General features: G+C 31.8%; 1 protein-coding gene and 1 pseudogene across 1 annotated transcript; both read left to right on the plus strand.

The window, feature by feature from the left end:
* Positions 1–22,965: 22,965 nt before the first annotated feature.
* LOC148266259 (5S ribosomal RNA) lies at positions 22,966–23,084 on the plus strand (annotated as a pseudogene).
* A 9,267-nt stretch (positions 23,085–32,351) lies between these two features.
* On the plus strand, positions 32,352–35,168 carry LOC148266260 (uncharacterized). The gene is made up of 2 exons (XM_088217810.1): positions 32,352–33,321; positions 33,558–35,168. The coding sequence occupies exon 2, from the start codon at positions 34,119–34,121 to the stop codon at positions 35,166–35,168; it is 1,050 nt and encodes a 349-aa protein (XP_088073936.1). The 5' UTR covers positions 32,352–33,321; positions 33,558–34,118.
* Positions 35,169–72,089: the final 36,921 nt, after the last annotated feature.

The raw sequence follows: 72,089 nt of genomic DNA on the forward strand, positions 1-72,089 counted from the left end.
TTATATTTTTTATAATTTTAGACAAAAAATAAGATAGGTATGTATTTTTTAAAATCAACGCTATTTAGAAATAGAGGTTCTTTTAATGAATCTGCAATTTTTTTTCCTTTCAGCTGTTAAGATGTTGATGATGGAGACATTTTTATCTTTTTATATATTTTATTTTTTATCAAAAAATACTTTAAAAAATTAAAGAAAAATGTCCATTGTAGAGCCTGAATTACAACTAACTATTAATGTGATTGTATGTGATACTATGTAAAATGATCTTAGAAAATAGTTACAATTTTTTTTTTTGTAGATTATATGATAATTTTATGAGTTTTCTAATGTTGGTATCAGAGCATTTTGGTTAATTACATGTTTAATTTTTTTCCAAATTATTTTTTTATTAAATGTTTGAGTAATGGTAGTTTTTTACATTTTATACTTTTTTCTTTTATTACTCAAATATATGCAATATTTGTCTTGAATGAAAGTAGAGATTAAAAGCTTTAATTTGATATTTTTTATAAATTTTGGACAAAAAATGAGAGAGTTCTGTATTTTTTAAAATTAATTCTCTTTAGAAATAGAAGTTCTGTTAATGAACCTATAATTTTTTTTTTCTTTTGGTTGTTCAGAGGTTGAAGATAGTGACAGTTTTGTATTTTTATCTATTTGATTTTCTTTTCAGAAAAATATTTTGAAAAAATCACAAAAAAATCAATTGGATGGCTTGAATTACAATGAACCCTTAATGTGATTGTATATGAAATTATACAAAATGATCTTTGAAAAATAGTTAAAGAATTGTTCTATAGATTATATGTTAATTCCATGAGTTTCCTAATATTGGTATCAGAGCATTTTGGTTAATTGCATGTTTAATTTTGATCTAATTTATATTTTTGTTTAATGTTTGAGTAATAGAAGTGTTTTACATTTAATACTTTTGTATTTTATTATTCAAACATATGCAATATTGGTCTTATATGAAGGTAGAGACTAAAAGTTTTAATTCGATATTTTTTATAATTTTTGGATAAAAAATGATGAAGTTATGTATTTTTTAAAATTAATTATGTTTTAAAATAGAGGTTCTATTAATGACCCTAAAAATTATTTTCCATCGGTTTTTCAGATGTTGAAGATTGGGACATTTTTATCTTTTTATCTATTTTATTTTTTTTATGAAAAAAGTACTTTAAAAAAATAAAAAAAAAATGTCCATTGTAAGGCTTTAAATACAATGAACCATTAATGTGATAGTATATAATATTATGCAAAATGATCTTAGAAAAATAGTTAAAGAATTATTTTATAAATTATATGTTAATCACATGAGTTTCCTAACATTAGTATCAGAGCATTTTGGTTAATTATATATTTAATTTTATTCTAATTTACATTTTTATTGAATGTTTGAGTAATGATACTTTTGTGTTCTATTACTCAAATATATGTAATTTCAAAGGATTATTGTAAGCCTCATGAATTGTGACTCCGTACAAGGGATATATTGTTGATTTATATGGATTAACCTAATGTTACACAGAATTTATCAGGTTTATACGTGAGTCAAGGCTCCTCTCTTTTCAAAGAAAATCGGTCGTTACAAAAGTAGAGACCAAAAGCTTTAATTTGAAATATTATTTATAATTTTTGGACATAAAATAAGAGAGTTATGTATTTTCTAAATTCAATTCTATTTAAAAATAGAGGTTCGGTCAATAAACCTACAAATTATTTTCCTTTCGACTGTTCACAGGTTGAAGATGGGGACACTTTTGCATTTTTATCTATTTTTTATTCAGAAAAGATATTTTGAAAAAATTACAGAAAAATGTTCATTGTAGGGCTTGAAATACAATAAACCATTAATGTGATTGTATGTGATATTATGTAAAATTATCTTAGAAAAATTGTTAAAGAATTGTGTTATGGAGTATATGTTAATTCCATGAGTTTTCTAACATTGGTATAAGAACATTTTGGTTAATTACATGTTTAATTTTTTTTCTATTTACATTTTTATTAAATTTTTGAGAAATAATAATTTTTTAAATTTAATACTTTTGTGTTTTATTACTAGAATATATGCAGTATTTGTCTTGAATGAAAAAGATACTAAAAGTTTTAATTTGATACATTTCTATGCACAGTTTAAGGAAAATCCTCTATTTTTTTATAATTTTTGGATAAAAAGTTAGAGAGTTATGTATTTTTTAAGATTAATTCCATTTAGAAATAGAATTTCTGTCAATAGACCTATAAATGTTTTTTCTTTCGCCTGTTCAAAGGTTGAATGTGTTGACACTTTTGCTTTTTATCTATTTTAGTTTTTTTTTTGAAAAATACTTTGGAAAAATTATAGAAAAATATCCATTGTAGGGCTTGAGCTACAATGAACCATCAATGTGATTGTATATAAAATTATACAAAATTATATTAGAAAAATAATTAAAGAATTATTTTATGAATTATATATTAATTTCATGAGTTTTCTAATAGTGATATCAGTGCATTTTGATTAATTGCATGTTTAATTTTGTTCCAATTTGTATTTTTGTTGAATATTTGAGTAATAACGGTTTTTTACATTAATACTTTTGTGTTTTATTACTAAGATATATGTAATATTGGTCTTGTATGAAGGTAGAGACTAGAAGCTTTAATTTTATATTTTTTATAATTTTAGACAAAAAATAAGAGAGGTATGTATTTTTTAAAATCAATGCTATTTAGAAATAGAGGTTCTTTTAATAAATTGTGACTCCATACGAGGGATATATTGTTGATTTATAGGGATTAGCATAACGTTACATAGAAGAAATGCAGGTGGTTTGTTTATCTTGGCGTGAGTCAAGGCGTCGGGATATTTTACTTGATATTAGAACTAAAAGAAGAGGTGTGGTGTGAACGCACAGTGAAACAAATGACGAGAGGGGGAAGGGAAGGAGAAGGGGAACATGCCTTTGCAGGGCAGAATGGGACAGGTAATGTGGAACCCGAAGACCCTTGCTTGAACCTTAGAACTCTTCAATCGGTTTAAAACGGAATTTAGATCACAAATAAAAAGGAATCAAATTTGTTCAATTACCCAAATGGTAGAAGTTAAATAGAACCCAGGAAAGATAAATGATATCCCTTGAACCCAATCCAAACAAGCACCAAGAACAATTGAAATAGAAAATCAAAATTGAAATACAAGTGATAACAATTGTATTCCAAATCAACACCTTGTGCATAAAGTGAAAAGAAAGCCAAAACACTCTCAACTCAATTCTGAAATATTTGATTACAACTCTTGATGTCCACAAAGAAGAGTTCCTTTGGTATTTATAGCCAAAGAAATCAATGATAAGTTACAATACAATAACTATAATTGTAACTCCCACAATAGCTTAGCTAGTTATGTGATAATTACAATTGTAACTCCAACAATAACTAAGTTAATTATAGGCATGTAATTGTTATGTAAGTCATTGTAACTCCAATCTTCTCAACCAACACCATCAATTGTTTGTGGCACCATATAGTTATGGGCTCATTCTTGTAATAATACTAAGACAAGACTTAAGCCCAAAATGAATTACACTTGACTATATGGGCTTAATTAACTAAAACTAAAATAAAACAAACCCTAAATCAGTCTCAGGGTCCATTTTGGCCAATTTTGGGATTCCGGTACGGCGGCTCTACGGTGCTCCGGCGACGGCGCTACGGCCCGCGGCGATGGTTCACCTTGGGTTGGCTGTTTTTGGCTATTTTTGACTGGATTCGGCCGATTTCGCATCAATCCCTACAAGAAAACATGTTAAGGGGCCTTGGTTGGCTGAAAAAATACAAAGAATCAAAACTCACCAACCCGGCTCTCTGGTGCAGCGGCTCCTCCGGCTCCCGTTGCGGTTGGGTGTTTTGCTCTAGTCAACCTGTAGAGAAGGAAACAGTGATAACAATGGTTGAAAAATTATGCAGATAAAAAATCAGGAAGGGCCTCATTGGAGGCATTTTGTGGAATTCCCCGCAGCGGCACCACCGTGCTTTGCTCATATTTTTCGGCCAATCGGCTGGTCCTTTTGCTCTGATTTGGCCATGGGTGTCTCTAAAATTGAATTTTGAGCAAAAGAAAAAATCTTAACCTCTTTCGGCAGTCGGAAAGGACTCCGGCGTGGCGGCAGATGGCGGGAGTCTCCTTTCCAGCGGCTAGGGTTAGGGTTTGGTGTGGATGGGGGGTTATTTATATCCGTCCATTTTTAATCTAGGTCATCCATTGCTTTTGATCTGGATCGTCTGATCGCGATCCAATCTGGACCGTTCATCACGATCTAATCTGGGTCGACAGTTCCCGTTCAAATCTGACAGTCCGATCGCATTTGGGGAGGGAATGCATCTAGATCGTTCGTGCGCGCAAGAACGGATCTGAGCCATCTGATCACGGGCACGTGGATCACCCCCGTGGTAATGCGTCAGCGTTCGCTGCCACGCACCGCGCTTTGGTTCGTCGGGGCTACTGACTGAGCATCCTACGTGGTAAAACTTTTCTAAATTTTATTTTGACCCTTGATTTCTGATTTTTCTTTCAAAAATACCCCCAGAACCCAAATTTTCACCCTTTTCCCCAAAATTATTTTCAATTTAATCCTCTATTAATTTTACTTCATTTTTTACTCTAATTTAAAATTAAAAATTGAAAAATTAAGAAATTATATTAAAAATTAATTTAGGGTATTACATACTGCATATATTTGAGTAATAAAACACAAAAGTATTAAATGTAAAAAATTACCATTACTAAAAAATTTAATAAAAATGTAAATTGGAACAAAATTAAACATGTAATTAACCAAAATGTTCTTGTACCAATGTTAGGAAACTCATGGAATTAACATATACTCCATAAAATAATTCTTTAACAATTTTTCTAAAATTATTTTACATAATATCATATACAATCACATTAATGGTTCATTGTAGTTCAAACCCTACAATGAAAATTTTTCTGTGATTTTTTAAAAATATTTTTTCTGAAAAAAATAGATAAAAATAAAAAAGTGTCCCCATCTTTAACCTCTGAACAGCCGAAAGGAAAATAATTTGTAGGTTTATTGATTGAATCTCTATTTCTAAATAGAATTGATTTTAGAAAATACATAACTATCTTATTTTATGTTCAAAAATTATAAATAATATTTCAAATTAAAGTTTTTTGTCTCTATTTTTGTAACGACCGGTTTTCTTTGGAAAGAGAGGAGCGTTGCCTCACGCATAAAGCTGATAAATTCTGTGTAACATTAAATTAATCCCTATAAATCAACAATATATCCCCTCTTACAGAGTTACAATTCATGAGGCTTACAATAATCCTTTGAAATTATATATATTTGAATAATAGAATACAAAAGTATAAAATGTAAAAAACTATAATTACTCAAACATTCAATAAAAATGGAAACTGAAACAAAATTAAACATGTAATTAACCAAAATGCTCTGATACTAATGTTATTAAACTCATGAAATTAACATATAATCTACAAAATAATTATTTAACTATTTTTCTAAGATCATTTTGCATAATATCATGTACAATCACATTAATGGTTCTTGTACTTCAAGCCCTACAATGGATATTTTTCTATAATATTTTTAAAGTAATTTTTTTGGAAAAAAAATAAAATAGATAAAAAGACAAATGTATCACCATCTTCAAGCTCTGGATAGCCAAAAGGAAAAAAATTTGTAGATTTATTGATAGAACTGCTATCTCTAAGTAGAATTGATTTTATAAAATACATAACTCTTTAATTTTTTGTCCAAAAATTATAAATAATATTTCAAATTAAGTTTTTTGTCTATACTTTCATTTAAGACCAACATTACATATATTTGAGTAAGAAAACTCAAAAATATTAAATGTAAAATACTATTATTACTCAAACATTCAACAAAAATACGAATTGGAATAATATATAATTAACCAAAATACTATGATACCAATGTTATGAAACTCATGAAATTAACATATAATGAATAAAATAGTTCTATAACTATTTTTCTAATGTTATTTTGTATAGTATCAAATACAATCACATTCATAGTTCATTGTACTTCAAGCCGTACAATAGATATTTTTCTATAATTTTTTCAAAGTATTTTTTCTGAAATAAAATAAAATAAATCAGAAGATAAAAGTGTCACCATCTTTAACCTCTGAACACCAGAAAGGAAAAAAGCTTTTAGGTCTATTGACAGAACTTCTATTTCTAAATTGAATTAATCTTATAAAATATATAATTCTCTAATTTTTTGTCCAAAAATTATAAATAATATTTCAAATTGAAGTTTTTGGTCTCTACTTTCATTTAAGACCAACATTGCATATATTTGAGTAATAGAACACAAGAGTATTAATTGTAAATACTCTGATACCAAAGTTAGGAAACTCATGAAATTAACATATAATCTATAAAATAATTTTGTAACTTTTTTTCTAAGATCATTTTGCATAGTATCACATACAATCACATGAATGATTCGTTGTAGTTCAAAACCCTACAATATATATTTTTTGTGATTTTTTCAAAGTATTTTTTTGAAAAAATAAAATAGATAAAAAGATAAAAATGTACCCATCTTCAACCTCTGAATAACTGAAAGAAAAAAAAATTACAGGTTCATTGACATAACCACTATTTGTAAACATAATTAATTTTAAAAAATACGTAACTCTCTCTTTTTTTGTCCAAAAATTATAAAAAATATCAAATTAAAATTTTTATTCTCTATCTTCTTGTAAGACAAATAGTGCATGTATTTGTGTAATAAAACACCAAAGTATTAAATGTAAAAAATTATCATTATTCAAACATTTAATAAAAATACAAATTGTAAAAAAATTAAACATGTAATTAACCAAATTATTATGGTACCAATGTTAGGAAACACATGGAATTAACATATAACTCATAAAACAATTCTTTAACTATTTTTCTAAGATCATTTTGCATAATATCATATACAATCACATTCATAGTTCATTGTACTTCAACCCCTACAATGGATATTTTTCTATAATTTTTTCAAAGTATTTTTTTTTTGAAAATAAAATAAAATAGATAAAAAGACAAAAGTGTCACCATCTTTAACCTCTGAACACCCAAAAGGAAAAGAATTTTTAGGTTTATTGACAGAACTTCTATTTCTAAATTGAATTAATCTTAGAAAATATGTAACTCTAATTTTTGGTCCAACAATTATAAATAATATTTCAAATTAAAGTTTTTTCTCTCTACTTTCATTTAAGACCAACATTGCATATATTTGAGTAATAGAACACAAGAGTATTAAATGTAAAAAACTATTATTACTCAAACATTCCACAAAAATGCAAATTAGAACAAAATTAAACATGTAATTAACATAAATACTATGATACCAAAGTTAGCAAACTCATGAAATTAACATATAATTTATAAAATAATTTTGTAATTTGTTTTCTAAGATCATTTCGAATAGTATCACATACAATCACATGAATGGTTCGTTGTAGTTCAAACCCTACAATAGATATTTTTCTGTAATTTTTTCAAAGTATTTTTTCTAAAAAAAATAAAATAAATGAAAAGATAAAAATGTTCCAATTTTTAATCTTTGAACAACTGAAAGAAAAATAATTTCTAGGTTCATTAACAGAACCTCTATTTCTAAACAGAATTGGTTTTAGAAAATACATAACTCTCTAATTTTTTGTTCAAAAATTATAAATAATATTTCAAATTATAACTTTTAGTCTATACTTTCATTCAAGAAAAATATTGCATATATTTGAGTAATGAAACACAAAAGTATTAACTGTAAAAAATTTATATTACTCAAACATTAAATAAAAATACAATTTGAAACAAAATTAAACATGCAATTAACTAGAATGCTCTGATACACCAATATTAGCAAACTCATGCAATTAACATATAATCCAAAAAGTAATTCTTTAACTATTTTTCTAAGTATATTTTGTATAATTTCATATACAATCACATTAATGGTTCATTATAATACTCTTGTGTTCTATTACTCAAATATATGTAATGTTGGTCTTAAATGAAAGTAGAGATCAAACTTTAATTTGAAATATTATTTATAATTGTTGGACAAAAAATTAGAGAGTTATTTATTTTCTAACTATTTGGAAATAGAAGTTCTGTCAATAAACCTACAAATTGTGTTCCTTTCTGCTGTTCAAATGTTGAAGATGGTGGCACATTTGTTTTTTTTTTATCTATTTTAGTTTTTTTTCTGAAAAAATACTTCAAAAAAATTACAGAAAAATATTCATTGTAGGGCTTGAACTACAAAGAACTATTAATGTGATTGTATATGAAATTATACAAAACGACCTTTAAAAAATAGTTAAAGAATTGTTTTATGGATTATATGTTAATTCCATGAGTTTCCTAATATTGATATCAGAGCATTTTGGTTAATTACATGTTTAATTTTGTTCCAATTTGCATTTTTGTTGAATGTTTGAGTAATAGCAATTTTTTACATTTAATCATTTTGTGTTTTATTACTCAAATATATGTAATATTGGTCTTGTATGATGGTAGAGACTAAAAGTTTTAATTTGACATTTTTTATAATTTTTAGACAAAAAAATGCTATTTAAAAATAGAAGTTTTGTCAATGAATCTACAAATTTTTTTTCCTTTCAGTTGTTCAGAGGTCGAAGATATGGACATTTTTATCTTTTCATCTATTTTATATTTTGTCAGAAAAAATAATTTGAAAAAATCACATAAAAATGCTCATTGTAGGGCTTGAACTACAATGAACTATTAATGTGATTGTATGTGATACTATGCAAAATGATATTAGAAAAATAGTTACAAAATTATTTTTTAGATTATATGTTAATTTTATGAGTTTCCTAAAGTTGGTATTAGAGTATTTTGGTTAATTACATATTTAATTTTGTTCCAATTTATATTTTTGTTGAATGTTTGAGTAATAATAATTTTTTACATTTAATACTTTTGTGTTCTATTACTCAAATATATGCAATGTTGGTCTTAAATAAAAGTAGAGACCAAAAACTTTAATTTAAAATATTATTTATAATTTTTGAACAAAAAATTAGAGAGTTACATATTTTCTAAAATCAATTCTATTTAGAAATAAAAGTTCTATCAATAAACCTACAAATTGTTTTCGTTTAAGTTGTTCAGAGGTTGAACAAAGTGACACTTTTATCTTTTTATCTATTTTTTTAGAAAAATACAAAAAAAATTTACAAAAAATATCTATTGTAGGGCTTGAACTATAATAAATCATTAATGTGATTGTATATGAAATTATAGATTATATGTTTGTTCCATAAGTTTTCTAATATTGGTATCAGAGTATTTTGGTTAATTGCATATTTAATTTTGTTCCAATTTATATTTTTGTTGAATGTTCTGAGTAATAGTAATTTTTTACATTTAATACTTTTGTGTTTTATTACTCAAATATATGCAATATTTGTCTTATATGAAGGTAGAGAATAAAAACTTTAATTTGATATTTTTTATAATTTTTGGATAAAAATAAAAGAGTTATGTATTGTTTAAGATCAATGCTATTTAGAAATAGGGTTACATTAATGAACCTGCAAATTGTTTTCCTTTCAGTTTTTCAGAGGTTGAAAATGGGGACATTTTATTGATTTATAGGGTTTAACTTAATGTTACACAAAATTTATCAGGTTTATGTATGAGGCAACACTCCTCTCTTTCCAAAGAAAACCAGTTGCTACAAAAGTAGAGACCAAAACCTTTAATTTAAAATATTATTTATAATTTTTGGACATAAAATAAGAGAATTATGTACTTTCTAAAATCAATTCTATTTAGAAATAGTGATTCGGTCAATAAACCTACAAATTTTTTTCCTTTCGGCTATTAAGAGGTTGAAGATGGGGACACTTTTGCATTTTTATCTTTTCTTCTTTTCAGAAAAGATACTTTGAAAAAATTACAAAAAAAAGTCCATTGTAGGGTTTGAACTACAATGAACCATTAATGTGATTGTATATGATATTATGTAAAATGATCATGGAAAAATTATTAAAGAATTATTATATAGAGTATATCTTAATTCCACGAGTTTTCTAACATTGGTACAAGAACATTTTGGTTAATTACATATTTAATTTTGTTCCAATTTACATTTTTATTAAATTTTTGAGTGATGATAATTTTTTACATTTAATATTTTTGTGTTTTATTACTCAAATATATGCAGTATTTGTCTTGAATGAAAGAAGAGACTAAAAGCTTTAATTTGATACATTTCTATGCACGGTTTAGCGAAAATCTTCTATTTTTTATAATTTTTGAACAAAAAATTAGAGAGTTATGTATTTTCTAAAATCAATTCCATTTATAAATAGAAGTTCTGTCAATAAACCTATAAATATTTTTTCTTTTGGCTATTCAGAGGTTGAATATGGTGACACTTTTGTTTTTTTATCTATTTTTTTTTTTGAAAAAATTACAGAAAAAATCCATTGTAGGGCTTGAACTACAATGAACCATTAATGTGATTGTATATGAAATTATACAAAATGATTTCATGAGTTTTCTAATATTGGTATCAGAGCATTTTGGTTAATTGCATGTTTAATTTTGTTCCAATTTGCATTTTTGTTGAATGTTTGAGTAATAACAGTCTTTTACATTTAATATTTTTATGTTTTATTACTCAAATATATGCAATATTGATCTTGTATGAGGGTAGAGACTAAAAGCTTTAATTTGATATTTGTTTATAATTTTTGGACAAAAAATAAGAGAGTTATGTATTTTTTAAAATCAATACTATTTAGAAATAAAGCTTTTTTAATGAATCTACAATTTTTTTTCCTTTCGGCTGTTCAGATATTGATGATGAGGATATTTTAATCTTCTCATATATTTTATTTTTTATTAAAAAAATACTTTAAAAAATCACCGAAAAATGTTCATTGTAGGGCTCGAATTACAACTAACTATTAATGTAATTGTACGTGATATTATATAAAATGATCTTAAAAAATAGTTACAATATTATTTTATAAATTATATGTTAATTCCATGAGTTTTCTAATGTTGGTATCAGAGCATTTTTGTTAATTACATGTTTAATTTTGTTCCAAATTACTTTTTTTATTCAATGTTTGAGTAACGGTAGTTTTTTACATTTAATACTTTTGTCTTTTATTACTCAAATATATGCAATATTTGTCTTGAATGAAAGTAGAGACTAAAAGCTTTAATTTGATAATTTTTATAATTTTTGAACAAAAAATGAGAGAGTTATGTATTTTTTAAAATCAATTCTCTTCAAAAATAAAAGTTCTGTTAATGAACCTATACTTTTTTTTTCTTTCGACTGTTCAGAGGTTAAAGATGGTGACAGTTTTGTCTTTTTATCTATTTGATTTTTTTTTTTAGAAAAAATACTTTGAAAACATCACAGAAAAATATCAATTGGAGGGCTTGAACTACAATGAACCATTATTGTGATTGTATATAAACTTATGCAAAATGATCTTAGAAAAATAGTTGAAGAATTGTTTTATTGAGTATATGTTAATTCATGAGTTTTGTAATATTGGTATCAGAGCATTTTGGTTAATTGCATGTTTAATGTTTGAGTAATAGAAGTTTTTTACACTTAATACTTTTGTGTTTTATTACTCAAATATATGCAATATTGATCTTACATGAAGGTAGAGACTAAAAACTTTAATTTAATATTTTTTTTATAATTTTTGGACAAAAAATAAAAGAGTTATGTATTTTTTAAAATTAATTATGTTTAAAAATAGAGGTTTTATTAATGAACCTATAAATTATTTTCCTTTCGCCTTTTCAGAGGTTGAAGATGAGGACATTTTTATCTTTTTATCTATTTTATTTTTTATCAAAAAAATATCTATTGTAGGGCTTGAACTACAACGAGCTATTAATGTGATTATATGCGATACTATGCAAAATGATCTTGCAAAAATAGTTATAAAACTAGAGAGTTATGTATTTTCTAAGATCAATTCTATTTAGAAATAGAAGTTCTATCAATAAATCTATAAATTGTTTTCCTTTCGTTTTTTCAGAGGTTAAAGATGGTGACACTTTTGGTTTTTTATCTATTTTAAGTTTTTTTTTAAAAAAAATACTTTGAAAAAATTACAGAAAATTATCCATTGTAGGGCTTGAACTATAATGAACCATTAATGTGATTGTATATAAAATTATGCAAAATGATCTTAGAAAAATAGCTAAAGAATTATTTTATGAATTATATGTTAATTCCATGAGTTTCCTAATATTGGTATCAGAGCATTTTGGTTAATTGCATGTTTAATTTTATTTCAATTTGCATTTTTGTTGAATATTTTAGTAATAGAAATTTTTTACATTTAACACTTTTGTGTTTTATTACTTAAATATATTCAATATTGATCTTGCATGAAGGTAGAGACTAAAACTTTTAATTTGATATTTTTTATAATATTTGGACAAAAAATAAGAGAGTTATGTATTTTTTTAAATTAATACTATTTAGAAATAATGGTTCTTTCAATGAACCTGCAATTTTTTTTTCTTTCGGTTGTTCAGAGGTTGGAGATGGGGACATTTTTAGATTTTCATCTATTTTATTTTTTCAGAAAAATACTTTGAAAAAATCACAGAAAAATGTTTATTGGAGGGCTTGAACTACAACGAACTATTGATATGATTGTACGTGAGACTATGCAAAATGATCTTAAAAGAAAGTTATAAAATTATTTTATAGATTATATACTAATTAAATGAGTTTTCTAACATTGGTATCAAAGTATTTTTTGTTAATTACATGTTTAATTTTGTTCCAATTTGAATTTTTATTGAATGTTTTAGTAATAATAGTTTTTTACTTTTAATACTCTTGTGTTCTATTACTCAAATATATGTAATGTTTGTCTTAAATAAAAGTAGAGACCAAAAATTTTAATTTGAAATATTATTTATAATTGTTGGAATAAAAATTAGAGAGTTATGTATTTTTTAAGATCAGTTCTATTTAGAAATAGATTTTTTCAATAAACCTACAAATATTTTTCCTCTCAATTGTTCAGAGGTTGAAGATGGTGACACTTTTGTCTTTTTACCTATTTTAATTTTTCTTTCAGAAAAAATACTTTAAAAATTTTTTAGAAAAATATCTATTGTGGTGCATGAACTACAATGAACTATTAATGTGATTGTATATGAAATTATACAAAGTGATCTTACAAAAATAGTTAACGAATTATTTTATGGATTATATGTTAATTATATGATTTTTCTAATATTGGCATCAGAGCATTTTGGTTAATTGCATGTTTAATTTTGCTCTAATTTGCATTTTTGTTGAATGTTTGAGTAATAGTAGTTTTTTACATTTAATACATTTGTGTTTTATTACTCAAATATATGCAATATTGGTCTTGTATGAAGATAGAGACTAAAAGCTTTAATTTGATATTTTTTATAATTTTTTATAAAAAAAAGAGAGTTATATATTTTTTAAAATAAATACTATTTAGAAATAGAGGTTCTGTCAATAAACCTGAAAAACATTTTTCATTTCAGTTGTCTAGATGTAAAAGATGGGGATATTTTTATCTTTTTATCTATTTTATTTTTTTCAGAAAAATATTTTGAAAAAATCACAGAAAAATATTTATTGTAGGGCTGAACTACAATGAATCATTGATGTGATTGTATGTGACAGCATGCAAAATGATCTTAGAAAAAAAGTTACAAAATTATTTTATAGATTATATGCTAATTACATGAGTTTACTAACATTGGTATCAGAGTATTTTGATTAATTACATGTTTAATTTTGTTCTATTTTTGTTGAATGTTTTAATAATAATAGTTTTTTACATTTAATACTCTTGTGTTCTATTACTCAAATATATGCAATATTGGTCTTAAATAAAAATAGAAACTAAAAACTTTAATTTGAAATATTATTTATAATTATTGGAATAAAAATTAGAGAGTTATGTATTTTCTTACTATTTAGAAATAGAAGTTCTGTCAATAAACATACAAATTATTTTTCTTTCTGTTGTTCAGAGGTTGAAGATGGTGACACTTTTGTCTTTTGTATATGAAATTATGTAAAACGATATTAAAAAAATAGTTAAAGAATTATTTTATGGATTATATGTTAATTCTATGAGTTTCTTAATATTAGTATCAAATCATTTTGGTTAATTACATGTTTAATTTTGTTCCAATTTGCATTTTTGTTGAATGTTTGAGTAATAGAAAAATTATAGGCAATGTTTATTTATTGTCTTGTGTAATTGATTGTTGAACTTACAGCTTTAAATACATGATGATATATTGGAATGGTTGTTCAGTTGTGCTTTCTTGATATATATATTGCTTGTCTTGCGTGATTTACGGTTGATTTGTGAAATTAAAAATTAATATACAAATGAAAAATTGATTGATCACGTGAATTAATGAATGGTAGCCTTACTAGATATCCTGGAAGATGTTGGACATACTGGGTACATATAAACATTGCCTCATACCGGACGGGATATCGAGGAATGATATTTTTTGCGCTCATACAGGACAAGGTATGGGGACAGCCCAATTCACCCTCATATCGGACGGGATATTGAGGGATGGTATTTTTGACACTCATACCGGACGAGTAATTGAGAAATGGTATTTTTGGCGCTCATACCGGACGGGGTATGAGAACGGCCCAGTTCACCCTCATACCGAACGGGGTATTAAGGGATGGTATTTTTAGCATTCATACTAGACAGGGTATAGGGACGACCAGTTAGTTGACAATGTTGAATATTGGTTCACGTGTAGTGGGACATCCTTATGGGCCCCTAGGGATATCAGTAGGCAAATAAAAAGGAAAAGTGGTTGCTATTGCTCTCTTGAAAATGAGATTAGAATATTATTTGAATTGTTGTATCTCTATAGGTCGATTTTAAAAATCTCCCAACAGTAAATATATGTAATAAATGGTTTTTCCTTATGATAAATGAATTTACGTAAGTCAAGAACTCCATTAGTTATTTTTATAATTTTTACCAACCTTTAGTTTCTGTATTGGTGAGTAGTGTGATATTCTTATTGGGCCAGTATAGCTTACCATTTCATTAACTATTTCAAATCAAGAGGACAGTACTCAGATCCCGATCAACGAGAGGGTTCTAAATAGAACCTGGACTCCCTTCAAAAACTAGTGAAGGTCGTCCTAGAATACTCAGTATATTGCCTTTTGTTTATTTCTTTGATTTTTGTTTGTTTCTTTTAGAAGGGACATTCCCGTAGCTTTAATGGGCATTCTAAATTATTGTGTAAGGAATATGAACCATAAACTCTATTATTTCGCTTCTGCATTTAATTCATGACTTTATTTCCTTTTAAGTTCCAGACCTTTATATTTATTACTCAAATATATGCAATATTTGTCTTGAATGAAAGTAGAGACTAAAAGCTTTAATTTAATATTTTTTTAATAATTTTTAGACAAAAAATAAGAGAGTTATGTGTTTTTTAAAATTAATACTATTTAGAAATAGAGGTTCTATCAATGAAATTGCAAACTTTTTTCCTTTCGATTGTTCAGAGGTTCAAGATGAAGATATTTTTATCTTTTTATCTTTTTATCTATTTTATGTTTTTCAGAAAAAATATTTTGAAAAAATCATAGAAAAATGTCTATTATAAGAGTTGAACTACAACGAACCATTAATGTGATTGTTTGTGATACTATGCAAAATGATCTTAGAAAAAAAATTACAAAATTATTTTATAGATTGTATATTAATTTCATGAGTTTCCTAACATTGGTATCAAAGTATTTTTGTTTATTACATGTTTAATTTTGTTCCAATTTGAATTTTTGTTGAATGTTTTAGTAATAATAATTTTTTACATTTAATACTTTTGTGTTCAATTACTCAAATATATGCAATGTTGGTCTTAAATGAAAGTAGAGACCAAAAACTTTAATTTGAAATACTATTTATAATTTTTGGACAAAAAATTAAAGAGTTATGTATTTTCTATAATCAATTCTATTTAAAAATAGAAGTTCTGTCAATAAACCTAAAATTTTTTTTCTTTACGGATATTCAGAGGTTGAAGATGGTGATACTTTATTTTTCTATTTACTTTTTTTATTTTTTTGAAAAAATACTTTGAAAAAATTACAGAAAAATAGCCATTGTAGGGCTTGAACTACAATGAACCATTAATGTGATTGTATATGAAATTATACAAAATGATCTTAGAAAAATAGTTAAAGAATTGTTTTTTGGATTATATGTTAATTCCATGAGTTTCTTAATATTGGTATTAGAGCATTTTGGATAATTACATATTTAATTTTTTTTCAATTTGTATTTTTGTTGAATGTTTGAGTAAGCCTCATGAATTGTGACTCCGTATGAGGGATATATTGTTGATTTATAGGGATTAGTGTAACGTTACACAGAAGAGGTGCAGGTGGTTCATTCATCTCGGCGTGAGTTGAGGCGTCGGGATATTTTGCTTGATATTAGAACTAAAAGAAGAGGTGTGGTGTGTGCGCACAGCAAAACAAATGACGAGAGGGGGAAGGGAAGGAGAAAGGGAACATGCCTTTGTAGGGCAGAATGGGACAGGTGATACGGAACCCCAAGACCCTTGCTTGAACCTTAGAACTCTTCAATCGGTTTAGAACGGAATTTAGATCTCAAGTAAAAAGGAATCAAATTGGTTCAATCACTCAAATGGTATAAGTTAAATTGAACCCAAAAAAGATAAATGATATCTCTTGAACCCAATCCAAACAAGCACCAAGAACAATTGAAATAGGAAATCAAAATTGAAATACAAGTGATAACAATTGTATTCCAAATCAACACCTTGTGCATAAAGTGAAAAGAAAGCCAAAACACTCTCAACTCAATTCTGAAATATTTGATTACAACTCTTGATATCCACAAAGAAGAGTTCCTTTGGTATTTATAGCCAAAGAAATCAATGATAAGTTACAATACAATAACTACAATTGTAACTCCCACAATAACTAGGCTAATTATGTGATAATTACAATTGTAACTCCAATAATAACTAAGCTAATTATAGGCATGTAATTGTTATGTAACTCATTGCAACTCCAATTTTCTTAACCAATAGCACCAATTGTTTGTGGCACCATATAGTTATGGGCTCATTCTTGTAATAACACTAAGACAAGACTTAAGCCCAAAATGAGTTACACTTGACTATATGGGCTTAATTAACTCAAACTAAAATAAAATAATCCAAAATATTTAAAACAACTCAACTAATCTAGCCCATACACAAGGCTTATTCACCCATTACCAATAAGACTCAAACAATCCCAAATTATCCCAAATCATTTAAACCCAATTAAAGTTATGAATTTGGGTTGTTCAAAAAGCTCATATTTGAACTTTTCACAATTGGCCAGCCCATCATCCACATGTTTTTGAATGAAAAATTAGAGCAACTCTTTAATCTTCTTTGCCTTTGATCTTGTTACTAGTCTACTGAAACTTTCCAAGTTTGGAACTCTATTTGTGTTTACGTGTAACACTCAAAATTTATTATTTTTATTATTTAATTTATTTTAATTTTTATTAGAATTTTTGTTTAATTTTTTTCTATTTTAATATTTAATTATTAAGGTTTTAATTTAATTTAATTTAATTTAATAGAAATAAAAATAATAATAATAATAAAATAGGGTAAAATTATTTTTAGGATTTAGTTGAAATTGATATTGGGAAAACGGGGTAAACATTTGGATTCTGGGGGTGTTTCTAAAAAAAAAAATCGAAAACCGGGGATCAAAACGCAATTTAAAAAAGTTGTGCCACATCAGCAGTCCCAGCCAACCAGAACACGCCGCGTGGCAAAGACACTGATGTGGGAGGCCACGCAGGATGGAGCCACGTGGGCGATCCGCGTGCTCACGATCGAACAGTCTAGATCTCACACGTACGGACAGCCCAGGTCTCACGCGCACGGATGGCCCAGATCTCACACGTGTGGACGACCTAGATTGAATCACGCATGAACGGCCCAGATCGCATTGCAATGGACGGTCCAGATTTATTTCCATTTTAATCACGATCGGACGGTCCAGATTAAATCGTGATGGACGGATGAGATTAAAAGGGGAAGGTTATAAATAACCTCACCCATACCCAACCCCAAACCCTAGCCGCCAGTATCCTCACCGGAGAAGAAGAACCAGTCACCGGAGGAGCTGGCCGCCGCCACCCACCGCTGCACCGGAGGATTTTCTGATCGCCAAACGAGGTAAATTTTCTCTCCTTGGCTCATTTTTCGATGTTGAATCTACCTATGGCCAAATCAGAGCCAAACCACCGGCCAATCGATTGGAAAACACCATCGAAGTCCAGCGGCGCCACCACGGCTTCCCTCGGTTTTTGCCTCAGATGAGGCCCTTCCCGGTTCCTGTTCGATGCAATTTTTACACCACTGTGATCACCGTCCGTTTCTCTACAAGTTGACAAGAGCAAAACATCAAATCGCAACTCGCGCCGGAGAAGCCGCCGCACCCGAGAGCTCTGCCACTGGTAAGTCTCAATTTTTCGTGATTTTATGGCCCACCGAGGGCCCTAGGGTTGTTTTATCGTAGGAAGCAATGTAAGTTTGGCTGAATTCGGCCAAAAACGGTCGAAAACGGCCAATCCGAGGCAAATCACCGCTGCGGACGGCGGTGCCGTTGCCGGAGCATGGCAGAGCCGCCATGCCAGAATTTTGATATTGGCCGAAAGGGCCCTGGGTCTGATTTGGGATTTTTTTTTTTTGGGACACGTACAGGTACCGGTAGTGTGTTTTAGTTCTCGGGAGAAAATTCAGAAAATCTAGGGACTGCCCGTAGGCTCAGTGTAAAGCCGATTTCAGACCCCGAAACAAGTAAGGATTTCTCACCCTATTTCCTATAACGGTATTAAAGTTCAATAAATGATAAAACGGTATTTTGTGAATTAATGGATGTGTATAATTGCTTAAGGTTGCTAATGGAGCCCAAATCTGATGTATTTTTTGGTCAGGTGTTGTTTGATTTATTTTACAGTTTTAAATGCAGTATGGTGCCTGATATGTTATTTTATGTTTTCGTATGCATGAATTCCAGTTTCATTTATTATGGTTTTAATTATGGTGAACCCGATGTTGTGTTGTTTGTTTGGTGTTCATTACTGGTTTACGTGTTTATGTTTGATTTGATAATTGAGACCAAGGAAAATGCAAAAAGGTTATGTGAATTGATAAATAGATAATGTGGACAGCCTGACTAGATATCCTGGGAGATGGTGGACGGACCGGGTCCGTAGGAAACCCTACTAGGAACGTGGTCTCTCATATCGGACGGGGTATGGAGACCTTATGTGTTTTGGTACCCATACCAGACGGGGTATGGGAACGGTCCGTTTCACCCTCATACCGGACGGGGTATTGAGGTTCATGATTTTTAGGCGCCCATACTGGACGGGGTATGGGGACGGCCCTGGAATTAAGTTATTAATGTTAATGGTTCACGTGTAGTCGGGACCCCCTATGAATCCCCATGGATACTAGTAGGCTAGTAAAAGAGGAAATTTGTTGTCTGATTATTGAAGTACAAAAGTATAACATGTGTTACGTTAAAAAGTGTATATGATTTTATGATGGTTATAATGTTATTATTTTCATATGTTATTTTCATGAATCTCACCGAGGTAAGTGGATAGTAAAGGTTTTTATTATTAATAAATGAGTTTGTTATAAATTATGCTCCATTTGTCATTTTTTTTTCTATCAACCTTTACTTCTGTGGTAGTGAGATAGTGTGATGTCTTTACTGGGCTAGTGTAGCTCATTCCTTACTTAACCATTTCAGATCAGGAAGACGTGGTTCTCGAGCCCGTCCCGCAGGAAGACGGCGAGTTAGACGCCTAAAGATTTTATAGTTCTATTTATAGTTTTCATTTCGAGTATTTCCTTTAATTAGCTTATTCTTTCATACGTTGAATACATTTTTGGTTATTGTGTAAGGGATGTTAATCAGAATTTTTATTTCGCTTCCGCACTTAGAATTTTTAATACATACATCTTCATTTAAATTTTAGGGGCCGTTACATTACGTCATTTGAAATTTGTTCCAAGTCACCTTTTGATGCTCTTTGAGTATCTTGAGTGTCTTTAGCTTTGTCTGCATCATTAGGTGCAATAATACCAGTACTAATGCATCGTATCCTATCAGAACTCTGCATTTAAGCATGCTTTGGCGAGTGTAGTACTAGGATGAGTGACCTCCTGAGAAGTACTCGTTTTGCACCCATCTTTTTGCAGACGGGGTGTTACACGTTACGCGTGTAGCGCCCGGAGAAAAGGGGCCGAAAAAAAAAAAAAAAAAAAAAAAAGCCACGTCGGCAGCCACGTCAGCAGGCCCGGTCAGCAATCCCGGCCAACCGGGGCCTGTCACGTGGCAAGACCACGTCACTCCGGAACGGGCCACGTTGGCGATCCGCGTGAGCGCGATCGGACGGCCCAGATGCAATCGCACGGACGGCCCAGATTCAATCAAAAATGGACGGCCCAGATTAAAACAAAATGGACAGCTGAGATCAAGGGGCAAGGGGTTATAAATAGAACCCCCACACCAGACCACAAACCCTAGCCGCCTGCCGCTCGCCGGAGAAGACGAACCAGAAGCCGGCCGCCGCCACCCGCCGCCGCACCGGAAGAACTTCCGACCGCTGATCGAGGTAAATTTCGTACCCCCAACTCGTTTTTCCACGCTGATTCCTCCTGTGGCCAAATCGGAGCCAAAATCCCGGCCAAACGGCCGGAATACACGGCCGAAGCCCAGCGGCGTCGCCGCGCCCCTTCTCGGTTTTTGCCTCCGATGAGGCCCTTCCCGGCCTCCGTTTGATGCAATTTTTATATCACCGTGATCACCATTCTTTTCTCTACAGGTTGACCGGAGCCGAATCACCAAAACACGAACCTCGCCGGAGAGCCGCCGCACCCGAGAGCGCCGCCGCCGGTAAGCTCTGTTTTTCTGTGATTTTTTGGCCCCCCGAGGGCCCTAGGGTTGTTTTCTCACAGGGACCGATGCGAGTGTGGCCGAATTCAGCCAGAAATGGCCGAAAACAGCCAACCCGAGGCGACTCGCCGCCGCCAGCGGCGGCGCCGTCGCCGGAGCACGGCGGAGCCGCCGTGCCGGAGTTGCGATTTGGGTCGAAAGGGGCCCTGGGCCTAATTTGGGATTTTTTTTTGGAACATGTGCAGGTACCAGTAGTGCGTTTCAGTTCCCCGAGGAAAATTCAGGGAAAATTAGGGACAGCCTGCAAGCGCACTGTGAAGCCGTGTTCGGACCCCGAAACGAGTAAGGACCCCTCACCCTATTTCCTATCACGGTATTAAAGTTCAAAATGATAAAACGGTATTTCTTGAATTAACGAAGGTGTGAAATTGCTTAAGGTGGCTAATGGAGCCCGAGTCTAGTGTGATTGGTGATTTACTGTTATTTGGCCTGTTTACAGCTTTAAATGCAAAATGAGGTTTGATGTGTTCATTTTACAGATTTGTGTGCATATACTACGTTTTTATTAATTATGGGTTGAATGAATGAAAAACTGATACTGTATGTTGTCTGTTTGGCATGAATTACGATTTGCTTGTTTAAATGTGAATTGACGATGCTGATTGAGGGAAAGAAGAATGGAAGATTGTATAAATTGATAATTGTGTAATGGGGTCAGCCTGACTAGATATCCTGGGAGATGGTGGACGGACCGGGTCCGTAGGGAACCCTACCGGGATTGTGGTCTCACATGCCGGACGGGGTATGGAGATCTTATGGTTTTGGCGCCCATATCGAACGGGGTATGGGGACGGCCCATTTCACCCTCATACCGGACGGGGTATTGAGGTTTATGGTTTTGGCGCCCATACCGGACGGGGTATGGGGACGGCCCTGGAAACTGATTATGAATGTTAAAGGTTAACGGGTAGCGGGACCCCTATGGACCCCCACGGATACTAGTAGGCTGGTAAATGAGAAAAAGATATGTTGTATAATGATTGAATTACAAGAGGCGTGATAAGTGTTATGTTTTACAGCTTATATTATTCCATGATTATGATAATGTTATTGTTTTTCTTATATTGTTTCATAAATTCCACCGAGGTAAGTGGATGGTAAAGGGTTTTATTACTGATAAATGAGTTTATTGTGAATTATGCCCCATTGGTCTTTTTTGTGTTTTCTACCCACCTTTACCTCCGTGACGGTGAGATATCGTGATGTTCTTATTGGGCTAGTGTAGCTCACTCCTTATTTAACCATTTCAGATCAGGAAGACATGGTTCCCGAGCCCGTTCCGCAGGAGGACGACGAAAGGAATGCCTAGAGACTCTGTAGTCATACTCATAGCTTTATTTTCGAGTTTCTCTTTTAGTTAGTTTAATCTTTTATATTTTAAGCACGTTTTTGGTTTTTCGTGTAAGGGATGTTAAATGAAATTTTGATCTCGCTTCCGCATTTGATATATTTAAATACTCATTTCATTTTAATATTTCCGAGGCCGTTACAACGCGTGACCAGAGCCACAGTCTACCGGTTAATTTGTAAATGTGAGTCGCGGCGCTGGGGCATTTTGCTTAATATTTTTTGTGCAATCATTTATAATCCACTACGTGATAAGAGTATCATTACAAGCATCTCACATAGTAGAACAACAAAAATAGAGGTGCGGCGGGTGGTCCGTTCATCTAGGCGTGAGTCAAGGCGTCGAGATATTTTTCTTGATATTAGAACTAAAAGAGGAGGTGTGGTGTGCGCGCATAATGAAACATATGACGGGAGGGGGAAGAGAAGGAGAAGGGGAACATGCCTTTGCAGGGCAGAATGGAATAGGTGCGATAATACCAGCACTAATGCATCATATCCTATCAGAACTCTGCAGTTAAGCATGTTTTGGCGAGTGCAGTACTAGGATGGGTGACCTCCTGGGAAGTACTCGTTTTGCACCCATATTTTTACAGACGAGGCATTACACGTTACGCGTGACTATAGCCACGGTCTGCTGGTTAATTTGTAAATGTGAGTCACGACGCTAAGGCATTTTGCTTAATATTTTTGTGCAATCATTTATAATCCACTATGTGATAAGAGTTTCATTACGAGCATATTACATAGTAGAACAACAAAAATAGAGGTCCGGTGGGTGGTTCATTCATTTGGGCATGAGTCAAGGATCAGGATATTTTGATTAATATTATAACTAAAAGAAGAGGTGTGGTGTGCGCGCACAGCAAAACAAATGATGGGAGGGGGAAGGGAAGGAGAAGAGGAAGATGCCTTTATAGGGCAGAATGGGACATGTGCGATAGTACCAGCACTAATGCATCATATCCTATCAGAACTCTGCAGTTAAGCATGCTTTGGCGAGTGCAGTACTAGGATGGTTGACCTCTTGGGAAGTACTCGTTTTGCACTCATCTTTTTGCAGAAGGAGCGTTACACGTTATGCGTGACCGGAGCCATGGTCCGCCGGTTAATTTTTAAATGTGAGTCGTGATGCTGGTACATTTTGCTTAATATGTTTCATGCAATCATTTATAGTCCACTACGTGATAAGAATGTCATTACGAGCATCATACATAGTAGAACAACAAAAATAATGGTGCAGCAGGTGGTTCATTCATCTGGGCATGAGTCGAGGCGTTAGGGCATTTCACTTGATATTAGAACTAAAAGAAGAGATGCAGTGTGCGCGCACAACGAAACAAATGATGGGAGAGGGAGGGAAGGAGAAGGATTATATGTATTTGCAGTGCAAAATAGAATGTGTGTGTCATACTAGTACTAATGTACTGGATCTCATTAGAACTTCGCAGTTAAGTGTGTTTGGGCGAGAGTAGTACTAGGATGGGTGACCTTCTATGAAGTCTTCGTGTTGCACCCGTCTTTTTGCGGATGGGGCGTGAGAGCAGAGACATGATCCGTCAGTTTATTCACCGATGTGACTCACGACACTGGAGCATTTGCATATTTTTATAGTCCATCACGAGATAAGAGTGTCATTACGAGTATCTTACATAGTAGAACAACAAAAACGGAGGTGCGGTGGGCAGTTCGTTGCTTTGGGCATTAGGCGAGGCGCCAGGGCATTTCACTTTATATTAGAACTAGAAGTAGAGGTGCAGTGTATGCCCACAACAAAACAAATGATGAGAAGGGGAAGGGAAGGAGAAAAGGTATATTTATTTACAGTGCAGAATGGGACCGGTGTGATCATACCAGCACTAATGCCTTGTATTCCATCAGAATTCCACAATTAAGCTTGCTTGGGAGAGAGTAGTACTAGGATGAGTGACTTTTTGGGATGTCCTCGTGTTGCACCCGTCTTTTTATGGATGGAGCGTTAAACGTTACGTGCGACCGGAGACAGGCTTCGCTGGTTCATTCGATGGTGTGAGTCGCGGCGCCGAGACATTTTGCTTAATATTTTTCATGCATTTATTCATAATCCATCACGAGATAAGAGTATCATTACGAGTATCTTATATAGTAGAACAACAAAAACAGAAGTGCGACAGGTGGTCCTAATTAATCTGGGCGTGAGTCTAGGCACTGGAGCATTTCACTTGATATTAGAGGTGAGGTGTGTGCACACAGTGAAACAAATGATGGCTGGGGGGAGGGAAGGAGAAAGGGTATATGTATTTGTAGTGCAAAAAAGGATGGGTGCGATCATACTAGCACTAGTAAATTGGGTCCCATCAGAACACCACAGTCAAGCATGCTTGGGCGAGAGTAGTACTAAGATGGGTGAACTCCTAGGAAGTCCTCCTGTTGCACCCATATTTTTTCGGATGGGGCATTAAACGTTACACACAATGGAGATACGGTCCCCTAGTTCATTCACAGGCATGAGTCGCAGCACAGGGGAATTTTGCTTAATATTTTTTGTTCATTCATTTATAGTCCATCACGAGACAAGAGTGTCATTACGAGTATCATACATAGTAGAAAAAATACTTTGAAAAAATCACAGAAAAATGTCTATTGCAGGATTTGAATTACAACAAACCATTCATGTGATTGTATGTGACACTATGCAAAATGATCTTAGAAAAAAAGTTACAAAATTATTTTATAGATTATATGTTAATTTTATGAGTTTCCTAACATTGGTATCAGAGCATTTTGGTTAATTACATGTTTAATTTTGTTCCAATTTGCATTTTTATCTATTTTTTTTAGTAATGATAGTTTTTTACATTTAAGTAATGAATGTTTGAGTAATGATAGTTTTTTACATTTAATACTTTTGTGTTCTATTACTCAAATATATGTAATTTCAAAGGATTATTGTAAGCCTCATGAATTGTGACTTCGTACAAGGATATATTGTTGATTTATATGGATTAACTTAATATTACACAGAATTTATCAAGTTTATACATGAGGCAATGCTCCTCTCTTTTCAAAGAAAATCGGTCGTTACAAAAGTAGAGACCAAAAGCTTTAATTTGAAATATTATTTATAATTTTTTGACATAAAATAAGAGAGTTATATGTTTTATAAATTTAATTGTATTTAGAAATAGAGGTTCGGTCAATAAACCTACAAATTATTTTCCTTTCGGTTGTTCAGAGGTTGAAGATGGGGACACTTTTGCATTTTTATCTATTTTTTTTTCAGAAATGACACTTTGAAAAAATTTCAGAAAAATATTCATTGTAGGGCTTGAACTACAATGAACCATTAATGTGATTGTATGTAATATTATGTAAAATGATCTTAGAAAAATTATTAAAGAATTGTGTTATGGAGTATATAATTCTTGAACAAAAAATTAGAGAGTTATTCACTTTTTTAAATCGATTCTTAGAAATAGAGGTTCTGTCAATGAACCTGCAAATTTTTTTCGTTTCAGTTGTTCAGAGGTTAAAGATTGGAAGATTTTTATCTTTTCATCTATTTTATTTTTTTAAAAAAATATACTTTGAAAAAATTACAGAAAAATATCTATTATTGGGCTTGAAATACAATGAACTATTGATATGATTGTATGTGATATTATGCAAAATGATCTTAGAAAAATAGTTACAGAATTATTTCATTAATTATATGTTAATTTCATAAGTTTTCTAACATTGGTATCATATTATTTTAGTTAATTACATATTGTTCCAATTTGTATTTTTGTTGAATGTTTGAGTAATAATAGTTTTTTATATTTAATACTTTTGGGTTTTCTTACTCAAATATATGCAATGTTGGTCTTAAATGAAAGTATATACCAAAAGCTTTAATTTGAAATATTATTTATAATTTTTGGACAACAAATTAAAGAGTTTTTTAAAATCAATTCTAGTTAGAGATAGAGGTTCTGTCAATGACCTAACAAATTTTTTCCTTTAGACTGTTTAGAGGTTGAAGATGGGGACACTTTTATCTTTTTATCTATTTTATTTTTTTCAGAGAAAATACTTTAAAAACATCACAGAAAAATATCCATTATAAGCCTTGAAGTACAATGAACCATTAATGTGATTGTATATGATATTATACAAAATGATCTTAGAAAAATAGTTAAAGAATTATTTTATGGAATATATGTTAATTCCATGAGTTTCCTAACATTGGTATAAGAGCATTTTAGTTAATTCCATATTTAATTTTCTTCTAAATTGCTTTTTTATTGAATGTTTGAGTAATGATAGTTTTTTACATTTAATACTTTTGTATTTTATTATTCAAATATATGCAATATTTGTCTTGAATGAAAGTAGAGAGTAAAAGCTTTAATTTTATAAATTTTGGACAAAAAATGAGAAAGTTATGTATTTTTTAAAATTAATTTTGTTTAGATATATATGCTTTGTTAAAAAAACTAGATTTTTTTTTCTTTCAACTGTTGAGAGGTTGATGATTGGAACAATTTTTTCTTTTTATCTATTTTATTTTTTTAGAAAAAATAATTTTAAAAATAAAAAAAAATGTCCATTGTAGGCTTGAACTACAATGAACCATTAATGTGATTATATTTAATATTCTACAAAATAATCTTGGAAAAATTTGTTAAAGAATTATTTTATGCAGTATATGTTAATTTCATGAGTTTTCTAATATTGGTACCAGAACATTTTCGTTAATTACATATTTAATTTTGTTCTAATTTGTATTTTTATTGAATGTTTGAGTAATGATAATTTTTTACATTTAATAATTTTGTGTTTAAATTACTCAAATATATGCAGTATTGGTCTTATATTAAGGTAGAGACTAAAAACTTTAATTTGATATTTGTTATAATTTTTGGATAAAAAATGAGAGAGTTATATATTTTTTAAAATTAATTCTGTTTAGAAATAGAGGTTTTGTTAATGAACCTACAAATTTTTTTTCTTTCGGTTGTTCAGAGGTTGATGATGGAGACATTTTTATCTTTTCATCTATTTTATTTTTTTTTAAAAAATACTTTGAAAAAATTAAAAAAAAAATCTATTGTACAGCTTTAACTACAATGAACTATTAATGTAATTGTATATGGTACTATGCAAAATGATCTTTGAAAAATAATTATAGAATTATTTTATGTATTATATGTTAATTTCATGAGTTTTCTAACATTGGTATAATAGTATTTTGCTTAATTACATCTTGTTCCAATTTGTATTTTTGTTGAATGTTTCAAATTATAAATAATATTTCAAATTAAAGATTTTGGTCTATACTTTCATTTAAGACCAATATTGCATATATTTGAGTAAGAAAACTCAAAGTATTAAATGTTAAAAACTATTATTACTTAAACATTCAACAAAAGTGCAAATTGCAACAATATGCAATTAACCAAAATACTATGATACCAATGTAAGAAAACTCATGAAATTAACATATAATCAATAAAATAATTCTGTAACTATTTTTCTAATATCATTTTGCATAGTATCACATACAATCACATTAATGGTTCGTTGTAGTTCAAACCCTATAATAGACATTTTTCTGTGATTTTTTCAAAGATTTTTTCTGAAAAAAATAAAATAGATGAAAAGATAAAAATGTCCCCATCTTCAACCTCTGAACAACCGAAAGGAAAACAATTTGCAGGTTCATTGATAGAACCTCCATTTCTAAATAACATTAATCTTAAAAAATATATAACTCTTTTATTTTTTGTCCAAAAATTATAAAAAATATCAAACTAAATCTTTTAGTCTCTACCTTCATAGAAGACCAATATTGCATATATTTGAGTAATGAAATACAAAAATATTAAATATAAAACACTGTTATTACTCAAACATTAAACAAAAATGCTAATTGGAACAAAATTAAACATGCAATTAACAAAAATGCTTTGATACCAATATTAGAAAACTCATGGAGTTAACATATAATCCATAAAATAATTTTTTAACTATTTTTCTAAGATCATTTTGCATAATTTTATATACAATCACATTAATTAATCATTATAGTTCAAGCTCTACAATAGATATTTTTATTTAATTTTTTCTAAGTATTTTTTCTGAAAAAAATAAAATAGATAAAAAGATAAAAGTGTCACCATCTTCAAACTCTGAACAGCCGAAAGGAAAACAATTTGTAGGTATATTGATAGAACTTCTATTTTTAAATAGAATTGATCTTAGAAAATGCATAACTCTCTAATATTTTGTCCAAAAATTATAAATAATATCCCAAACTATTTGATTGAGTGAGAGGGAGACAAATTTGAGGAACCAAATTTCTTTTAAAGGCGGAAGAGTAGTAATACCCGGCCCCAAAATTTGGTCCGGGATTAATTTTAGCATTAAAAAAATCTATAAAAATCTAATTTTGAAATTAATAAATTTTAGTTTAATGTAGAATTATGAAAAAAAATAAGTTGAGGATGAAATTGAAAATAATTTTGGGGAAAAGGGGTGAAAGTTTGGGTTCAGATTGTGTTTTTGAAATAAAAATTAGAAACTGAAAATCAAAACACAATAAAGAAAAATTGCACCATGTAGGACCACTCAGTCAGCAGCTCCAATGAACCGGAGAGCGTTACGTGGCAAGGCACGCTAACTCGGTGCCACACTGGCGATCCGTGTACCCCGCGATCGAACGGTCCGAAAGCGTTCCCACTCATGTGGATGATCCAAATCCATTCTTTCCTCAGGTGCGATCAGACGGTCGTGATTAAACACAATGAACGGTTCAGATTCATTCCCTCTTTAATCACAATCAGACGGTCGAGATTAAATCACGATGAATGGTTCAGATTCATTTTTTCTTTAAACGGGATTGGACGGTCAAGATAAAGTAAGATGAACGGCCCAGATTAACGCGAGATGGGTATAAATATTTTATATCACGTTGTACCCAAACCCTAGCTACCAGTTGCCGGAGAAGAAGAATCAGTCACCGAAAAAGGGAGCCGACTACCACCCATCGCCACGCCGAAGCCACCTCCGACCGCCAAAAAAGGTAAAAATTCTACTATCTGCTTAGAATTTTATTCTAAGCACCCTCATGGCAAAATCAAAGCAAAAGAAATAGCAGGTGAGCCAGAAACTGCGAGCAGAGCCCGGCGGCACCACCGCGGACAAAACCCGCAATTGCCTCCGATGAACCCCTTCTTGTTTCTTGTTTCATGTGATTTTTTCACCGTTGTGTTCACCGTCTTGTTTCGTGCGATTTTTGTTTGTTTCTTTTAGAAGGGACATTCTCTAGCCCTATTAGGCATTCTAAATTATTATGTAAGGAATGTGAACCCTAAACTCTATTATTTCGCTTCCGTATTTAATTCATGACTTTATTTCCTTTTAAGTTCCAGACCTTTACATTTATTACTCAAATATATTAAATATTTTTCTATGAAGGTAGAGATTAAAATCTTTAATTTAATATTTTTTTATAATTTTTGAACAAAAAATGAGAGAGTTATGTATTTTTTAAAATCAATGCTATTTAGAAATAGAGGTTCTGTTAATGAACCTGCAAATTGTTTCCTCTCAGTAGTTCAGAGGTTCAAGATGAAGACATTTTTATCTTTTCATCTATTTTATTTTTTCAGAAAAAATACTTCGAAAAAATCACAGAAAAATATCTGTTGTAAAACTTGAACTACAATGAACCATTAACGTGATTGTTTGTAATAATATGCAAAATGATCTTAGAAAAAAAGTAACAAAATTATTTTATAGATTGTATGCTAATTTCATAAGTTTCCTAACATTGGTATCAGAGTATTTTGGTTCATTACATGTTTAATTTTGTTCCAATTTGATTTTTTGTTGAATTGTTTAATAATAATAATTTTTTACGTTCAATACTTTTGTGTTCCATTACTCAAATATATGCAATGTTGGTCTTAAACGAAAGTAGAGACCAAAAACTTTAATTTGAAATATTATTTATAATTTTTGGACAAAAAATTAAAGAGTTATCTATTTTCTAAAATCAATTCAATTTAGAAATAGAAGTTCTGTCAATAAACCTAAAAAAATTTTTCCTTTCAGTTGTTCATTGAAGATGGTGACACTTTGTCTTTTTATCTATTTTCATTTTTTTTTGAAAAATACTTTGAAAAAATTATAGAAAAATATATATTGCAGGGCGTGAACTACAATGATTCATTAATGTGATTGTATATGAAATTATGCAAAATGATCTTTAAAAAATAGTTAAAGACTTATTTTATGGATTATATGTTAATTCTATGAGTTTCTTAATATTGGTATTAGAGTATTTTGGTTAATTATATGTTTAATTTTGTTCTAATTTGCATTTTTGTTAAATGTTTGAGTAATGATAGTTTTTTACATTTAATACTTTTGTATTTTATTACTCAAATATATGCAATATTGGTCTTATATGAAGGTAGAGACTAAAAGCTTTAATTTGATATTTTTTATAATTTTTGGACAAAGAATAAGATAGTTATGTATTTTTTAAGATCAATGTTATTTAAAAATAGAGGTTCTGTCAATGAACCTGCAAATTATTTTTCTTTTAGTTGTTCAAAGGTCGAAGATGGGGACATTTTTGTCTTTTCATCTATTTTATATTATTCAGAAAAAATATTTAAAAAAATTACAAAAAAAATATCTATTGTTAGGCTTGAAGTATAATGAACCATTGATGTGATTATATGTGACACTATACAAAATGATTTTAGAAAAAAAGTTACAAAATTATTTTATAGATTATATGCTAATTACATGAGTTTTCTAACATTGATATCAGAATATTTTTGTTAATTATATGTTTAATTTTGTTCTAATTTTTATTTTTGTTGAATATTTGAGCAATAATAATTTTTTAAATTTAATACTCTTGAGTTTTCTTACTCCAATATATGCAATGTTAGTCTTAAATGAAAGTGTAAACCAAAAGCTTTTAATTTGGAATATTATTTATAATTTTTGGACAAAAACTTAGAGTTATGCATTTTCTAAAATTAATTCTATTTAGAGATAGAGGTTCTGTCAATAAACGTACAATTTTTTTTTCTTTCAGCTGTTCAAAGGTTGAAGATGATGACACTGTTGACTTTTTATCTATTTTATTTTTTTCAGAAAAAATACTTTAAAAAATTACAGAAAAATGTCTTTTGTAGGGCTTGAACTATAATGAACCATTAATGTGATTATATGTGATACTATGCAAAATGATCTTAGAAAAAAGTTACAAAATTATTTTATAGATTATATACTAATTACATGAGTTTTCTAACATTGGTATCAGAGCATTTTGGTTAATTACATGTTTAATTTTGTTCTAATTTATATTTTTGTTGAATGTTTGAGCAATAATAGTTTTTTTAATTTAATACTCTTGAGTTTTCTTACTCCAATATATGTAATGTTGGTCTTAAATAAAAGTATAGACTAAAAACTTTTAATTTGGAATATTATTTATAATTTTTGGACAAAAAATTATAGAGTTGCCTCGGCCAACCCGAGGCAAACTGCCGCCGCAAACAGCAGCGCCGTCGCCGGAGCACGGCGGAGCCGCCGTGCCGGAGTTGCGATATTGGCCGAAAGGGGCCCTGGGCCTAATTTGAGATTTTTTTGGAACACGTGCAGGTACCAGTAGTGCGTTTCAGTTCCCCGAGAAAAATTCAGGGAAAATTAGGGACAGCCTGTAGGCGCACTGTGAAGCCGTGTTCGGACCCCGAAACGTGTAAGGACCCCTCACCCTATTTCCTATCACGGTTTTAAAGTTCAATAAATGATAAAATGGTATTTCATGAATCAACGAATGTGTGAAATTGCTTAAGGTTGCTAATGGAGCCCGAGTCTAGTGTGTTTGTCGGTTAACTGTTATTTGGCCTGTTTTACAGTTTTAAATGCAGCATGAGGTTCGATGTTTTCATTTTATAGTTTCGTGTGCATATTTTACTGTTTTATTGATTTTGGATTGAATGACCGGGATATTGATGCTGTATGTTGTCTGTTTGGCATAAATTATCATTTTGCTTGTTTGTATGTGATTGATAATGCTGACTGAGGGAAAAGGAGAATGAAAGATTATGTAAATGGAAATTGTATAATGTGTTCAGCCTGACTAGATATCCTGGGAGATGGTGGACGGACCGGGTCCGTAGGGAACCCTACCGGGATTGTGGTCTCCCATACCGGACGGGGTATGAAGATCTTATGTGTTTTGGCGCCCATACCGGACGGGGTATGGGGACGGCCCGTTTCACCCTCATACCGGACGGGGTAATGAGGTCTATGGTTTGGCGCCCATACCGGACGGGGTATGGGGACGGCCCTGGAATGGATTTCAAGTGTTAAGGATTAACGGGTAGCGGGACCCCTATGGATCCCCATGGATACTAGTGGGCTGGTGAATTAGGAAAATATGTTGTGTAACGATTGAATTCTGAAAAGTTTGATAGGTATTATGTTATACAGTTCATATATATGTTTTCATGATGATGATGATGTTATTGCTTTCGTATATTGTTTTATGAATTTCACCGAGGTAAGTGAATGGTAAAGGTTTTATTATTAATAAAAGGATTTGTTGTAAATTATGCTCCATTGGTCTTTTTGTGTTTTCTACCCACCTTTACCTCCGTGACGGTGAGATATCGTGATGTCCTTACTGGGCTAGTGTAGCTCATTCCTTATTTAATCATTTCAGATCAAGAGGACATCGTTCCCGAGCCGGTTCCGCAGGAGGATGACGAAGGGGACGCCTAAAGACTCCATAGTCACATTCGTAGTTTTTACTTTCAAGTTTCTCCTTTAGGTAGTTTAATCTTTTATATTTTGTGAGCACGTTTTTGGTTTTAGTGTAAGGGATGTTATTCAAACTTTGACTTCGCTTCCGCATTTGATATTTTTAATATAAATTCCATTTTAAATTACTAGGGCTGCTATAGTTGGTATCAGAGCCGCATTTCCTCGGACCCATCCCTTACACAATAGTGCCTTAGAGAAATACTCACCGATATATCGTTACTCAATCATTCCTTGTAAATGCAGGTACACGAGAATGAGGAGAGGAAGGCCCCCACTAAACCGAGCGACCCCAGATAATTCACTTCGGGAGGATTTAGATAGACTATTCGAGATGGTGGAGGTTCTCGCAGCTGCCCAGCGAAGGCAAGAGGAGAGAAGGGAGTTACCGGGACCTCCTCCGCTAGCGCAGGTTGAGCCCCCGCTACAGTAGGCTGATCCCGAGCCACCCCGGCGGAGCTTGTTCCTCCACGGTACCACCCGGCACCACAGCCGCGGTACGACCCGGTACCACAGCCACAGTACCAACAGGTGCCGCCAGAGCACATTCCAGTGCCCCCACCACATCAGCAGGCGCCACCACAGGGTCCCCCAGTTCACCCTCAGCCGGCCCCAGTCCCTCTACCTCGGGACCTCGCTCCCTCCTTGATCGACCCCGGCTTCATAGAGAGGTACAGGAGACTGAACCCTTCTACTTTTTCAGGGGGATCCTCTTTCGAAGAGGCCCAATACTGGCTGGCAGAGACTGAGAGAGCTTTCGAGACCTTGGGAGTAGTTCCTGAGCAGAGGGCTGCCATTGCCTCCTACATGCTGGTAGGGGAAGCAGTACGCTGGTGGGAGCTCAAGCGGGCCACCCTGCCTGTACCAGTTACTTGGGAGCAATTCCTAGCGGCCATCCATGCGAAGTATCTCCCTAAACACATCCAACATTTAAAGGAAATGGAATTTGCTCAATTGGTCCAGGGAAATATGACAGTGTCGGAGTATGCCCGCAAGTTCCTGGAGCTGGGCCGACATGCCCCGGAGACATTGTTGGATGAGGGCCGAAAGGCCAGGAAATTTCAGTGGGGTCTCCGCCCGGCGATCAGACAGCACTTATTGGTGATGGAGCTCGAGACATACTCGGCAGTCCTGGCAAAGGCGCAGATCATAGAAAGGAGCTTCGACACCCGCCCTCAGCTAGCGAAAAGTTCCCGACCCTCAGCCCTGCTCCGCAGGCCAGCGCCTACCATGCCTGTCCAACCCAGTAAGAGGCCTAGACCTGCCGTCCAGGTCCCTCCTCAGGCTGTGGGGGCAGCACATGGGAAGATCTGCCAGTACTGCGGCAGGGATCATGGGGACCGACCCTGCTACCGCCTCAACAACACCTGTTGCATATGCGGCAGTGCCCAGCACTATGCGAAGGAGTGCCCTAGGAACCAGAATCAAGGGAGGCCTCCAATCCAGGGCAGAGTTTACAACCTTACCCAGAAGGATGCCGACGCAGACCCGGACGTGGTACATGGTATGTATACTATCTCTGGCCACATTGCTCATGTTTTGTTTGATACTGGTGCATCACATTCTTTTATTTCACATGTTCTTGCTTCCAAAATTTGTGTATCACCTAATAGACTTGATTCATTATTGCTTGTATCTACCGCTGGGGGGGAGACATTGCTAGGAGAGGTTGTCTACAGGGCATGTGCCGTGGAGATAGCAGATAGGAAATTGAGGGTAGACCTGATAGGGTTAGACACAGGGGATTTTGATGTAATCCTAGGAATGGATTGGCTAGCGGCGTATCACGCCACCATAGACTGCTTTAACAAAAAGATTGTATTTAATCCTCCCAACGAGGAGCCATTTACAAGTTAATAAAATTATTCGGTACTGATTTCCCCTAATGGCAAATTCTTTTCTTCTTAATTCCCAGTGCCTTAATATTGTATTTTCTCTAACTAGGTAAACCCAAGAAAGAAGTTTGTATCCAAGAGATTCCAGTAGTCCGAGACTTTCCAGACATATTTTCGGATGAACTGCCCGGTCTACCAGGGGACAGAGAGGTCGAGTTCACCATAGACTTACAGCCAGGAACTCAGCCCAATTTGGTAGCTCCTTACCGAATGAGCCGCATCGAGATGGAGGAGCTAAGGAAACAAATCACTGAGCTACAAAATAGTGGCTTCATTAGACACAGCATTTCCCCATGGGGTGCTGGGGTTACTTTTGCAAAGAAAGGGGATGGAACGTTGAGACTGTGCATTGATTATAGAAGGATAAACAAGGTAACAATTAAGAACAAGTACCCTCTTCCCCGGATTGATGACCTTTTCGATCAGTTGCAGGGTGCACAGGTCTTTTCCAAAATAGATCTACGATCAGGTTACCATCAGGTAAAAGTGAGAGCCGAAGACATCCCCAAGACGGTATTCCGAACCAGGTACGGACACTATGAGTTCCTGGTTATGCCGTTTGGGCTAACCAACGCCCCGGCCATCTTTATGGATCTAATGAACAGAATCTTCAGAGAATTCTTGGATCAATTTGTCATCGTGTTCATCGATGATATCTTAGTCTACTCAAAAAGTAGGGAAGAACATGCTCATCATCTTGCCCAAGTCCTATAGGTACTCAGGGAAAAGAAGTTGTATGCGAAGTTGAGCAAGTGTGGATTTTGGCTTGAACAAACCGCCTTCCTAGGACATGTTATATCGAAGGAAGGGGTGTCGGTGAACCCCGAAAAGGTTGAAGCGGTACTTGGTTGGGAAAGGCTGACAACAGTTAAGGAAATTCGCAGTTTCCTAGGGATGGCAGGTTATTACCGCCGGTTTGTCGAAGGGTTCTCTAGTCTAGCAGCTCCTCTGACCCGACTCACAAAGAAGAATGCAAGGTTGAATGGAATGAGAACTGCGAGAGGAGTTTTTCAGAGTTGAAGAAGCGACTGACTACTGCACCAGTGCTGGCTCTACCGAGTGGATCAGGAGGGTACACAGTTTATAGTGATGCCTCCTATCTGGGCCTGGGTTGTGTCCTAATGCAGCATAGAAAGGTTATAGCATATGGGTCTAGACAGCTAAAGAATCATGAAAAGAACTATCCTACCCATGACTTGGAGCTTGCCGCAATCATACACGCCTTGAAAACCTGGCGCCATTATTTGTATGGAGAGACCTTTCAGATCTACACCGATCATAAGAGTTTGAAGCATATCTTCACTCAGAAGGATCTCAACATGCGTCAGAGAAGGTGGATGGAACTCCTCAAGGACTATGATTGTGACATCCTATACCATCCAGGTAAGGGCAACGTGGTGGCCGATGCCCTCAGCAGGAAAAGTGCAGGCACCCTAGCCCATCTGATGGTTTCAGAATGTAGGTCCATTGGGGCTACACAGCAGGTTCACCTGCGAGACCTGAAGAGAGTCACATGTTTGGGCCACCTAGCAGTCCAACCCGAGTTAATCCAAAGAATAAAGGAAGCCAAGTCAGTCGACCCCGCCCTAGTAACCCGCAAGAAGAATGCAGAACAGGGTGTGAGCTCAGAATTTCAGATCTCTGCTGACGGATTGATTCGTTTCAAGGACAGAGTGTGTGTCCCAGACGACAGTGAGTTAAAAAGAGACATCATGACAGAGTCCCATAGTTCAAGGTTCGCCATGCATCCAGGAAGTACGAAAATGTACCAAACTATGCGACCTCGGTTCTGGTGGAATGGGATGAAGAGAGATATAGCCGACTTTATATCTAAGTGCTTGGTATGTCAGCAGGTCAAAGCAGAACATCAACGCCCGGGCGGGTTACTTCAGCCTTTACCGATTCCAGAGTGGAAGTGGGAACACATCACCATGGACTTCGTATCGGGACTACCCAAGGCACGATCGGGACATGATGCTATATGGGTAATTGTTGACCGACTCACTAAGTCTTCCCACTTCCTGGCCATCAGAATGACTGATCCTTTGGATAAGTTTGCAAGAATGTATATCCGAGAGGTAGTCAGACTGCATGGAGTTCCAGTAACAGTGGTATCCGACAGGGATCCCAGATTCACTTCTCGATTTTGGAATAGTTTCCAGCAAGCTATGGGAACAAAGCTGTCTCTTAGTACTGCTTTCCACCCCCAAACCGATGGACAATCAGAGAGGACAATTCGTACGCTAGAGGATATGCTCCGAGCTTGTGTCCTTGACTCCGGGGGCCATTGGGATGACCACTTACCCTTGATAGAGTTTGCTTACAACAACAGTTACCAAGCAAGCATCGGTATGGCCCCATACGAGGCGCTATACGGGCGTCCGTGCAGGTCACCGATCTGTTGGGAAGAAGTGGGCGATAGAAGATTGTTTGGCCCAGATTTGGTAGAAGAAACCACGTCCAAGATAGTTAAGATCAAGAAGAACATCTAGACAGCTCAGAGTAGGCAGAAGAGTTATGCTGATACCCGCAGGAGAGACCTGGCCTTTGAGAAAGGCGACCGGGTGTTTCTTAAAGTCACCCCCCTTCAAGGGAATTAGTAGGTTCGGCAGGAGGGGAAAATTAAACCCCAGATATATTGGACCCTTTGAAATCTTAGACAAGATTGGTACCACTGCCTACAGACTTGCACTGCCTCCTGAGCTCTCCCGGGTTCATAATGTGTTTCACATATCTATGCTACGTAAGTACAATCCGGACCCTTCTCATGTCTTGGCTCATGAACCGCTTCCACTTCGAGAGGACTTGTCTTATGAAGAAGTACCGGTCGGTATCACGGACCGAGAGAGCAGAATACTCCGCAACTGGGAAATATTATTTGTAAAAGTCGTGTGGCAGAACCACATGCCCAGGGAGGCCACCTGGGAACTAGAATCAGAATTTAGGGCCCAATATCCCCATTTGTTCGATCAAGAGTAACGAGGTAAATTTGGGGACCAAATTTCTTTAAGGGGGGGAGAGTTGTAGCGCCTGGGGAAATTGAAGAAATTGAAGAAAAAAAAAAACGTGTGTGCCATGTCAGCAGCCACGTCAGCAGACCCAGTCAGCAGGCCTGGCCAACCAGGACCTGCCACGTGGCAAAACCACGTCGACCGGGGACGAGCCACGTTGGCGATCCGCGTGCGCGCGATCGGACGGCCCAGATCAATCGCGCGCACGGACGGCCCAGATTTAATCGCACGGACGGCCCAGATTTAATCAAAAACGGACCCAGATTAAATCAAAATGGACGGCTGAGATCAAAAGGCAAAAGGGTATAAATAAGACCCCCACACCAGACCCCAAACCCTAGCCGCCTGCCCTCGCCGGAGAAGACGAACCAGAAGCCGGCCGCCGCCACCCGCCGCCGCACCGGAGGGATTTCCGACTGCCGATCGAGGTAAATTTCATACCCCCAACTCGTTTTTCCACGCTGATTTCCCCAGTGGCCAAATCGGAGCCAAAATCCCGGCCAAACGACCGAAAAACACGACCGAAAGCCAGCGGCGCTGCCGCGCCCCTTCTCAGTTTTTGCCTCCGATGAGGCCCTTCCCGGCCTCCGTTTAATGCAATTTTTATATCACCGTGATCACCATTCTTTTCTCTACAGGTTAATCGGAGCCGAATCACCAAAACACGAACTTCACCGGAGAACCGCCGCACCCGAGAGCACCGCCGCCGGTAAGCTTCGGTTTTCTGTAAATTTTCGGCCCCCTGAGGGCCGTAGGGTTGTTTTATCGCAGGACCAATGCGAGTGTGGCTGAATTCGGCCGAAAACGGCCAACCCGAGGCAAACCGCTGCCGTAAGCGGCGGCGCCGTCGCCGGAGCACGGCGGAGCCGCCGTGCCGGAGTTGCGATATTGGCCGAAAGGGGCCCTGGGCCTAATTTGGGATTTTTTTGGAACACGTGCAGGTACCAGTAGTGCGTTTCAGTTCTCCGAGAAAAATTCAGGGAAAATTAGGGACAGCCTGTAGGCGCACTGTGAAGCTGTGTTCGGACCCCGAAACGTGTAAGGGCCCCTCACCCTATTTCCTATCACGGTTTTAAAGTTCAATAAATGATAAAACGGTATTTCATGAATCAACGAATGTGTGAAATTGCTTAAGGTCGCTAATGGAGCCCGAGTCTAGTGTGTTTGTCGGTTAACTGTTATTTGGCCTGTTTTACAGTTTTAAATGCAGCATGAGGTTCGATGTTTTCATTTTATAGTTTCGTGTGCATATTTTACTGTTTTATTGATTATGGATTGAATGACCGGGATATTGATGCTGTATGTTGTCTGTTTGGCATAAATTATCGTTTTGCTTGTTTGTATGTGATTGATAATGCTGACTGAGGGAAAAGGAGAATGAAAGATTATGTAAATGGAAATTGTATAATGTGTTCAGCCTGACTAGATATCCTGGGAGATGGTGGACGGACCGGGTCCGTAGGGAACCCTACCGGGATTGTGGTCTCCCATACCGGACGGGGTATGGAGATCTTATGTGTTTTGGCGCCCATACCGGACGGGGTATGGGGACGGCCCGTTTCACCCTCATATCGAACGGGGTAATGAGGTCTATGATTTGGCGCCCATACCGGACGGGGTATGGGGACGGCCCTGGAATGGATTTCAAGTGTTAAGGATTAACGGGTAGCGGGACCCCTATGGATCCCCATGGATACTAGTGGGCTGGTAAATTAGGAAAATATGTTGTGTAACGATTGAATTACGAAAAGTTTGATAGGTATTATGTTATACAGTTCATATATATGGTTTCATGATGATGATGATGTTATTGCTTTCGTATATTATTTTATGAATTTCACCGAGGTAAGTGAATGGTAAAGGTTTTATTATTAATAAAAGGATTTGTTGTAAATTATGCTCCATTGGTCTTTTTGTGTTTTCTACCCACTTTTACCTCCGTGACGGTGAGATATCGTGATGTCTTTACTGGGCTAGTGTAGCTCATTCCTTATTTAATCATTTCAGATCAAGAGGACATCGTTCCCGAGTTGGTTCCGCAGGAGGACGACGAAGGGGACGCCTAAAGTCTCCATAGTCATATTCGTAGCTTTTACTTTCAAGTTTTTCCTTTAGGTAGTTTGATCTTTTATATTTTGTGAGCACGTTTTTTGTTTTAGTGTAAGGGATGTTATTAAAATTTTGACTTCGTTTCTGCATTTGATATTTTTAATATACATTCCATTTTAAATTACCGGGGCTGCTACAAATTTGAAATTGGGTATTACACTAAAAGCTTTAATTTGATATTTTTTATAATTTTTGGATAAAAAATGAGAGAGTTGTGTATTTTTTAAAATCAATTCTATTTAGAAATAGAGGTTTTGTTAATGAACCTACAATTTTTTTTTCTTTAGGTTGTTCAAAGGTTGATGATGGGGACATTTTTATCTTTTCATCTATTTTATTTTTTAAAAAAAATACTTTAAAAAAATTATAGAAAAATGTCTATTGTAGAGCTTGAACTACAACAAACCATTAATATGATTGTATGTGATATTATGCAAAATGATCTTTGAAAAATAGTTATAGAATTATTTTATAAATTATATGTTAATTTCATAAGTTTCCTAACATTGATATCATAGTATTTTTGTTAATTACATGTTATTCCAATTTATATTTTTGTTGAATGTTTGAGTAATAATAGCTTTTTACATTTAATACTTTTGAATTTTCTTACTCAAAATATATGCAATGTTGGTCTTAAATGAAAGTATAGACCAAAAGCTTCAACTTGTAATATTATTTGTAATTTCTGGATAAAACATTAAAGAGTTATGTATTTTCTAAACTTAATTTTTAGAAATAGAGGTTTTGTCGATAAACCTACAATTTGTTTTTCTTTTCGGTTGTTTAGAGGTTGAAGATGGGGACAGTTTTGTCTTTTTATCTATTTTATTTTTTTAAAAAAAAAATCACAGAAAAATGTCTATTATAGGGCTTGAACTACAATAAACCATTAATGTGATTATATATGATATTATGCAAAATGATCTTGGAAAAATTGTTAAAGAATTATTTTATGGAATATATGCTAATTCCATTAGTTTTCTAACATTGTTACCAGAACATATTATGTGTTTAATTTTGTTCCAATTTGTATTTTTATTAAATGTTTGAGTAATGATAATATTTTACATTTAATACTTTTGTATCTTATTACTCAAATATATGGAGTATTTGTCTTGAATGAAAGTTGAGACTAAAAGGTTTAATTTGATATTTTTTATAAATTTTGGACAAAAAATGAGAGAGTTACATATTTTTTAAAATTAATTATGTTTAGAAATAGAAGTTCTGTTAATGAACCTGTAAATTATTTTCCTTTTAGCTTTTCAAAAGTTGATGATGGAGATATTTTAAACTTTTTATTTATTTTATTTTCTATTAAAAAAATACTTTTAAAAAATTACAGAAAAATACCCATTATAAGGTTTGAATTACAACGAATTATTAATATGATTGTATGTGATATTATGCAAAATGATCTTAGAAAAATAATTACAAAATTATTTTATAGATTATATGTTAATTTCATGAGTTTTCTAATGTTGGTATCATAGTATTTTAGTTAATTACATGTTTAATTTTGTTCTAATTTGCATTTTTGTTGAACGCTTGAGTAATAATAGTTTTTTACATTTAATACTTTTGTGTTCTATTACTCAAATACATGCAATATTGGCCTTAAATGAAAGTAGAGACTAAAAACTTTAATTCGAAATATTATTTATAATTTTTAGACAAAAAATTGGAGAGTTATGTATTTTTTAAAATCAATTCAATTTAGAAATAGAATTTATGTCAATAAACCTACAAATTTTTTCCTTTCAATTGTTCAAAGGTTGAAGATGGTGACACTTTTGTCTTTTTATCTATTTTTTTTTATAACAACTCGAAACTTAAAACGCAATAAAATCATAAATTGAATGGGAAGCGGAATAATAGAGTTAGGGTTTATATTCCTCACATAATAGTTTTAAATACCCAATAGGGCTACGAAAATATCATTTTTAAATGAATAAATGAAAATCAAAGAAATAAATGAAAAGTAAACAATTGAGCATCCTAGGACGACCTTCACTAGCTTTTGAAGGAGTCGAGGTGGTGAACTATTCACAACCCTCTTGTTTATCGGGATCTGGGTCTTGGTCCTCTTGATCTAAAATAATTAATGAAAGAGTGAGCTACATTAGCTAGTAAGAATATCACACTACTCATCAATATAGAAACTGAAGGTTGGTAAAAATCATAAAAACAACCAATGGAGCTTTTGATTTAAGTAAATTCATTTATCATAAAGAAAACCATTTATTGCATATTTTTACCATTTGTGAGATTTCCAAAATCGACCTATAGAGACAATAAACCAAATAACATTCCAATCTCATATTCAAGTGAGCAAGAACAATAGTTTTCCTTTTTTATGTGCCTACTGGTATCCTTGAGGGCCCATAGAGATGTCCCACTATGCGTGAACCAACATTCAACATTGTCTACTAACCGACTATCCCCATACTCCATTCGGTATGAGTGCTAAAAAGACCATCCCTCAATACCCTGTCAAGTATGAGGGTGAATCAGGCCGTCCCCATACCCTGTTCGGTATGAGCGCTAAAAATACCAATCTTCGATACACCGTCCGGTATGAGGCAACATTCATGGTAGGATTCCCTATATACCCAGTCTGTCCACAATCTCCTAGGATATCCAATAAGGCTACCATTCATTAATTCACATGACCAATCAATTTTCTGTTTGTATATTAATTACTCATTTCACAATCAATCGTAAATCACGCAAGACAAACAAAATATATATATCAAGGAAGCACAATTGAATCAATTAACCATTCCAGAATATCATCATGTATTTAAAGCTATAAATTCAACCATCAATTAAACAAAATAATAAATAAATGACTAACCAGTTTTCGGCTCTATTGGTAACACGTAATTATTCTCAAAGTTTTCTAAATTACGCAAAATACTATATTATTGATTATTAAGCTTCAATTCTATGACAGGGGATAAGGTGAGGGATTCTTACCTGAATCAGTATCTGAAACACTGAATTTTCAATTGCACCTACTGGCGGTCCCTAAATTTCTTGAATTTTCCTATGGAGATTAAAACACGCTTCACGTACCTAAAAATACCCCAAAAAACCCAAAATTGGTGTTAAAAATCTTTTCTAGCCAATTTTAGAATCTCGGCACGGCGGCACTCGCCGTGCTCTGGCAACGGCACTGCCATCCGTAGTGGTGGTTTGCCTCAGACTGGCCATTTTCAGTAAGTTTTGATCGGCTTCGGCCGATTTTATACCAATCACTGTGAGAAAACACATTAAGGGGCCTCCGTGACCTTAATAAAAGAAATTTTCTGGTTGCAGTGTACTCTGCTCTCTCGGTCACAATACCCACCAGTACCTCTTCATATGACAGATCCTCCTAGAGTGAAAAGGGCTCGTGGGCCAAGATGTGAGATGGGTTCAGCTTGTATTTATGTAGCATGGACACATGAAACACATGATGGACCATGGATAGTTCTAGAGGTAGTGCCAGTCAGTAAGCGGCGATACCAATTTTGTCTAAGATTTTAAATGACCTAATAAACCGAGGATTTAGTTTTTCCCTCTTGCCAAACCTACTGATTCCCTTAAAATGAGTGACATTAAGAAATACTCTATAACCTTTTTCAAATTCCAAATCCCTCCTCCGGGTGTCCACATAACTCTTCTGTCATCTTTGATCCGTTTGGATGTTCTTCTTGATTTTAATATTTTGGCTGTAGTATCCTCTACAAGATCTGGGCCAAATAATTTTCTATCACCTACCTCTTCCCAACAGATCGGTGATCTACATGGGTGGCCATATAACGCCTCGTACGGAGCCATGTCGATATTTGATTGGTAGCTGTTATTGTAGGTGAACTCTATAAAGGGTAAATGATATTCCCAATGGCCCCTAAAATCAAGAACACAAGTTCGGAGCATATCATCCAGTGTACGGATCGTCCTTTCTGATTGTCCATCGGTCTGAGGGTGGAATATAGTACTAAGGGACAGTTTCGTTCCCATGGCTTGCTGAAAACTAGACCAGAACTGAGAAGTGAACTTGGGGTCCTTGTCGGATACTAATATCACTTGCATTCCACGTAACCTGACTATCTCTAGGATATATATTCTTGCTAGTTTGTCTAAGGGGTCGGTCATCTTAATGACCAAAAAGCGGGAACACTTGGTGAGCTGGTCAATAATTACCCAATGGTATCATGTCCCGAGCGTGCTCTAGGCAATCCTGTCACAAAATCCATTGTGATGTGTTTCTACTTCCACTATGAAATTGGTAATGACTGAAGTAGCCCGCATGGGCATTGATGCTCTACGTTAACTTGCTGACACACCAGACACTTGAAAACAAAGTCACTCACCTCTCTTTTTATCTCGTTCTACCAAAATCGGGGTCGCATACTTTGATACATCTTAGTGCTTCCGGGATGCATGGCAAACTTTGAGCTGTGAGCCTCTATCATGATGTCTCTTTTCAGCTCACTGTCACATGGAACATACATCCCGACCTGAAATTTGAGTAACCCATCGGTAGAGACTCAAAATTCTGAAGTTACTCCTTGTTCTGCATCTTTCTTGATGGCCGCTAAGGTGAAATCGGCGGATTGAACTTCCTTTATTCTCTGTATCAACTTAGGTTGAACAATCAGGTGGGTCAAATATGTAACTCTCTTCAGATCCTGAAGTCATACCTGTTGTGCAGCCTCTATTACCCTGCATTCTAAAACCATTAGATGAGCTAATATACCTGTACTTTTTCTACTGAGTGCGTCGACTACCACGTTGTCCTTGCCCGGGTGATACAAGATGTTGCAATTGTAGTCCTTGAAGAGTTCTATCCATCGTCTCCGACACATGTTGAGATCCTTTTGAGTGAATATGTGTTTCAAACTCTTATGGTTGGTATAGATCTAAAAAGTCTCCCTATACAAGTAATGGCGCCAAGTCTTTAAGGCGTGGATAATCACGACAAGTTCTAAGTCGTGGGTGGGGTAGTTTTTCTCATGACTCTTCAACTGCCTGGACTCATAGGTTATGACCTTATCATGTTGCATCAGAACACAACCCAACCCCAGATAGGAGGCTTCACTATAAACTGTATATCCACCTGTCCCGCTCGGCAAGGCCAACACAAGTGCAGTAGTCAATCGCTTCTTTAGTTCTAAAAAGCTCCTCTCATAATCCTCGTTCCACTCAAACTTGATGTTCTCCTTTGTGAGCCGAGTCAAAAGAGCAGCTAGATTAGAAAATCCTTCCACAAACTTATAGTAATAACCTGTCATCCTCATAAAGCTAGGAATCTCGTTGACCGATGTCAATTTTTCCCAGCCGAGCATTGCCTTAACTTTTTCAGGGTTTACTGACACTTCATCCCTTGATATGATGTGCTTTAGGAAGGTAGTCTGCTAGAACCAGAACCAGAACCTACACTTACTCAGCTTTGCATACAACTTCTTTTCTCTAAGAACCTACAAAACCTGAGTCAGATGGTGAGTGTGTTTCTCTCTGCTTTTTGAATAGATCAGGATATCATCGATAAATACAATGACGAACTGATCCAGGAATTGTCTGAAAATCCTATTCATCAAATCCATGAAGATGGCTGGTGCGTTGGTTAGTCCAAATGGCATGACCAGGAACTCAAAGTGTCTGTACCTAGTTCAAAAAGCTGTTTTGAGAATGTCTCCTGCCTTGATTTTTATCTAATAGTAACCTAAACACAGGTCTATTTTGGAGAAGACCTGAGCACCCTATAACTGATCAAAAAGGTCATTGATCCTGGGGAGGGGGTACTTGTTCTTGATCGTGATCCTGTTCAGTCCTCTGTAGTCAATACATAACTTTAACGTCCCATCCTCCTTCCTTACAAATTTGACTCTAGCATCCCAATGGGACACACTATGTCAGATGAATCCACTATCCTGCAATTCATTGATTTGTTTTCTCAGCTCTTTCATCTCAACACGGCTCATGCGGTAAGGGGCAACCGAGATAAGCTGGGTGCCTGGCTGAAGATCTATGGTGAATTTAACTTCTCTATCCACTGGTCGTCTGGGTAGTTCATCTGAAAAAATATTCAAGAGGTCTTGGACTACTGAAATCTCTCGAATATAAATTTTTTTCTTAAGTTTGCCTAATTAGAGAAAATAACCTAGTCAAAGCGCTATGTAATAAGAAAATTACTGAGGAAATAATATTTGAAACTTTTATTAGCTTGTAAATGACTCTTCGTTAGGAGGCTTAAATAAAATTTTTCTCGTGAAAACAATCCATGGTGACGTGATACATCGCTGTTCATTCTTGAAAATACATCAGGGTCCCCCCTGTCAATCTCTATTAGGTCCATCATGGGTGAAATTGAGTCCCGTGGAAGAGGGGCCAGATATTGCAGGAGGGGGACTAGGTGGCCTTATAATGGAGCCGGATGATACGGTGGGGGTTTTGAATTGCATTGTAACGATATCGGATGATACGACGGAGGAGCAGGGTTGCATCGAGGCAGATTTAGATCCTCTCATCGTAGGGGTGGCCCATATTGTTAGAGTGGTGGAGGATCAGACAGTTCCTTCCTCACTTCTCTGGCCAATTGGATAGAGATGAGTCTCTCTAAAATCTCAAAGAGCTGATTGACATCCTCTCGAAGCGACCTATTTCGGGTTGCCCTGTTCAGTAATGGACCTCATCTCCTCGTGTCTTTCTACTTATTTTTCACAAGGAAGGGTTGGGCGATAGTTCGTATTTGGTGTTTTTAAGTGTTTGTGTAAAGAATGGTTCCAATAAACGCGACTCTGATACCAACTGTAACAGCCCAAAACTTAAAATAAAATAAAATTATAAATTGAATGCGGAAGTAAAATAATATAGTTAGGATTTACATTCCTTACACAATAGTTTTAAATACCTAATAGGGCCACGGGAATGTCCCTTCTAAAAGAACAAACAAAAATTAAAGAAATAAATGAAAAGTAAACAACTGAGCATCTTAGGACGACCATCACTAGCTTTTGAAGGAGTCCGTGTGGTGAACTATTCACAACCCTCTAGTTGATCAGGATCTGAGTCTTGGTCCTCTTGATCTGAAATAGTTAATAAAAAGGTGAGATACACTAGTTCAATAAGAATATCACACTACTCACCGATACAAAAACTGAAGGTTGATAAAAATCATAAAACCAACCAATAGAGCTTTTGATTTAAGTAAATTCATTAATCATAAAGAAAACCATTTATTGCATATTTTTACCGTTTACGAGATTTCTAAAATTAACCTATAGAGACAATAACCTAAAAAACATTTCAATCTCATATTCAAGTGAGCAAGAACAATAACTTTCTCTTTTTATTTGTCTACTAGTATCCTTGGGGGCCCATAGGAATGTCCCACTACGCGTGAACCAATATTCAACATTGTCTACTAACTGACTGTCCCCATACCCTGTCCGGTATGAGTGCGAAAAATACCATCCCTCAATATTTCGTCCGGTATGAGAGTGAATCGAGTCGTCCCCATACCCCATTCTATATGAGCGCCAAAAATATCAATTCTCGATACGACGTCCGGTATGAGACAACATTCACGTAGGGTTCCCTATGTACCTGGTCTGTTTATTACATATTTAATTTTTTTTCAAATTGCATTTTATTGAATATTTGAATAATGGTAGTTTTTTACATTTAATATTTTTGTGTTTTATTACTCCAATATATGCAATATTTGTCTTGAATGAAAGTAGAGACTAAAAGCTTTAATTTAATATTTTTTATAATTTTTAGACAAAAAATGAGAGAGTTATGTACTTTTTTAAATCAATTTTGTTTAGAAATAGAGGTTTTGTTAATGAACCTACAATTTTTTTTCTTTCGGCTGTTCAGAAGTTGATGATGTGGACATTTTTATCTTTTCATCTATTTTATTTTAAAAAAAAAATACTTGAAAAAATCACAAAATAATGTCTATTGTAGAGCTTGAACTATAATGAACCATCAATGTCTTTGTATGTGATACCATGCAAAATGATCTTTGAAAAATAGTTATTGAATTAGTTTTTTGATTATATGTTAATTTCGTGAGTTTTCGAACATTAGTATCATAGTATTTTGGTTAATTACATATTGTTACAATTTACATTTTTATTGAATGTTTAAGTAATAATAGTTTTTTACATTTAATACTTTTGAATTTTCTTACTCAAATATATGCAATGTTGGTCTTAATTGAAAGTATAGACCAAAAGCATTAATTTGAAATATTATTTATAATTTTTGGACAAATTTAGAGAATTATGTATTTTCTAAAATCAATTCTATTTAGAGATAGAGATTCTGTCAATAAATCTACAACTTATTTTCCTTTCGGCTGTTCAGAGGTTGAATATGGGGACACTTTTATCTTTTTATCTATTTTTTTTCAAAAAAAATACTTTAAAAATATCATAGAAAAATATCCATTGTAGGACTTGAAGTACAATGAACCATTAATGTGATTGTATATGATATTATGCAAAATGATCTAAGAAAAATAGTTAAAGAATTATTTTATGAATTATATGTCAGTTTCATGAGTTTCCTAACATTTGTATCAGAACATTTTCGTTAATTACATATTTAATTTTTTTTCAATTTGCATTTTTATTGAATGTTTGAGTAATGATAGTTTTTTAGCTTTAATACTTTTGTGTTCTATTACTCAAATATATGTAATTTTAAAGGATTATCGTAAGCCTCATGAATTGTGACTCCATACGAGGGATATATTATTGATTTATAGGGATTAGCGTAACGTTACATAGAATTTATAATGCTTTTGGGCGAGGCAACGCTTCTTTCTCTCGAAAGAAAACGGGTCATTACAAAAGTAGAGACCAAAAGTTTTAATTTGAAATCTTATTTATAATTGTTGGACATAAAATAAGAGAGTTACGTATTTTCTAAAATTAATTCTATTTAAAAATAGAGATTATGTCAATAAACCTACAAATTGTTTTCCTTTCGGCTGTTTAGAGGTTGAAGATGGGGACACTTTTGCCTTTTTATCTATTTTTTTTTTCCAGAAAAGATACATAAAAAAAATTACATAAAAATGTTCATCGTAGGACTTGAACTACAATGAACTATTAATGCGATTATATATGATATTACTCAAAATGATCTTAGAAAAATAGTTAAAGAATTATTTTATAGAATATATGTTAATTCCATGAGTTTCAAAACATTGGTATCAGAGCATTTTTGTTTATTACATATTTAATTTTATTTCAAATTGCATTTTTATTGAATATTTGAGTAATGGTAGTTTTTTACATTTAATATTTTTGTGTTTTATTACTCCAATATATGCAATATTTGTCTTGAATAAAAGTAGAGATTAAAAGCTTTAATTTAATATTTTTTATAATTTTTGGACAAAAATTGAGAGAGTTATGTATTTTTTAAAATCAATTCTGTTTTGAAATAGAGGTTTTGTTAATGAACCTACAATTTTTTTTTTCTTTCCACTGTTCAGAGGTTGATGATGGGGACATTTTTATTTTTTCGTCTGTTTTATTTTTTAAAAAAATTACTTTGAAAAAATCACAAAATAATGTCTATTATAGAGCTTGAACTACAATGAACCATTAATGTCATTGTATGTGATACCATGCAAAATGATCTTTGGAAAGTTATTGAGTTAGTTTTTTTATTATATGTTAATTTCATGAGTTTTCGAACATTGGTATCATAGTCTTTTGGTTAATTACATGTTGTTACAATTTACATTTTTATTGAATGTTTGAGTAATAATAGTTTTTTACATTTAATACTTTTAAATTTTCTTACTCAAATATATGCAATATTGGTCATAAATGAAAATATAGACCAAAAGCATTAATTTGAAATATTATTTATAATTTTTGGACTAAAATTTAGAGAATTATGTATTTTCAAAAATCAATTCTATTTAGAAATAGAGATTCTGTCAATAAATCTACAAATTATTTTCCTTTCGACTGTTCAGAGGTTGAATATGGGGACACTTTTGTATTTTTATCTATTTTTTTTTCAGAAAAAGTACTTTAAAAATATCATAGAAAAATATCCATTGTAGGGCTTGAAGTACAATGAACCATTAATGTGATTGTATATGATATTATGCAAAATGATCTAAGAAAAATAGTTAAAGAATTGTTTTATGGATTATATGTTAGTTCCATACCGGACGGGGTATAGGGACGGCCCGTTTTGCCCTCATACCAGACGGGGCATTGAGGGATAGTATTTTTGGCGCTCATATCAAACGAGGTATGGGGACGGCCGGTTAGTTGACAATGTTGAATATTGGTTCACGCATAGTGGGACATCCCTATGGGCCCCCAAGGATACCAGTAGACAAATAAAAAGGGAAAGTTATTGTTCTTGCTCACTTGAATATAAGATTGGAATGTTTTGGGTTATTGTCTCTATAGGTTGATTTTAGAAATCTCGCAACGGTGAATATATGCAATATATAGTTTCATTATGATAAATGAATTTACTTAATGAAGAACTCCATTGGTTGTTTTTATGATTCTTAGCAACCTTCAATATCTATATCAGTGAGTAGTGTGATATTCTTACTGGGCTAGTGTAGCTCACCCTTTCATTAACTATTTTATATCAAGAGGATCAAGACCTAGATCCTTATCAACAAGAGGGTTGTGAATAGTTCACCACCCAAACTCCATTCAAAAGCTAGTGAAGGTCGTCCTAGATTGCTCAACATATTGTCTTTTATTTATTTACTTGATTTTGTTTGTTAGTTTAGAAAGTTCATTCTTGTAGCTCTATTGGGCATTTTAAATTATTGTATAAGTAATTTAAACCCTAAACTCTATTGTTTTACTTTCACATTTTATTCATGACTTTATTTTCTTTTAAGTTTCAAGCCTTTACAAATGTGATTGTATGTGATACTATGCAAAATGATCTTTGAAAAATAGTTATAGAATTATTTTATGGATTATATGTTAATTTCATGAGTTTTCTAATAATGATATCCGAGTATTTTGGTTAATTACATGTTTAATTTTGTTCTAATTTGTATTTTTATTGAATGTTTGAGTAATGATAGTTTTTTACATTTAACACCTTTGTGTTTTATTACTCAAATATATGTAATGTTGGTCTTAAATGAAAGTAGAGACCAAAAACTTTAATTTTAAAAATTATTTATAATTTTTGAAGAAAAAATTAGAGAGTTATGTATTTTCTAAAATCAATTCTATTTAGAAATAAATGTTATATCAATAAACTTATAAATTTTTTCCTTTCAGCTGTTCAGAGGTTGAAAAAAGTGACACTTTTGTCTTTTTATCTATTTTTTTCAGAAAAAATAGTTTGAAAAAATTACAAAAAAAATCTATGTAGGGCTTGAACTACAATGAACCATTAATGTGATTGTATATAAAATTATACAAAATGATATTAAAAAAATAGATAAAGACTTATTTTATGGATTATATGTTAATTCCATGAGTTTCCTAATATTGGTATCAGAGCATTTTGGATAATTGCATGTTTAATTTGGTTCCAATTTGTATTTTTGTTGAATATTTGAGTAATAACAGTTTTTTACATTTAATATTTTTGTGTTTTATTACTCAAATATATGCAATATTGGTCTTATATCAAGACAGCGACTAAAAGCTTTAATTCTATATTTTTTATAATTTTTGAACAAAAAATAAGAGAGTTATATATTTTTTAAAATCAATGCTATTTAAAAATAGAAATTCTATCAATGAACCTACAAATGTTTTTTCTTTCGGTTGTTCAGAGGTCGAAGATGGAGAAATTTTTATCTTTTCATCTATTTTATTTTTTTTAGAAAAAATACTTTAAAAAAATCATAGAAAAATGTCTATTGTAGGACTTGAGTTACAACGAAGCGTTAATGTGATTGTATGTGATACTATACAAAATGATATTAGAAAAAAAGTTACAAAATTATTTTATACATTATATGCTAATTTCATGAGTTTTCTAGCATTGGTATCAAAGTATTTTAGTTAATTACATATTAATTTTATTCTATTTTGTATTTTTGTTGAATGTTTTAGTAATAATAGCTTTTTATATTTAATACTCTTGTGTTCTATTACTCAAATATATGCAATGTTGGTCTTAAATGAAAGTAGAGACCAAAAATTTTAATTTGAAATATTATTTATAATTTTTGTACAAAAAATTAGAGAGTTATGTATTTTCTAAAATCAATTCTATTTAGAGATAGAGGTTATGTCAATAAACGTACAATTTTTTTTTTCAACTGTTCAAAGGTTGAAGATGGTGACACTTTTGACTTTTTATCTATTTTATTTTTTTCAGAAAAAATACTTTTAAAAAAATTGCAAAAAAAATCTATTGTAGGGCTTGAATTACAATGAACCATTAACGTGATTGTATATGAAATTATGCAAAATAATCTTAGAAAAATAGTTAAAGAATAATTTTATGGATTATATGTTAATTCCATGAGTTTTCTAATATTGATATCAGAGTATTTTGGTTAATTGCATATTTAATTTTGTTCCAATTTGTATTTTTATTGAATGTTTGAGTAATAGCAGTTTTTTATATTTAATACTTTTGTATTTAATTACTCAAATATATGCAACATTGGTCTTATATGAAGGTAGAGAGTAAAAGCTTTAATTTAATATTTTTTATAATTTTTGGACAAAAAATAAGGGAGTTATGTATTTTTTAAGATCAATACTATTTAGAAATAGAGGTTCTGTTAATGAACCTGCAAATTTTTTTCCTTTCGGTTGTTCAGAGATCGAAGATAGAGACATTTTTATCTTTTCATCTATTTTTTTTTCAGAAAAAATACTTTGAAAAAATCACAGAAAACTGTCTATTGTAGGGTTTGAATTACAATGAACCATTAATGTGATTGTATATTAAACTATGCAAAATGATTTTAGAAAAATAGTTAAATAATTATTTTATAGATTATATTTTAATTCCATGAGTTTCCTAATATTGGTATCAGAATATTTTGGTTAATAGCATGTTTAATTTTGTTACAATTTGTATTTTTGTTGAATGTTTGAGTAATAGCAGTCTTTTACATTTAATACTTTTGTGTTTTATTATTCAAATATATGCAATATTTCTCTTATATGAAGGTAGAGAATAAAAACTTTAATTTGATATTTTTTATAATTTTTGGACAAAAAATGAGAGAGTTACGTATTTTTTAAAATTAATTCTGTTTAGAAGTAGAGGTTCTGTCAATAACCCTGCAAATTTTTTTCCTTTCGGTTGTTTAGAGGTTGAAGATTGGTACATTTTTATCTTTTTATCTTTTTTATTTTCTTTAGAAAAAATACTTTGAAAAAATCACAGAAAAATGTCTATTGTAGGGTTTGAACTACAACGAATCATTCATGTTATTCCATGTGATACTATGCAAAAGGATCTTTTAAAAAAAGTTACAAAATTATTTTATAGATTATATGTTAATTTAATGAGTTTCCTAACTTTGGTATCAGAGTATTTTTATTAATTACATGTTTAATTTTGTTTCAATTGGCATTTTTGTTGAATATTTTAATAATAATAATTTTTTACATTTAATACTCTTGTGTTTTATTACTCAAATATATGTAATGTTGGTCTTAAATTAAAGTAGAGACTAAAAACTTTAATTTGAAATATTATTTATAATTGTTGGACAAAAAATTAGAGAGTTATCTATTTTCTAACTACTTAGAAATAGAGGTTCTGTTAATGAACCTGCAAATTGTTTTCCTTTCGGTTGTTCAGAGATCGAAGATAGAGACATTTTTATCTTTTCGTCTATTTTTTTTTCAGAAAAAACACTTTGAAAAAATCACAGAAAACTGTCTATTGTAGGGTTTGAATTACAATGAACCATTAATGTGATTATATATTAAACTATGCAAAATGATTTTAGAAAAATAGTTAAAGAATTATTTTATGGATTATATGTTAATTCTATGAGTTTTCTAATATTGGTATCAGAGTATTTTGGTTAATTGCATGTTTAATTTTATCCCAATTTGTATTTTTGTTGAATGTTTGAGTAATAGTAGTTTTTACATATAATACTTTCGTGTTTTATTACTCAAATCTATGCAATATTTGTTTTATATGAAGAGGGAGACTAAAAGCTTTAATTTGATATTTTAATAATTTTTGGACGAAAAATAAGATAGTTATGTATTTTTTAAGATTAATGCTATTTAGAAATAGAGGTTCTGTCAATGAAACTAAAAAATTCTTTTCCTTTCGGTTGTTCAGAGATCAAAGATGGGGACCTTTTTATTTTTTCATCTATTTTATTTTTTTTTAGAAAAACTATTTTAAAAAAATCATAGAAAAATGTCAATTGTAGTGCTTGAACTACAACGAACCATTGATGTGATTGTATGTGACACTATGCAAAATTATCTTAGAAAAAAAGTTACAAATTTTTTTTATACATTATATGCTAATTACATGAGTTTCCTAACATTGGTATCAGAGTATTTAGATTAATTACATGTTTAATTTTATTTCAATTTGTATTTTTGTCGAATGTTTTAATAATAATAATTTTTTACATTTAATACTCTTGTGTTCTATTACTCAAATATATGCAATGTTGGTCTTAAATTAAAGTGGAGACCAAAAACTTTAATTTGAAATATTATTTATAATTGTTGGACAAAATATTAGAGAGTTATGTATTTTCTAACTATTTAGAAATAGAAGTTATGTCAATAAACCTACAAATTGTTTTCCTTTCTGCTGTTTAGAGGTTGAAGATGGTGACACTTTTGTCTTTTTAACTATTTTAGTTTTTTCTAAAAAAATACTTTGAAAAAATTACAAAAAATATTCATTGTAGGGCTTGAACTACAAGGAACCATTAATGTGATTGTATATGAAATTATGCAAAATGATCTTAAAAAAAATAGTTAAAGAATTATTTTATGGATTATATGTTAATTCCATGAGTTTTCTAATATTGGTATCAAAGCATTTTGGTTAATTGCATGTTTAATTTTGTTCCAATTTGCATTTTTATTGAATTTTTGAGTAATGGTAGTTTTTTACATTTAATACTTTTGTGTTTTATTACTCAAATATATGCAATATTGATCTTATATGAAGGTCGAGACTAAAAACTTTAATTTAATATTTCTTATAGTTTTTAGACCAAAAATAAGATAGTTATGTATTTTTTAGGATCAATGATATTTAGAAATAGAGGTTCTGTCAATGAAACTGCAAATTTTTTTCCTTTCAGTTGTTCAGATGTCAAAGATGGGGACATTTTTATTTTTTCATTTATTTTTTTCATAAAAAATACTTTGAAAAAATAACAGAAAAATGTCTATTGTGGGGCTTAAAGTATAACGAATCATTGATGTGATTGTATGTGACACTATGCAAAATGATCTTAGAAAAAAAGTTACAAAATTATTTTATAGATTATATACTAATTTCATGAGTTTTCTAACATTAGATCATAGTATTTTTGTTGAATGTTCGAGTAATAGTAGTTTTTTACATTTAATACTTTTGTGTTTTACTACTTAAATATATACAATATTGGTCTTATATAAAGGTAGAGAATAAAAACTTTAATTTGATATTTTTTATAATTTTTGGATGAAAAATAAGATAGTTATGTATTTTTTAAGATCAATACTATTTAGAAATAGAGGTTATGTCAATGAACTTGCAAATTTGTCTCCTTTCGGTTTTTCAAAGGTTGAAGATGGGGACATGTTTATCTTTTTATTCTTTTTTACAGAAAAAATACTTTAAAAAAATTAAAGAAAAATATCTATTGTAAGGCTTGAAGTATAATGAATCGTTAATGTGATTGTATTTGATACTATGCAAAATGACACTAGAAAAATAGTTACAGAATTATTTTGTTGATTATATGTTAATTTTATGAGTTTTCTTACATTTGTATCATAGTATTTTGGTTGATTACAGGTTATTGCAATTTGCATTTTTGTTGAATGTTTAAATAATAATAATTTTTTACATTTAATACTTTTGAGTTTTCTTACTCAAATATATGGAATGTTTGTCTTAAATGAAAGTGTAGATCAAAAGCTTTAATTTGAAATATTATCTATAATTTTTGGACAAAAAATTAAAGAGTTATGTATTTTATAAAATTAATTTTATTTAGAGATAGCAGTTCTATCAATAAATTTACAAATTTTTTTCCTTTCGGCTATCCAGAGGCTGAAGATAGTGACACTTTTGTCTTTTTATCTATTTTATTTTTTTTATGAAAAAATACTTTAAAAATATTACAGAAAAATATCCATTGTAGGGCTTGAAGTACAACGAACCATTAATGTGATTGTACATGATATTATACAAAATGATCTTAGAAAAATAGTTAAAGAATTATTTTGTGAATTATATGTTAATTTCATGAGTTTACTAACATTGGTATCAGAGCATTTTGGTTGATTACATGTTTAATTTTGTTCCAATTTGAATTTTTATTGAATGTTTGAGTAATGATAGTTTTTTACATTTAATACTTTTGTGTTCTATTACTCAAATATATGTAATTTCAAAAGATTATTTTAAGCCTCATGAATTGTGACTCCGTACAAGGGATATATTATTGATTTATAGGGTTTAACTTAATGTTACACAAAATTTATCAAGTTTATGCGTGAGGCAATGCTCCTCTCTTTCCAAAGAAAACCAGTCGTTACAAAAGTAAAGATCAAAAACTTTAATTTAAAATATTATTTATAATTTTTGGACATAAAATGAGAGAGTTATATATTTTTTTAAAATCAATTCTATTTAGAAATAGAGGTTCGGTCAATAAACCTACAAATTTTTTTTTTCGGCTGTTCAGAGGTTGAAGATGGTGACACTTTTGTCTTTTTATCTATTTTATTTTTTTCAGAAAAAATACTTTGAACAAAATTACAAAAAAATATCTATTGTAGTGCTTAAATTACAAAGAACCATTAATGTGATTGTATATAAAATTATGCAAAATGATCTTAGAAAAATTATTAAAGAATTATTTTATGGATTATATTTTAATTCCATGAGTTTCCTAATATTAGTATCAGAGCATTTTGGTTAATTGCTTGTTTAATTTTGTTCCAATTTCCATTTTTGTTGAATGTTTAAGTAATAACAGTTTTTTATATTTAATACTTTTGTATTTAGTTACTCATTTATATGCATATTGGTCTTATATGAAGGTTGAGACTAAAAGTTTTAATTTGATATTTTTTATAATTTTTACACAAAAAATAAGATAGTTATGTATTTTTTAAGATTAATACTATTTAGAAATAGTGGTTCTGTCAATGAATCAACAAAATTTTTTCATTTCAGGTGTTTAGGAGTCGAAGATGGGGACATTTTTATCTTTTAATCTATTTTATTTTTTTTTCAAAAAATACTTTGAAAAAATTACAGAAAAATGTCTTTTGTAGGGCTTGAACTACAACGAACCATTACTGTGATTGTATGTGACACTATGCAAAATTATCTTACAAAAAAAATTACAAAATTATTTTATAGATTATATGCTAATTACATGAGTTTCCTAACATTGGTATCAGAGTATTTTGGTTAATTACAAATTACAAAAAAATGTCGATTGTAGGGCTTGAACTACAATGAACCATTGATGTGATTGTATGTGATATTATATAAAATGATCTCAGAAAAAAAGTTACAAAATAATTTTATAGATTTTATGTTAATTTCATGAGATTCCTAACATTGGTATCAGAGCATTTTGGTTAATTACATGTTGTTTTAATTTTCATTTTTGTTGAATATTTAAGTAATAATAGTATTTTATATTTAATACTTTTGAATTTTCTTACTCAAATATATGCAATATTGGTCTTAAATGAAAATATAGACCAAAAGTTTTAACTTAAAATATTATTTATAATTTTTGGAAAAAAAATTATAGATTTATGTATATTATAAAATTAATTCTATTTAGAGATAGAGATTCTGTCAATAAATCTACAAATTTTTTTCTTTCGGCTGTTTAGAGGTTGAAGATAGTGACACTTTTGTCTTTTTATCTATTTTATTTTTTTCAGAAAAAACTTTAAAAATATCACAGAAAAATATCCATTGTAGGGCTTGAAATATAATGAACTATGTATGTGATTATATATAATATTATGTAAAATGATTTTAGAAAAATAGTTAACGAATTATTTTATGAATTATATGTTAATTCAATGTGTTTCCTAACATTGGTGCCAGAATATTTTAGTTAATTACATGTTTAATTTTGTTCCAATTTACATTTTTATTAAATGTTTGAATAATGGTGATTTTTTACATTTAATACTTTTGTGTTTTATTATTCAAATATATGCAGTATTTGTCTTGAATAAAAGTAAAGACTAAAAGCTTTAATTTGATATTTTTTATAATTTTTGGACAAAAAATGAGAGAGTTATGTATTTTTTAAAATTAATTCTTTTTAGAAATAGAGGTTTTGTTAATGAAGCTACAATTTTTTTTTTCTTTCGGCTGTTCCGAGGTTGATGATGGGGACATTTTTATCTTTTCATCTATTTTATTTTTATAAAAAATACTTTGAAAAGATCACAGAAAAATGTCTATTGTAGAGCTCGAACTACAACGAACCATTAATGTGATTGTATGTGATACTATGCAAAACGATCTTTGAAAAATAGTTACATAATTATTTAATGGATTATATGTTAATTTCATGAGTTTTCTAACTTGGTATCATAGTATTTTAGTTAATTATATGTTGTTCCAATTTGTATTTTGTTGAATATTTGAGTAATAATAGTTTTTTACATTTAATACTTTTAAGTTTTCTTACTCAAATGTATGCAATGTTGGTCTTAAATGAAAGTATAGATCAAAAACTTTAATTAGAAATATTATTTATAAATTTTGGACAATAAATTAGAGAGTTATATATTTTTTAAAATCAATTCTAGATAGAGATAGAGGTTCTGTCAATGATGTAATAACCCCGAAATCCAAAAGGAAATATATAATAATTTAAGTGCAGAAGCGAAATAAAAAGTTAAGGTTTGTATCCCTTACACAATAACTTAAAAGTACTAAACAAACATCACCGAATGAATTCTTTGAAAGAAACACGAGAAATGAGAAAAGTAAAGAAAAATATAAAGTATTTAGCATCTACTCGCAGTCTTCTTGCAGATCGGGTTCGGGAACCAGGTCTTCTTGATCTGAAATGGTTAAATAAGGAATGAGCTACACTAGCCCAGTAAGGACATCACACTATATCACCGGCACAGAAGCAAAGATTGGTAGAAAATCAAAAACAACCAATGGAGCACTAGATTTAACAAATTCGTTTATCAATCGTAAAGTCATTTACAGTTCACTTACCATTGTGGAATTTATGAAAACAACCTATAAAAATAATAATATCATGCAGACCAATATTTCATGCATAATCAACCATCATGGTACATATTATAAATCCATATCCATTATCAATAAATCAAATCATAACCGTTTCTCATTTTACCAGCCTACTAATATCCATGGGGGTTTATAGGGATGTCCCCGCTACACGTGAACCCTTTCCCTTAGCAATCTCAATTACAGGGCCGTCCCCATACCCTGTCTAATATGAGCGCCAAATGACCAAGTCTCCATACCTCGTCCGATATGAGACAACATTCACGGTAGGGTTCCCTATGAACTCGGTCCGTCCACCATCTCCCAGGATATCTAGTGAGCCTGCTATCTTATCTGTTTATTAGATCACATCCATTTCCTATTTTTTCTTAGTCTCCATTACCAAATCAAACATAATTACATAACAAGTAAACATGCATCCGGCAATGCAATCATATCTTAAATCTCAAAATCAAGCAGTGGTCAACTAAAGTAGTAATACATGCATTTAAACTATAAAATATATACAGCAGATACTATCATGCTTTTAGACTGTAAAATAAATCAACATGAATCAACAGAGAACAATGTCCGATTCGGGCTCCATTAGCAATCCGTAATTAATTATGCACATCTATTTAATTTTTACAAAAGACCGTATTATTATTTATTCAAACTTCAAATCTATGATAGAAAATAGGGTGAGGGGTCTTTACTTGATTTGACGTCGAAAAGCTAAATGGTTTACTGCACTTACAGGCAGTCCATGGGTTCCCTAAATTTTTCTTCAGAAACTAAAACGCGCTTATGGTACCTATAAATGTCTTAAATAACCCAAAAATCAGTCCCAAGGCCTACTCGACCAATTTCAGAAATCCAACACGGCGGCTCCACCGTGCTCCGGCACGGCGATCCACCTTGGGTTTGCTATTTTTGGCCGTTTTTGGCCGAATTAAGCTAAATTTGCATCAGTTCCTACGAGAAAACACACTTAGGGCCCTCGATTGGCCAAAAAAATATAGAAAACTAAAACTCACCGCCGGCGAGGCTCTCCGGTACAGCAGCTCTTCCAGCTCACGTTGTGGTTGGGTGTTTTACTCCAGTCAACCTATAGAGAAGGAAACGATGATCACAATGGTAGAAAAATCACATCGAACAAGAATCGGGAAGGGCCTCATCGGAGGCATTTTCTAAAATACCTGTGGCAGTGTCACCGGGCTTTGTTAGCATTTTCTGATTAATCGGCCGGTTCTTTTACTCCGATTTGGTAATGGGTGTGTTTAATATTAAATTTTGAGTAAAGGGTGAAATTTTTATCTCGTTTGGCAGTCGAAAATTGCTCCAGTGCGGCGAGTGGCAGTGGTCAGCTCCTCGGCAGCTGCGTTGTCTTCTCCAGCGAGGGGTTTTGGCGGCTAGGGTTAGGGTTTGGGTGCGAATGGGGTTATTTATACCTATCCGTATTTGATCTGGGCCGTCCATCGCTTTTGATTTGGACCGCCCGATCGCGATTAAATAGAGAATAAATCTGGACCGTTCATCGCGATTCAATCTGGACCGTCCGTGCGCGATTGAATCTGGGCCATCCATGCACGATTCAATCTGGGCCGTCCGTGCGCGATTTTAATCTGAGTCGTCCGTGCGTGCGGGAACGGACCTCAGTCGTTCGATCGCGCGTATGCGGATAGCCCATGCGGCTCCCCCCGTGTGGCCTTCCGCGTTAGCACCTCTGCCACCTGGCGCGTCCTAGTTGGTCGGGGCTGCTGACCGGGCATCTGACATGGTACAATTTTTTTAAATTGTATTTTGACCCCTAGTTTCTAATTTTTCTTTCAAAAATACCATCAGAACCCAAATTTTTACCCCTTTTTCTCAAAATTATTTTCAATTTAATTCTTAACAAATTTTTACTCCTTTTTTTATTAAATTAAAATAGAATAAATTAAAATAAAATAAATAATTAAATAACTATATTTAATAAAAAAAAAAAAAAGAAAAGATAAAATGTTGGGTGTTACAACTCTCCCCCCTTAAAATAAATTTGGTCCCTCAAATTTGTCTCTCACTCTCATCGAACAATTGGGGATACTGGGCTCTAAAGTCTGATTCTAGCTCCCATGTAGCCTCCCTCGGTGTGTGGTTCTGCCATACGACCTTTACAAAAAAAATTTTCTGGTCGCAGAGTAATCTACTCTTTCGATCCACAATGCCGACTGCTACTTCCTCGTAGGATAAATCATCCTGGAGTGGAAGAGGCTCGTGGGCCAAGACATGAGAGGGGTCCAGGTTGTACTTGCGTAACATGGACACATGAAACACATTGTGGACCTTAGAAAGTTCTGGAGGCAGTGCTAGTTTGTAGGCGGTGGTACTAATCCTGTCTAAGATTTCAAATGGTCCAATAAATCGGGGGTTCAGTTTCCCCCTCCTACCGAATCTACTAATTCCCTTGAAAGGAGTGACCTTAAGAAACACCTAGTCTCCTTCCTCAAATTCTAAATCTCTCCTCCGGGTGTCCGCATAACTCTTCTGCCTGCTTTGAGCCGTTTGGATGTTCTTCCTGATCTTAACTATTTTGGATGTAGTCTCCTCTACCAGATCCGGGTTGAATAGTTTTCTATCGCCCACTTCTTCCCAACAAATCAACGATCTGCATGAGCACCCATATAATGCCTCATACGGAGCCATGCCAATACTCACTTGGTAGCTATTGTTGTAGGTGAACTCTATCAAGGGTATATGGTCATCCCAATGGCCCCTAGAGTCAAAGACACAAGCTCGGAGCATATCCTCAAGTGTACGGATTGTCCTTTCTGACTATCCATCAGTCTGAGGGTTGAATGTAGTACTGAGGGACAACTTCGTTCCCATGGCTTGCTGAAAGCTACTCCAAAACTGAGAAGTGAACCTGGGGTCCCTATCGGACACCACTGTCACTGACACTCTATGCAATCTGACTATTTCTCGGATATATATTCTTGCCAACTTGTCCAAGGGATCGGTCATCCTGATGGCCAAAAAGTGGAAAGACTTGATAAACCGGTCAACAATTACCTAGATGGCATCATGTCCTAAGCGTGCCTTATGTAACCTTGTCACGAAGTCCATGGTGATATGTTCCCACTTCCATTATGGGATCAGTAATGGCTGAAGTAGTCCACCTGGGCACTGATGCTCTGCCTTAACCTGCTGACATACCAAACACTTAGACACAAAATCAACTATATCTCTTTTCATCCCGTTCCACCAAAATTGGGGTCACATACTTTGGTATATTTTAGTGCTTCCGGGATGCATGACAAACTTTAAGCTATGGGCCTCTGTCATGATGTCTCTCTTTAACTCACTGTCACCTGGAACACACACCCTATCCTGGAATCGTAGCAACCCATCAGTGGAGATTCAGAATTCTGAGCTAACTCTCTATTTTGCATATTTCTTGAGGGCTACTAGGGCGGGATCGACTGACTGAGTTTCCCTTATTCTCTGGATTAACTCAGACTGAACGATTAGATGACCCAAACATGTGACTCTCCTCAAGTTCTGAAGCCGAACCTGTTGTGTGGCCCCAACCTACCTGCATTCTTAAACCATCAAATGGGCTAATATACCTGCACTTTTTCTACTGAGTGCATCGACTACCACGTTGCCCTTACCTGGATGATACAAGATGTCACAATCATAGTCCTTAAGAAGTTCTATCCACCTTCTCTGACGCATGTTGAGATCCTTTTGAGTGAATATGTATTTCAAACTCTTGTGATCAGTATAGATCTGAAAGGTCTCTCCATATAAATAATGGCACTAAGTGTTCAAGGCGTGTATGATTGCGGCAAGATCTAAGTCATGGGTGGGATAATTTTTTTTATGACTCTTTAACTGTCTGGTCCCATAGGCTATGACCTTCCCATGCTACATTAAAACACAACCCAATCCTAGATAGGAGACATCACTATAAACTGTATACCCCCGATCCACTCGGTAAGGCCAGCACAAGTGCAGTAGTCAACCACTTCTTTAGTTCTAAAAAACTTCTTTCACAGTCCTCATTCCACTCGAACTTGACATTCTTCTTTGTGAGCTGGGTCAGGGGAGCAGCTAGACTAGAAAATCCTTCAACAAACCAGCGGTAATAGCCCGCCATTCCCAGAAAGCTACGGATCTCTTTAACTGATGTCAATTTCTCCCAGCCAAGCACCTCTTCAACCTTTTCAAGGTTCACTAATACTCCATCCTTTGATATGATGTGTCCCAGGAAAGTGGTCTGCTCAAGACAAAATCCACACTTACTCAACTTTGCATACAGCTTCTTTCTTCTGAGAACTTGCAAAACCTGAGCTAGATGGTGAGCATATTCCTCTCTACTTTTTGAATAAACTAGGATGTCATCGATGAACACGATAATAAATTGATCTAAGAATTTTTTAAAGACCACCCTGTTCATTAGATCCATGAAGATGGCTGGGGCGTTAGCTAGCCCAAATGGCATGACCAGGAACTCATAGTGTCCATACCAGATTCAAAAAGTTGTCTTCGGGATGTCTTCCGTCCTGATTTTCACCTGATGTTAACCTGAATGCAGGTCTATTTTGGAGAAGACCTGCGCACCCTGCAACTGATCGAAGAGGTCATCAATCTTGGGTAGGGGATACTTGTTCTTGATTGTGACTCTATTCAATCTTCTGTAATCAATAGATAGCCTCAACATTCCATCTCATTTTCTGGCAAAAGTGACTCCGACACCCCAATGGGGACACACTATGTTTGATAAAACCACTATCCTGTAATTCAGTGATCTGTTTCCTCAGTTCCTCCATCTCGACGCAGCTCATGCGGTAAGGAGCAACCGAAATAGGCTGGGTGCTTGACTGTAGGTCTATGGTGAATTCGACTTTCCTGTGCACTGGTAGTCCAGGTAGTTCATCCGAAAATACATCTAGGAAGTCTCGGACTACCGGAATCTCTTGAATACAATTCTCTTTCTTGGGTTTTCCTAGTTAGAGAAAACAGTAGGGTTAAAGTACTCGATGAATAAGAAAACTTGCCATCAAGGAATAAGTACTAAAGGATTTTATTAATTTATAAATGGCTCCTCATTAGGAGGATTGAATATAACCTTCTTGCTAAAACAATCTACGGTGGCGTGATACGCCACTGGCCATTTTAGTTTTTTATCTTTTTATCTATTTTAGTTTTTTTAGAAAAAATGCTTTGAAACAATTACAGAAAAATATCCATTGTAGAGTTTGAACTACAATGAACCATTAATGTGATTGTATGTGAAATTATGCAAAATTATCTTAGAAAAATAGTTAAAGAATTATTTTATAGATTATATGTTAATTCCATGAGTTTTCTAATATTGGTATCAGAGCATTTCAGTTAATTACATGTTTAATTTTATTCCAATCTGTATTTTTGTTTAATGTTTGAATAATAACAGTTTTTTAAATTTAATATTTTGGTGTTTTGTTACACAAATATATGCAATATTTGTCTTATATGAAGGTAGAGAATAAAAACTTTAATTTAATATTTTTTATAAATTTTGGACAAAAAATGAGAGAGTTTCGTATTTTTTTAAAATTAATTTTATTTAGAAATAGAAGTTTTGTCAATGAACCTGCAAATTTTTTTCCTTTCGGTTGTTCAGAGGTTGAAGATAGGTACATTTTTATCTTTTTATTTATTTTATTTTTTTCAGAAAAAATACTTCGAAAAAATCACAAAAAAATATCTATTGTATGGTTTGAAGTACAACGAACCATTCATGTGATTGTGTGTGATATTATGCAAAATAATCTTAGAAAAAAAGTTGCAAAATTATTTTATAGATTATATGTTAATTTCATGAGTTTCCTAACTTTGGTATCAGAGTATTTTGATTAATTACAGATTTAATTTTTTTCCAATTTGCATTTTTTTTGAATTTTTTAATAATAATAGTCTTTTTACATCTAATACTCTTGTGTTCTATTACTCAAATATATGCAATGTTGGTCTTAAATGAAAGTAGAAACCAAAAATTTTAATTTGAAATATTATTTATAATTGTTGGACAAAAAATTAGAGAGTTATATATTTTCTAACTATTTAGAAATAGAAGTTCTGTTAATAAACCTACAAATTATTTTCCTTTCTGCTATTCAGAGGTTGAAGATGGTGGCACTTTTGTCTTTTTATCTATTTTAGTTTTTTTTCCAAAAAAATATTTTGAAAAAATTACAGAAAAATATTCATTGTAGGGCTTGAACTACAAAGAACCATTAATATGATTGTATATAAAATTATGCAAAACGGTCTTAAAAAATAGTTAAAAAATTATTTTATGGATTATATGTTAATTCCATGAGTTTTCTAATATTGGTATCAGAGCATTTTGCTTAATTGCATGTTCATTTTATTCCAATTTGCATTTTTATTGAATATTTAAGTAATATAAGTTTTTTACATTTAATTCTTTTGTATTTTATTACTCAAATATATGCAATATTGGTCTTGTATGAAGGTAGAGACTAAAAGTTTTAAATTTGACATTTTTTATAATTTTTGGACAAAAATAAGAGAGTTATATATTTTTTTAAATGAATACTATTTAGAAATAGAGATTCTGTCAATGAACCTGCAAATGTTTTTCCTTTCAGTTGTTCAGAGGTCGAAAATGGAGACATTTTTCTCTTTTCATCTATTTTATTTTTTTCAAAAAAAATCGCAGAAAAATATTCATTGTAGGACTTGAACTACAATGAACTATTAATGTGATTATATGTGATACTATGTATAATGATCTTAGAAAAATAGTTACAAATTTTTTTTATAGATTATATATTAATTTCATGAGTTTTATAAAGTTCGTATCAGAGTATTTTGGTTAATTACATGTTTAATTTTATTCCAATTTATATTTTTTTGAATGTTTGAGTAATAATAGTCTTTTAAATTTAATACTTTTGTATTCTATTACTCAAATATATGCAATGTTGGTCTTAAATAAAAGTAGAGACCAAAAACTTTGATTTTAAATATTATTTATAATTTTTTGATAAAAAGTTAGAGAGTTATGTATTTTCTTATATCAATTCTATTTAGAAATAAAAATTCTGTCAATAAACCTACAAATTTTTTTCATTTCGGTTGTTTAGAGGTTGAACAAAGTGACACTTTTCTCTTTTTATCTATTTTTCAAAAAAAATACTTTGAAAAAATTACGAAAAAAATCTATTATAGGGCTTAGACTATAATGAACCATTACTGTGATTGTATATGAAATTATGAATTATATATTAATTCCAAAAGTTTCCTAATATTGGTATTAGAGCATTTTGGTTAATTGCATGTTTAATTTTGTTCCAATTTGTATTTTTGTTGAATGTTCGATTAATAGTAGTATTTTACATTTAATACTTTTATATTTTATTACTCAAATATATGCAATATTGGTCTTATATGAAGGTAGAGAATAAAAACTTTAATTTGATATTTTTTATAATTTTTGGATGAAAAATAAGAGAGTTATGTATTTTTTAAGATCAATGCTAGTTAGAAATAGTGATTATGTCAATGAACCTGCAAATTTTTCTCCTTTCGGTTTTTGAGAGGTTGAAGATGGGGATATTTTTATATTTTTATTTATTTTTTTCACAAAAAATACCTTAAAAAAATTACAGAAAAATATATATTGTAAGGCTTGAAGTATAACGAACCATTAATATGATTGTATTTGATACTATGCAAAATGAAATTAGAAAAATAGTTACAGAACTATTTTATTGATTATATGTTAAGTTCATGAGTTTTCAAACATTGGTATCATAGTATTTTGGTTAATTATGTGTTGTTCCAATTTGTATTTTTGTTAAATATTTGAATAATAATAGTATTTTACATTTAATACTTTTGAGTTTTCTTACTTAAATATATGCAATGTTGATCTTAAATGAAAGTATAGATCAAATGCTTTAATTTAAAATATTATTTATAATTTTTGGACAAAACATTAAAGAGTTATATATTTTATAAAATTAATTTTATTTAGAGATAGCGGTTCTGTCAATAAATCTACAAATTTTTTTCCTTTCGATTATCTAGAGGTTGAAGATGGTGACACTTTTGTCTTTTTATCTATTTTTTTATAGAAAAAATATTTAAAAATATTACAAAAAAATATCCATTATAGAGCTTGAAGTACAACGAACCATTAATGTGATTGTACATGATATTATACAAAATTATCTTAGAAAAATAGTTAAAGAATTATTTTGTGGATTATATGCTAATTTCATCAGTTTTCTAACATTGGTATCAGAGCATTTTGATTAATTACATGTTTAATTTTGTTCCAATTTGAATTTTTATTGAATGTGTGAGTAATGATAGTTTTTTACATTTAACACTTTTGTGTTCTATTACTCAAATATATGTAATTTCAAAGGATTAGTGTAAGCCTCATGAATTGTGACTCCGTACGAGGGATATATTGTTGATTTATAGGATTAACTTAATATTACACAGAATTTATCAGGTTTATGCATGAGGCAACGCTTCTCTCTTTCCAAAGAAAGCCAGTCGTTACAAAAGTAGAGACCAAAAACTTTAATTTAAAATATTATTTATAATTTTTGGACATAAAATAAAAGAGTTATGTATTTTTTAAAATCAATTCTATTTAGAAATAGAGGTTCGGTCAATAAACCTACAAATTGTTTTCCTTTCGGCGGTTCAGAGATTGAAGATGGAGACACTTTTGCATTTTTATCTATTTTTTATTCAGAAAAGGTTGAAAAAATCACAGAAAAATGTCAATTGTACGGCTTGAACTATAATGAACCATTAATGTGATTGTATATGATATTATATAAAATGATCTTGAAAAAATTGTTAAAGAATTATTTTATGGAGTATATATTAATTCCATTAGTTTCCTAACATTGGTACAAAAATATTTTGGTCAATTACATGTTTAATTTTGTTCCAATTTACATTTTTATTAAATTTTTGAGTAATGGTAATTTTTTACATTTAATATTTTTGTGTTTTATTACTCAAATATATGCAGTATTTGTCTTGAATGAAAGAAGAGACTAAAAACTTTAATTTGATACATTTCTGTGCATAGTTTAGCGAAAATCTTCTATGTTTTATAATTTTTGGACAAAACATTAGAGATTTATGTATTTTCTACAATCAATTCTATTTAGAAATAGAAGTTCTGTCAAAAAACCTATAAATGCTTTTCCTTTCGGTTGTTTAGAGGTTGAATATGGTGACACTTTTGTCTTTTTATATATTTTAGTTTTTTTTTCCTCAAAATTTATTTCAAAAAACTTAAAAAAAATATCCATTATAGGGCTTGAATTACAAAGAAACAGTAATGTGATTTTAAATGAAATTATACGAAATGATATTAGAAAAATAGTTAAAGAATTGTTTTATGGATTATATACTAATTTCATGAGTTTTCTAATATTGGTATCATATCATTTTTGTTAATTGCATGTTTAATTTTGTTCCAATTTGCATTTTTGTTGAATGTTTGAGTACTAGCAGTCTTTTACATTTAATACTTTTGTGTTTTATTACTCAAATATATGCAATATTGGTCTTATATGAAGGTAGAGACTAAAAGCTTTAATTGGTATTTTTTATAATTTTTACAAAAAATATAAGAGAGTTATGTAGTTTTAAAGGTTAATGCTATTTAGAAATAGAGGTTCTTTTAATGAATCTGCAAATTGTTTTCTTTTCGGTTGTTCAGATGTTGATGTTGGGGACATTTTTATCTTTTCATATATTTTATTTTTTATTAAAAAAATACTTTAAAAAATTATAGAAAAATGTCCATTGTAGGGCTTGAATTACAACTAACTATTAATGTGATTATATGTGATAGTATGTAAAATGATCTTAGGAAATAGTTACAAAATTATTTTATAGATTATATCTTAATCCCATGATTTTTCTAACATTGGTATCAGAGCATTTTGGTTAATTACATGTTTAATTTTGTTCTAAATTACTTTTTTATTGAATGTTTGAGTAATGGTAGTTTTTTACATTTAATAATTGTCTTTTATTACTCAAATATATGCAATATTTGTCTTGAAGGAAAGTAGAGACTAAAAGCTTTAATTTGATAGTTTTTATAATTTTTGGACAAAAAAATGAGAGAGTTATGTATTTTTTAAAATCAATTCTCTTTAGAAATAGAAGTTCTGTTAATGAACCTATAATTTTTTTTTTTCTTTTGGCTGTTCAGAGGTTGAAGACGTTGACAGTTTTGTCTTTTCATCTTTTGATTTTTCTTTCAGAAAAAATACTTTGAAAAAATCACAAAAAAATATCAATTAGAGAGCTTGAACTACAATAAACTATTAATGTGATTGTATATTAAATTATGCAAAATGATCTTAGACAAATAGTTAAAGAATTATTTTATGGATTATATGTTAATTCTTCGAGGTTCCTAATATTGATATCAGAGTATTTTGGTCAATTGCATGTTTAGTTTTGTTCCAATTTGTATTTTTATTGAATGTTTGAGTAATAGTAGTTTTTTCATTTAATACTTTTGTATTTAATTACTCAAATATATGCAATATTGGTCTTATATGAAGGTAGAGACTAAAAGCTTTGATTTGATATTTTTTATAATTTTTGGACAAAAATAAGAGAGTTATGTATTTTTTAAAATTAATGTTATTTAGAAATAGAGGTTTTGTCAATGAACCTGCAAATTTTTTTCTTTTCAGTCTTTCGGTTGTTCAGAGGTCGAAGATGGGACATTTTTAGCTTTTCATCTATTTTAGTTTTTTTTTAGAAATAATATTTTGAAAAAATCACAAAACAATGTCTACTGTAGTGTTTGAACTACAAAGAACCATTGATGTGATTGTGTGTGACACTATGCAAAATTATTTTTTAAAAATAGTTACAAAATTATTTTATAGATTATATATTAATTCCATGAGTTTCCTAATATCAGAGCATTTTGATTAATTGTATATTTAACTTTTTTCCTAAGATAATTTTGCATAGTGTCACACACAATCACAACGAGTTTCCTAATATCAGAGCATTTTGATTAATTGTATGTTTAATTGTGTTCTAATTTACATTTTTGTTGAATGTTTGAGTAATAACAATTTTTTACATTTAATACTTTTGTGTTTTATTACTCAAATATATGCAATATTTGTTTTATATGAAGATAGAGACTAAAAACTTTAATTTGATATTTTTTATAATTTTTGGATGAAAAGAAAGAGAGTTATGTATTTTTAAGATTAATACTATTTAGAAATAGAGGTTATGTTAATTAAACCTGCAAATTTTTTTCCTTTCGGTTGTTCAGAGGTTTAAGATGGGGACATTTTTTATCTTTTTATCTATTTTTTTTTCAGAAAAATTACTTTAAAAAAATCACAAAAAAATATATATTCTAAGACTTGAGGTACAACGAACCATTAATATGATTATATGTGATATTATACAAAATGACATTAGAAAAATAGTTACAAAACTATTTTATTGATTATATGTTAATTTCATGAGTTTCCTAACATTGGTTGATTAGTATTTTGGTTAATTGCATGTTGTTCTAAATTTTATTTTTGTTGAATGTTTGAGTAATAATAGTATTTTATATTTAATACTTTTGAGTTTTCTTACTCAAATATATGGAATGTTGGTCTTAAATAAAAGTATAGACCAAAAGCTTTAATTTAAAATATTATTTATAATTTTTGGACAAATAATTAAAGAGTTATGTATTTTATAAAAATAATTCTATTTAGAGATAACAGTTCTGTCAATAAATCTACAAATTTTTTTCCTTTCAGCTATTCAGAGGTTGAAGATGGTTACACTTTTATCTTTTTATCTATTTAATTTTATTTTTCAGAAAAAATACTTTAAAAATATTACAGAAAAATATCCGTTGTAGGGCTTGAAGTACAATGAACTATTAATGTGATTGTATATGATATTATATAAAATGATCTTAGAAAAATAGTTAAATAATTATTTTGTGGATTATATGTTAATTTCATGAGTTCCTAACATTGGTATTAGTTAATTAAATGTTTAATTTTGTTCAAATTTAAATTTTTATTGAATGTTTGACTAATGATAGTTTTTTACATTTAATACTTTTGTGTTCTATTACTCAAATATATGTAATTTCAAAGGATTATTGTAAGCCTCATGAATTGTGACTCTGTACGAGGGATATATTGTTGATTTATAGGGACTAACTTAATGTTACACATAATTTATCAGGTTTATGCGTGAGGCAACACTCCTCTCTTTCTAAAGAAAGCCGGTCATTACAAAAGTAGAGATCAAAAGCT

The sequence above is a fragment of the Carica papaya genome, chromosome 4 (genome assembly GCF_054855325.1).
Source record: "Carica papaya isolate Zhongbai chromosome 4, ASM5485532v1, whole genome shotgun sequence".
In the NCBI taxonomy this organism is placed as follows: Eukaryota; Viridiplantae; Streptophyta; class Magnoliopsida; order Brassicales; family Caricaceae; genus Carica; species Carica papaya.

What these genes read in the sequence shown, in the direction of transcription:
- LOC148266260 (XM_088217810.1), top strand. Translation starts at nt 34,119, where the DNA reads ATGCTGGTAGGGGAAGCAGTACGCTGGTGGGAGCTCAAGCGGGCCACC.